The 72089-nt window shown below is 33.3% G+C and overlaps 4 protein-coding genes and 1 long non-coding RNA gene across 6 annotated transcripts; 2 read left to right on the top strand and 3 right to left on the bottom strand.

Annotated features, from left to right (window-relative positions):
• Positions 1-10607: 10607 nt before the first annotated feature.
• LOC108472121 (uncharacterized) lies at positions 10608-13538 on the bottom strand. The gene has a single exon (XM_053021366.1). The coding sequence runs from the start codon at positions 13536-13538 to the stop codon at positions 10608-10610; it is 2931 nt and encodes a 976-aa protein (XP_052877326.1).
• A 2477-nt stretch (positions 13539-16015) lies between these two features.
• Positions 16016-17566, bottom strand: LOC108472120 (uncharacterized). The gene has a single exon (XM_017773635.1). The coding sequence runs from the start codon at positions 17564-17566 to the stop codon at positions 16016-16018; it is 1551 nt and encodes a 516-aa protein (XP_017629124.1).
• A 13889-nt stretch (positions 17567-31455) lies between these two features.
• On the bottom strand, positions 31456-32335 carry LOC128283415 (uncharacterized). The gene is made up of 2 exons (XR_008273755.1): positions 32284-32335; positions 31456-31663 (listed from the first exon to the last, which is right to left on the bottom strand). It is a non-coding gene; the product is annotated as an uncharacterized LOC128283415 (long non-coding RNA).
• Positions 32336-34120: 1785 nt separating this feature from the next.
• Positions 34121-38195, top strand: LOC108473955 (E3 ubiquitin-protein ligase RFI2). Of its 2 annotated transcripts, XM_017775793.2 has the most exons (7): positions 34121-34740; positions 35386-35555; positions 36003-36058; positions 36676-36701; positions 36786-37170; positions 37417-37642; positions 37769-38195. In XM_017775793.2, the coding sequence occupies exons 1-7, from the start codon at positions 34548-34550 to the stop codon at positions 37892-37894; spliced, it is 1182 nt and encodes a 393-aa protein (XP_017631282.1). In that variant the 5' UTR covers positions 34121-34547; the 3' UTR covers positions 37895-38195. The 2 variants fall into 2 exon arrangements, with proteins under 2 accessions (XP_017631282.1, XP_017631281.1); XM_017775792.2 differs by having other exon boundaries at positions 34123-34740; positions 37417-38195.
• A 20738-nt stretch (positions 38196-58933) lies between these two features.
• Positions 58934-60795, top strand: LOC108471032 (uncharacterized). The gene is made up of 3 exons (XM_017772595.2): positions 58934-59241; positions 59325-59415; positions 60473-60795. Exons 1-3 carry the CDS (start codon positions 59172-59174, stop codon positions 60606-60608), a joined length of 297 nt encoding a protein of 98 aa, XP_017628084.1. The 5' UTR covers positions 58934-59171; the 3' UTR covers positions 60609-60795.
• Positions 60796-72089: the final 11294 nt, after the last annotated feature.

Raw genomic sequence — 72089 nt, forward strand, 5'->3', positions numbered from 1 at the left:
GGTTTGATTTAATTTTCGATCTATGCAATTATTCAATTCAATTTATTAATACCAAACATTTTATAACATTCCATGATATGCATGAACCTATTTAATTTCATTTCTTGAATGCCCCTTAAGCTTTGTATATTTGTTCAATTTAGTCCCTAAAACTGGAATAACAATATCTTCAATGTTGCGCTTTGGTTTCAAAACCAATCTCAAACACATCCTTTTAGGACCCTCTACTATCTATTATTACAAAAATTTCACATCAATTTTGTAATTTATACACTTTGGTCCTTTTGAACAAAATTAAAAATACAATATAGTCCTTTTTCACATCTAAGCTTAGAATCTATCAATTTAACACTAATTTCTTTAATAAATTACTAATGAAAACTTTTAAAAACTTTAAAAAAATTGTAAATTGATAAATGGGCTAGCTAAATCAAGCTTCAATGACCTCAAAAATATAAAAATTATAAGAAAATGACTTAATTAAACTTACCTAATTGTTGCCAAAAGTTTGAAAGCTTCAAACCCTATTTATTTATTTTTCCTAGGGTGAGGAAGAAGATTATGAGCAAAATGACTTTATTTTTCTTTTAATTTAACTTATATACTATATTTGAACTTAATAAATCTTAATTAATTAATTAAAACTTAATTAATTAAACATTAAACTAAATTAACAAAAGTTAGTGGATTTCACTTTCATCCACCACCAATTAGAAATGGTCTAATTACTCATCTGGTCTTTTGGCTATTTAAAAATCTATTGTGATAAACTTTTACAATTTAGTTCTTGTACTTTAATTAACTATCAATTCAGTAAAATTACTAGACCAAACTTTAATATATATCTATATTAATCACGTAAATATTAATATTTAATATTTACAAACTCGAACTATGAAAATGGGATTTCGAAACCGTTGTTTCCAATACCACTGAACATCAGGCTGTTACAAACTTGAATTGATCAAAAGGCCCGAAGCCTTCGCATGTACTTTGATTAGGGTGATTTAAAATTTTGATCCATTTTTATAGGTTTAATTCACAATTTAGCCCTTAAAGTATACCCATTTTCTCACTTTGATTGTAACACCCTGAAAATTTCTACAGTAAGATATTATCCTTAATATAGTAAAATAAGGAAATAAAGTGACAAGAAGAGGAAAAATTGAGTTATGTCACTGGGAAGTGTATTATGATATACTGATTTAAGAAAGGACTAAATTGTAAGAGTGAGAAAAGTTTTGTGGCCCAAGAGTAAATACTCAAAATTTGAGGGATTAAAATGTAAATATGAAAAGTTGAAGGACTAATAGTGCAAATATTTTAAGGGCGGAATGATCTAGAAACCAAGGAAAATTGATGAATTAGGACCAAATTGAATAGGTGAAGAATTATGAGGGACTAAATTGTAATTTTTCCAAATTAAGTGATGACTCAAGAATGGAATTTTAAAAGATCACTAAGAGCAAAATGGTCAATTGGAAGAGAGAGAAATCTAGAGACAATGATGATGTTGGAGATATTTTAGATAAATTAAATAAATAAATATTAGTTTATTAATACTTTAAATTGATTTTTAAATGATATTTTATTATTTTATTTAGTATATATAAGGAAAGAAAGATGAAGAATCATCATCTTTTCTTTCCCATGCAAACCAACGTGAGAGAGAGGAAGAAGAAAAGAAGTTTTCTTTCTTTACAATTTGGTCCTTCCACAAAAAATTCACCATTTTCACCTAGAAATAAAAAGAATTTCCATAGCTACTAAGAGAGAAAAATGTTAAGGAGACCATGAGGAGTTAGAATATCAAGTTGGATTCAAGAAATAGAAGCTGGAGGAGAGAGAAAATCAAGTTAAAGATTAGTATCAATAGAACAAGGTAAGTACATCAAGATTTCAATATGTTTTTAAGTTTGTTATTATTGACAAAGCATGGAAATAATGTAATAGTAGAGTTTTCTTACATAAGGTCCTATATTCTTGATATGTTAGTGAAGATAAAATAAGAGAAAGTGATGAGAAATGGTGTAGAAAAAGAAAATAAGGGTGTTATAACATGGTAATTAATATCTTGCACTTAAACAGTTTTGGACAGCAGCAGTAGTCTAACTTTGAAAAATCATAAAAAATTTTATAAATCTAATTATAGGATGAATAAAATATGAAATTAAATCTTATTAAGTCTAGTTTCTTATAGAAGAAATTTTTAAGCAATAGAATTGTAAATCATGAGATATGATGAATTTTGTGAGACAAGGTCAGAATGATTTTGGGTTCCCCTGTTCTGACTTTGTAAAATCATAAAAAATTGTATAAAAATAATTATGGGCTTAAATTTGTATATTTAGAATTATTAATGAGTATATTTTCAAGAGAAACAAACGGGAACATCATTTGAATTCTGTATGAGGAGATAATTAATTTTTAGTGAAGAAGGGTCACAACTGTCAGACAACAGAATAAGGGTGACTTTAAAGAATAAACTGTACTTATTGGCTAAACCAAAAATTCTGAAATTTTTTTTGAAATAAGATATATGAGTCTAGTTTCAGGGAAAATTAGCATATCTTAATTTGGAGTTCTATATCTCCAGATATAAATAATTTAGTGATTATGACGCAAATAGACAGCTTGAATATTCATAAAAGTAAATAATAAAAATTATAGATAATGTTACTTACAAGTGTGTATATACATTAAGAATGTGGAATGGAGAAGAGGAGGAGGAAAAATATGTATGAATATTCATCTAGCATGGCTAATTTGCATATTTTAGGCTCAGGGACTAAATTGAATAAAAGTAAAACTTTATGGGCAATTTTGTAAAAATGTCAGAAATGACCAAATTGCATGAAATGGATTATTTTATTATTTAAATTATAAAATTGAATGAAATTATTAATTTAGTTCAAGATCGGGGGAAAACATGTTTTAGGGATTAAATTGAAAAGAGTTGAAATTATAGAAAATTCTGATATTTTATAGAATTCATGGACTGTTATCAATATGTATGAGAATAATAGCTGGAAATAAGGATTAAATTGCAAGAATTTTATTTTCCTGACCCTAAGGATGAAATCGTCATTAATTAAAAGTTTAGGAGCAAAATGGTAATTTTGCCTAGAGCATTAATTAAATGCATTAGAATATGAAATGAATGAAAATGATGATCAAATTTATTTATAAAGATCCGGACGATTCAAATACGAGACTTGATCGTGGAAAAGGAAAGATATCGGATTAATGAAATTATAAACACAAACAAGCAATGAGGTAAGTTTGTGTAACTTGAATTGTATTTTTAAATACTTGAAATATGTGGTTATGTGATGAAAATATGATTTGAATGTTCAATTCATGAAAATTGATGAAATATTGATAATACTCGATATAAATTGAAAATAAATCCCGGTTGAATGGAATGGAATTCGATGGATCATTGGAAAAGGAATTGACGATAAAAAGGATCTAGCCCGGACGGGTGATCCTATTCTGATATAGCCTTCCCGAAGAATACATGTAAAATGGATTTAGCCCGGATGGGTAATCCGAATTAGGGCTAATACTGGTAATTCAGATCCAAGCTCATTAGAGTAATTGTCGTTGCAGGGGATTTAGCCTGGACTGGTAATCCCGACAATACTCTATGAGTTTATATTACAGGGGATTTAGCCTGGACTGGTAATCCTGCTGTAAGGATGAGGTTTGCTGGAGTGTGCTTTCTGAAATGAAATGTATAAGACCATGGTTGAAAGATACCATGGCAACATGATATGAAATGTGTAAGACCATAGTTGAAAGATACCATGGCAACAGGATATAAAATGTGTAAGACCATGGTTGAAAGATACCATGACAACATGACGGGAATGAATAAGACCATGGTTGAAAGATACTATGGCAATGTAACATGAAATGAACAAGACCATGGTTGAAAGATACCATGGCAACCTGACAGAAAATAAGTAAGACCATAGTTGAAAGACACTATGGCATCATGTCAAAGATAAATAAGACCGTGGATGGGAGACGCGATGACATCTATTGAACAATTGATATTCAGGTAATATGTATCAGATGACGAATGGTTATATGAAATGGGTGTGTGAAATGTTTACAAGAACTGGTCATATGGAAATGTATGTACAAAATAGTTGTATGAAATAATTATGAAGATAGATAAACGAAATAAGAATAAGTACATGGAATATAATTTATGTTAAGTTTGATATGAACTTTACCGGAACAAATATACATAAAATAAATGGAAATGATGGAGCATGAAATATTGATATAATGAAATGATTGATATATACTTATGAAGAAACGGTAAGAGAATGATATGTTTCATGACATGTACATATATGATTATCTTTGATATGTTGATACAATGAAATTATGTAAGTAAAGACAATTATTAAACTCAAGCATGACATGTCGAGAAAATAAATATATCAACGTTGAATTTATATGAAATATGTGCAAGTATACTAACAATGATATTGTTTGACGCTTAGACAAGTGTCAAGCTATTGATTGAATGATAACATGTTTAATTATAAGAAGCATTGAAATGGTAAATACTTAGATGAAAATATTTAAGATTTTGCGAAATTTTTTTATGATCCCGATTTAATTTCGGTTGTTTTTAATGTATGTTTGGGGCTTCAAGGGGCCAATAGTGAGACGTTATGATTATTTTCAAAATATGAATAATAAATGACTCAAAATTATCTGAAAATGTTCAATAAACTCCGGTAATGCCTCGTACCTATTCCGGCAATGGATACGGGTAGGGGGTGTTACATTGGTACCTAAATTTTTTTTGGCCAGTTTGGTACCAAAAGTATGTCACTGTTATATTTTTTAGTCTACTTTTTACTAACATTAAAAAAGGTTGATAAAAATCACAAAACGTCATGTGATATCTTTACGTAGAAACTAAATATGTTCTTTTATTAAATGTATATACACAATAAGAAAATGAAAAAATCTAAATATAAATATAAAAAATCATAAAAATATATAAAATCAAGAAAAACAATATAAATTATAAAATTAAAATTAAAAATACGATAATTGAAAATAAAATAGTTGACATTAATAATGTTATTATAAAATGTAAAAAATGTAAACATTATAAAAAAATTTAATAATTTATAAAAATTATAAAAATTGTAAAATTATACTTAAAATTTTAAATTTTATTAAAAATATAAATAATATTTTTTAATTTTAAATTTTTTAAAACTTATAAATAACATATTTTTATTATTTTTAAAATTTACATTATTTTTACAATTTTAAAAATTTAAAATATTTTTATATTGTTTATAATATTATTATTAATTTCAACTAATTTCATTTCAATTATCGTGTTTTTGTAATTTTTATTTTTATTTTTTATAATTTATATGTTGTTTTCTAAATTTTATATATTTTCTGAATTTTTAAATATTTATTTTCATTTATATATATTTTAATTTATATACCCAATTAATAAAAAAATATTTATTTTACTAAAAACACCAAATTACGCTTTGTGATTAGTTATCAATTTTGTTTTAACGTTTAAAAAATGAACTAAAAAAAAAAAACAAAAGCATATTTAAGTACGAAATTGGACTAAAAAAGGTTTAAATATCAAAATAAGAAAATAAATATACTTCCAGAATCAAATCTTAAAACACTTAGAAGTGCGGGTTCTTTATTGGTTAGTAGCCAAATCTTACCATCGTGAGCCTACACTTAATTAATATACTAACTTCCAATTACAAAAAATACTTATCAAGTGTTAACTCCATTTTAGTTAATTTAACTCAAGTTTCATGACAACATACTAAATTGAACGCTGTCACGTTCCATGAGAGGAGAGGATATGTTGATTGATTATGAGGATCATGATCTCTTATGGCAACAGGACCTACTTTTATCTTCATGGTGAATAACCAAGCTTTGGAAGCTTTCAAGTTAATAATCTAATAAACGAAGTGTGTTGAATAAATTTGAATAAAAGTTGGCAGGGCCCTCCCACCATATAAGCACAGTTGTGTCCCCTGTTTGCCGCCCAAAAAAGGATATGGCAGCTGACATTCATAAAAGCCGTAGGAACCGTGCAAGCAAAGCATGGCTGGCTCCTTTTGGGCACCACAAAAGTATATAATTAATGCATTTTGTATTTGCACTTCAAATATTCTCTCATATGGCCAGTTGGATTACGTACAATGCAATTGGATTCCCTGTCTGCATATTCTCCAAATGATATTCCAAATCATAGCCACCTTTTCTTTTCTTATTGAAATCCATATTTGTAGTAGCAAAATGAATTTGGTATCTGTGTTTGATTTTTTTTTAGGATAAATTATTAAAATAGTTAATTTTATTTGTCTCGTATTATATTTTAGTTACTTATGTTTGAGATGTTATGTTTTAGTCACTTACATTGTAGTGTTGTAGCATTTTAGTTACTGAGCCATTAATTGCCATTAATGGTATAATAGTATGCTGATGTGGCACGTTAAATTATCATTTCAAACGAAAATTTTAGGTTAATTCTACAATTGGTCTTATGTTTTTTCATTTTGAGCAAATTTTTTATTTTTTTTAAATTTCCTTTTTTTTTCTTTTTTTTTCTTTCTCTTCTGCTTCTCCCTTTGTTTTTCTCTCTTCTTCATTTCTTTTAACATAGTTTTTCTATATTTTACATTTGTTAAAACTAGTCTACAAGCTCGCCTCATTAGAAAAAATTAAATTGTTTTGAAAAAATAAAAGTATAATGACTGTCGAAACCATTTTTTGAAAACGGCAAATTGACTTTGAAAATGAAAAGTTGGGAGTCGCCACCAATCGTTTTTAATAGGGTGTGATTGGTTCACCTCAAAACACGGTCGTTTTTAATAAATAAATAAAATTTTCAAAACGACGATTTTGGTCTGCGAAAATAAAAAATTGGTTCGGGAGTCAGTTACGTACGAGGAAGGATTAGCACCCTCGATACGCCCAAAATTGGTACTTGATTGATTATTTAGTGTCTCAATGTCGAAAATTAAAGATTTGGACAGAGTTCAAAACGCGATCCTCCTTTTATTGGCTTTTAAAACATTTAGGTAAGTCAAATGTGTATTAAAGACCATCTCACCTTGAGGTAAAACATTACATCCAAAGACGTTAGGACACAATATTTTTGACCCTCGAGATGTGATCTTGCCTTTAAAAGCGTGCGTTTTAGCTTTAAGAGGGTATTCGAACATTCAAAGCGGACCAAGAAAGCGAAACCCAAAGACGTTAGGGCACGATCCTTTGAATTCTTTAAATATCGAACATTGCCTATGTTTTGAAAAATTTTGAGAGTGAACCGATAAAGGGATATTTTGATATTCAAAACAAACAAAGAAGGTGAAAAAATAAATAACTAATAAAAATTTAGTATATAAAAAAATCAATGAAAAAAACTATGGTATATAAAATAATAAAATAATAAAGTAGGTTTATTAAAATTATAGAAAAAACTTTGACGAAGAATATATACATATAAAAATTATAAATAATGATAGTAAAATAATAGTAGTAAACGGTAGGAAAAAATAAATAAAATATGATGAATAAAATATAATAAGTATAATAAACTATATTTAAAATTATTATAAAATATATATATAAAAAGAAATAACACAGGAAAAAAATGATTATTAGCAAAAAAAAAAATGATACGCCAAATAATGTAATACATATAATGACAAGTTATACATAAAATAATTAGTTTTACTTAAAAAATTGTATACAAAGCATATAACAAATATAAAATAAATAAATAATATAATAATGTGAAACATAACTCAAATTGACTAAATTAAATGGAAGAAAAAATAACGAAAATGATATAATAAGTATAATAAATAATACAATAAATAATAGGAAAATAACCTAAAATAGTTAAATAAAATAGCAATAGATTAATAATAATAGTACCAAAAGAATTTAATTTTGTGATAAAAGTGTTTAAAATAAGCAAAATAGGGCTTAATTGAGACCAAAACGGAAGTTCTAGGATAAAGCACAAATAAAAGGGGAAATGAGGACCTCATTGAAGGGCGCGTGGAACAAGGGGGTTTAAAAATGTAATTTACCCAAATTTCTGAACCTAGCATTTAATATAGACCAAATTAAAAGTTGCACAAAATTGCTGGGTGAAATTCAAAAACAAAAGTGAAGTAGATTTGGGCAGCAAGAAAATGTACAGGGACCTGATGCACAAATTGACCCCTTAAGGGCAAAACACGTGGGTCCCACCACTTTAAAAACTATTGAATGGTTCTGCAGGACCCATTTTATTTCTTATTCCCATTGTTTTTCAAACAAAAAGAAGCAGAATGCTTCTTCTTCCCTGCTCCCTTTCCATTTTTCTTTGCTAGGAATTCAACCTAGCTTGCGCCACCCTGGAGGATCATCGGTGCCACGCACCTCCACCCCACCGCCGGTTCACGGATCAAGACCAGGTAAGCGCTCCTTTCTCTTTTAAAACTTTGTTTGATTATTTTCAAAAATAAGGAAAAAAAAGAAAGGAAAAAAAATGTAGATGCACAACAAAGGCTAAAAACCTTGAAAAAAAAACTATAATCACCTTTGATTCTATTGGATGGTATTAAAGTTTACTCGTAAATCTGGTATATTTCTCTGTATTTCCTTGATTCCCAAAAAAAACTCCCTTTATACCTTATTTTCAATGGCTTTTTATAGCCTAGAAATAAAACAAGGGAAAAACAAGTCTCATCCTCACACTATGCTTCTTGTTGTTTTCTGTTGAAGATATAGCTGCGAAAATCTCGGAATCGAGAGGCGTGACTGAGTGGGACGCTGGTGAGAGGCGTCTGTGCGAGGACTCATGCAACAACTTTGAGTCTCTGTTCGTTTGGGCCTTGTTTGGGTCTATTTTTGTGCCTATTTTTCTTGTATTGGATCATGGCATGAATTTGGTTCTACAGCTGCCCCTCTTTGTTCATTGTCGTGTAACGAGAACAGAGCAAAGATTTTAGAAGGGCCAAATTTGCCTGGGCCAGCTGAGTCTTGTCTTTCTTGCTGCAACCCACCGCGCCTTATTGTTTCAAAACGCTCCGTTACTGCTTCACGGATATGTGATCTGCTGTAATTTGATCTGCTTTACTCCTGCTCAGTAAAGATAAGATCTGTATGTTTAGCCTACTTCACTCCTGCTCAATGAAGATAAGGCTGGTGGCTGAAATCTACTCCATTGCCGATATATAGAGATAAGACTCGCCAAAATTTGATCTGTTTCACTCCTGCACAGTGAAGATAAGATCTAGTATATAGTCTGATCCACTCCTACTCAGTGAAGATAAGGCTGGTGATTGGAATCTGCTCCATTGCTGGTACGTGGAGATAAGATTCATCAAAATTCGATCTGCTTCACTTCTGCTCAGTGAAGATAAGATCTGGTATTTAGCCTGCTCCACTCCTGCTCAGTGAAGATAAGGCTGATGATTGGAATCTGCTCCATCGCCGGTACGTGGAGATAAGATTCATCAAAATTCGATCTGCTTCACTCCTGCTCAGTGAAGATAAGATCTGGTTTATAGCCTGCTTCACTCCTACTCAGTGAAGATAAGGCTGATGATTGAAATCTGCTCCATCGCCGGTACGTGGAGATAAGATTCACCAAAATTTGATCTCTCCGCCTCGCCGCCAAGATAAGATCTGCTATATTTAACCTGCTTCACTCCTGCTCAGTGAAGATAAGGCTGATGATATCTGTAATCTTGCTACATTGTCCACTGGGGAATCCATCTGTAGCAGAGTGACATGCTTATGCCATGATTAATGTGAACCAAATGTTCCTAACTACATGTATTATGGATGTTAAATGCACAAAATGCAAAATGTCATGAGAATGATCCATTTTTAGTTTTTGGGTTGTCATCGCTCGTCGTTTACTAAGGTAACATCCCTGACATATGCCTTCTTGTTCAGCTCAGTAGAAGAGGACTTGGAGATGTAATTAATTCTTTATTTCTCACACATTTCTAGCCCTTTTAAGCTTGGTGAGTTCTAAATAATCGTCCTGTTTCAGGTTCTCGTACTGTTTAGAAACCTTTCAGGGTAAAATGCAAAACCTTCTTTTGAGAGCATCATTAGTTCATTAATTATTATTTCAATAAAAATACTCGAAAAAGATTATAATGATAGGTAGAACTGAAATTTATTCGAGTCAGAATTTGCGAAAGATGTATCAACAAAGAAAGCAGTCATTGCTTGAGATACAAAAACAGATGAAAAGGAACAGAATAGGACCCCCAGATTTCGCAGTTTGAGCTTCTCTGTACGAACTCCTCGAAGACCTTTTTAAACTTGGCATGCGCTTAGAGGATCTATAGCATTTTGTTGATGCCCCAAGATGTAGCTTATCCCCTCTTTGTCGATTCAAGTGTAGTGAGATTGCCGCTTGCCCCAATTTGGATCGAAATTTGAATTGCCCTTTGCGGGTTTTCAACTCAAAACCCCTTTGGTCTCAAGGCGCCTTTTACGGGTTTTCACCTTGGCCTCTCTTTTTTTTTTTTTGGCGCCGTTTACGGGTTTTCACCTCGAATGCTTTAAGCAAAATATCTTTTGACAGAATCCGAATTTATCGGGTTAGGCAAGCTTTTGCCATCCATCTCTGCTAGTATCAATGCCCCTCCAAAGAAAGCCTTTTTTACTACATAGGGTCCTTCCCAATTTGGCATCCATTTCCCCCTGAAATCTTTTTGCATAGAGAGAATCTTTTTCAACACTAAGTCTCCCTCATGGAACACCCTAGGGTGAACTTTTTTGTTGTAGGCTCGCATCATTCTCTTCTGGTACATTTGGCCATGACGAATAGCCTTTAGCCTCTTCTCTTCAATCAAGTTTAGTTGATCGTAACGAGATTGGATCCATTCTGCTTCGTCTAACTTCAACTCTGAGAAAACTCGGAGAGAAGGGATTTCGACCTCAATAGGTAAAACTGCCTCTATCCCATAAACCAATGAGAAAGGTGTTGCCCCGGTAGAAGTTCTGACAGATGTCCAATAAGCATAAAGGGCAAATGGGAGCTTTTCATGCCAATCTTTATAAGTCTCCGCCATCTTCCCCACAATCTTCTTGATATTCTTATTAGCTGCCTCAACCGCCCCATTCATTTTCGGGCGGTATGGTGATGAGTAGTGATGTTTAATGTTGAACCAACTGCAGACTTCTGCTATTGCGCTATTGTTCAGATTCAACGCGTTGTCGGATACGATTCTTTCTGGCATACCATAACGACATATGATCTCCTTCTTCAGGAACTTGCTGACCGCCGACTTTGTGACATTGGCGTACGAAGCAGCCTCTACCCATTTAGTAAAGTAGTCAATAACCACAAAAATAAATCGATGTTCGTTGGAAGCTTTTGGCGAAATTGGCCCAATGACGTCAATGCCCCACATTGAGAATGGCCATGGGGAAGTCATAACATGGAGGGGTGAAGGAGGCACATGGATCTTGTCTCCATAAATTTGACACTTGTGGCATTTCTTAGCGTAATTGATGCAATCTCCTTCCATTGTAGACCAGTAATATCCGAATCTCATAATTTGTCGAGCCATTATGAAACCATTGGCATGTGTCCCACAGACACCATCATGGACTTCCTCTAGAATTTTCTTTGCCTCAACAGCGTCAACACATCTTAACAACACCTGATCCTTTCTCTTCTTATATAGGACCTCACCATCTAGGATATAGTCACTGGCTAACCTCCTCAATATTCTTTTATCATTTTCGGTTGCTTTATCTGGGTACGCACGGCTCTTCACATATTGTAAGATATCATGATACCAAGGATGATCATCTCTCTCTTCCTCTTCATCAACATTACAGCAGTGAGCTGGGGCCTCACAAATACTCATCTGAATTGGCTTCATATCCTCCTGTTCATTTACTTTGACCATGGAAGCCAGTGTAGCCAAGGCGTCAGCCATCTGATTCTCGCTTCGCGGGAGGTAATGAAAGGTAATATCATCAAACTTTTCAATTAACTCCAGGATTAACTTTCGGTAACTAATCAATTTGGGATCTCTCGTTTCCCACTCGCCTTTAAGCTGATAAATTACCAATGCAGAGTCTCCGTACACTTCTAATACTTTGATTTCGCGGTCTATAGTTGCCCGAATTCCCATGATACATACCTCGTATTCTGTCATGTTATTTGTGCAGTCAAAATCCAGCTTGCAAGTGAACGGATAATGATCTCCATTTGGGGATATTAGTACTACCCCAACTCCATTTCCAACGGCATTTGATGCTCCGTCAAAATTTAATTTCCAGGAATGATTTTCAGGCATGTCCCCTTCAGCGATTGCTACATACATTAGATCTTCATTGAGGAAATTGAAATTCAAAGGTTCATAATCCTCCAAAGCTCTACTGGCTAGGAAATCTACTATTGCACTCCCCTTCACAGCTTTTTGGTTTACATAGACTATGTCAAATTCGGAGAGCAGAATCTGCCACCGGGCCATCCTTCCATATAAAGCGGTTGACTCCATCATGTATTTGAGAGGGTCTAGCTTTGAGATTAGCCAAGTTGTATGGTACAACATGTATTGCCTCAACCTTCGTGTTGTCCACACCAAAGCACAACATAGCTTCTCAATTGGCGGATACCTCATTTCACACTCAGTAAATTTTTTACTGAGGTAATATATCGCTCTTTCTTTTCTCCCAGTCTCATCGTGTTGGCCGAGCACACACCCCATCGAATTATCAAATACTGTTAAGTATAGTATCAATGGTCTACCAGGGCTTGGTGGTGTTAGCACTGGGGGACTAGACAAATATTGTTTAACCTTTTCAAAGGTTTTTTGGCATTCATCATCCCATACCCCAGGATTGTGGTTTTTAAGAAGACGAAATATGGGGTCGCACTTATCTGTCAGTTGCGAAATAAACCGTGCGATGTAGTTTAGTCTCCCTAGAAAACCTCGGACTTCTTTCTGAGTTCGTGGCGGAGGCAGCCCCTGTATAGCCTTGATTTTATCAGGGTCGACTTCTATTCCCTTCTCACTGACTACGAAGCCAAGTAACTTTCTAGACCTAGCTCCGAAGGTGCATTTTGACGGATTGAGCTTTAATTGGAATTTTCTCAACCTCAGGAACAATTTCCTCAACACTCGCACATGCTCCTCTTCAGTTCGGGATTTTGCAATCAAGTCGTCAGCGTAGACCTCAATTTCCTTGTGCATCATGTCATGGAACAAGGTTACCATGGCTCTTTGGTATGTGGCTCCTGCATTTTTCAGCCCGAAGGGCATCACCTTGTAGCAAAACGTTCCCCATAAAGTTATGAATGTGGTTTTTTCCATGTCCTCAGGATGCATCTTGATCTGATTATACCCAGAGAACCCATCCATGAAGGAGAATAGTGAATAGCCTGTCGTATTATCCACTAGAGTGTCTATGTGAGGCAATGGAAAGTTATCCTTTGGGCTGGCCTTGTTTAAATCTCTGTAATCTACACACATCCGTACTTTCCCATCTTTCTTAAGGACAGGGACGACGTTGGCTACCCATTCTGAATAATTGACCACCTGTAGGAATTTGGCATTAAACTGATTCTTGACTTCTTCCTTTATTTTCATTGCTACATCGGGTCTCATCCTTCGGAGCTTCTGCTGAACTGGCTTGTACTCCTTTTTTGTAGGGACATGGTGCACTGCGATATCGGTACTTAAACCAGGCATATCCTGGTATGACCATGCAAAGACGTCCTTGAATTCTTGCAACAGCTCAATGAGGTTCTGTCTTGTTTTCTCGTTAACGCAAGTGCCAATTTTAACTTCCTTCCCCTCTTCCAGGGCCACAATCTCAGTAGTCTCTTTGTGTGGCAGGATCTATTCATCTTCTCGCTCCACCATCCTTAACAAATCGGGAGATAAACCACGATCTTAGTCCTTTTCAAAATCTTAAAATCCCTCAAAGCGCATGTCTTGCTCAAAAGGAGATTCTGGGCTCGTATCAGCATTACTCATGACGTTGACATCCGGGGGCCTATTATGAGTATAAGAGAATACCAAAAGAAAACGAAATGAATAATTCCTCTGTATGGTATGATTATGTATGAAATGAAAAGGAAGAAAGAATAATTGCTCGAACCGATATATGAAAATGCATTTTTATTGAAAATAATAATGTTTAAACATGAGTCTATTTCACAAAAGATTCTTATTGTCCCTAGGCTAGAAGACAACAAGTGGGTTTTGAATATTACTCTGTGTTATCTCTAAAGATTACAGGAATTTCTTCTACAGTCCAGTTATTCAAAACACTCCCAGGCTCATACGGGAAAATGCCTGATAAATTTCTTTCTATTGCTTCCTCTTCAAATATGGCATTGATGCTCCAAATTCCCCTAGCATCTTCAGTTATTCCTTCTTTCACCTTATGCTGTATGGAATGAATAAAAAATCCAGATACAAATATTTGGGAAATGTGGGGGAAGTTCATCGATTCCCACCTGACTTCTGTCCCTCTCAATCTCGCTCTCCGCTGTTCTTGTTTCCTTTCAAACTCCTTCTTCACTTGGCTTGCATCTGGCCTGAATCCCAAACCGAAGCGATCCCACTTGCCAACCAAGACTGGCACTCTAACTTTTCCACGAAGGTGCTTCCCGAGTCCTCTGCCAGGTAACGCGCATTTCCCAACTGTCAACTGCAGGCTCATTTTCGTAGCCCTTGATATCCTAGGTATCGGAATCCTGTTTCTTTCAGCTATAAACGTTGCGTTTACAAACTCTAATGATCGAAATGAACATTCAACTGCTTCGTTGTCATTCTCTATGTAGGGTGTATCACTAGTAACTGACGCAATAATGTCCTCCTCCGTATTTATTGTTATTAGCCGACCCTCAGTAACCATCTTTAGCTTCTGGTGCAGCGAGGATGGCACTGCCCTAGCTAAATGAATCCAAGGTCTTCCTAATAGACAGTTATAGGAAGACTTAATATCCATCACGAGGAAATTTACCTCGTACGTGTTTAGGCCAATCTGAAGAGGTACTTCTATCCTTCCCATTACTTTCCTTTCTGTGCCATCAAATCTGACACGTCTTTATATGGGAACTGTCTATAGGTAAACGGTTTAATGTAGCCCACGGCAACACGTTCAATGCGGACCCATTATCAACTAGTACTCCGGGTAGCGTATACCCCTTGCAACGTGTAGTGACATGTAGAGCCTTAATAGACCCCCTACCCCCTGGTGGTATCTCATCATTGCTGAAGGAGATGAATTTGTCAGCGCTTATGTTGCTGACGAGACGATCCAATTTGTTAACTGAAAATGTCATCCGCAACATAGGTTTCGTTCAACACTTTCATCAATGCGTTGCGGTGGACCTCCGAATTTAACAGTAGAGTCAATACCGATATGCGATCCGGTTGTTGGTGTAGTTGTTCCACAACATTATACTCGCTGTGTTTTAGGAACTTCAAGAACTCCTTGGCTTCCTTTTCCATTACTGGCTCATTAACTAGTGGTTCTGATCTCTCTACTTCTTGCCTAAACATGACGAGTTTCCCTTTTGCTGGTTCGGCTTCTATGTTTGGCGTGTTAATCGAACCCTCCTTCTTTGAAACTGCTATACTACAATTATAATTCCAAGGCACCGTATGGCTATCTTTATAAGGGGAAGCTGTTGGCTTCTAGATTATAACTCTTGGTGTAATTCTTGCTTCTACTTCACTAACTCTAAGCTTCGAAATAATTATCACTGGACGGCTGGCTCTGCTGCCTTCTTCACTCGACTCTCCTCCTAGCGAGCATACATCCCCTTCTTGACAGACTTAAAGAACTCCAATTTCTTATTCTCCATTAGACCCTAAACTAGGGCTCTAAACTCAATACAATTCTGGATCTCGTGATCTTTCTAATGATAGAACTCACAGTAGTTCCGTGTATCTTGGATTTTATCTCCCAACCCTTGCTGGACTAAACCTCTCTTCTACATTTCATTCCAAACTAGCTTCAATAGGGTTCTCACCTCTGTGATATTCAGCTTGACTTTTCTCCCCACATTCTCAATTATCGCGTTTACCCCTTTATCAGTATGACTGGGCAACGGATTTCCTATACCAGGTGTATCATCAAATTTTAGAACACCTGCTTTGATAAGCCATTCCACGCACCTTTTGAATGAGGTACAGTTTTCTATCGAGCGCCCCGTAATCTCTGCGTGGTATTCGCACTGAGCATTTGCATCGTACCACTTAGGGTATAGGGGCTGCAACGGCTCTAAGTGGAAAATAGCCACTACATGTGCATCAAATAGACTTTTGTACAACTCCCTATATGTCACTGGTATGGGAGTAAATTGAAACTTCTCTGTATTCTGTCTCATGTTAGGCTCCCGCCTTGGTGAGGCCTGCTGGCCTGTGACTATAGCCCTTGACTGATTAACAGTGGCCGATTTTGCGTAGCCTGAGCTCACATTACCTACTTCATTCTCTCTTTTCTTCGGGGCTGACCTTCTCGTGTTCTCCCCGACTTCTATCTTACCTAATCTTATGGCATTTTCTATCATTTCGCCAGACATTACTATGTCTGCAAAGCTCTTGGTTGCGTTACCTAACATATGAGTAATGAAAGGCGCCTTTAATGTATTGATAAAGAGCATGGTTGTTTCTTTTTCTAGCAACGGTGGTTGGACCTGTGTAGCGACCTCTCTCCATCTCTGAGTATACTGTCGAAAGCTTTCGCTTGGCTTCTTCTCCATATTCTGGAGTGTGATCCGGTCCGGTGCTATATCTGTTATATGGCCGTACTGCTTCATGAAGACTTGAGCTAGGTCCTTCCATGACTTAACTTGGGTACGACTCAACTGATTGTACCATTTGGCCGCAGCCCCAGCCAAACTATCCTGAAAATAGTGAATCAACAACTGATCATTATTGACATGACCCGTCATTCTCCGACAAAACATCTTGATGTGAGCCTCAGGGCAACTAGTTCCGTTGTATCTTTCAAATTCTGGTATTTTGAACTTGGGAGGTAATACCAAATCTGGGACTAGACTCAACTCTCTGGCATCCATTCCGCAGTAATTATCAACACTTTCCAACGCCTTGAACTTCTCCACCAACCATTTATATTGGTCCTCCATTTGTTTGGGCAGTTCTGTTTTTTCTTTTTCCACCTCTGCTGCGTCGTCGAAGTCAGGGACCTGGGGGTTTGCTAGATTATCCTTAGCGTTGGTGCTCGATCCCGCTGGGAAGTTTACTGGTGCCGAGGTACCAGTTTGATAAAGAGGTTGGACATTAACAGACACCCTTGGTGGTTGTGTTTGCATGTTTGCTGGCGCAAAACTTGTAGGACAAGCGGAATCCTCATTGTCATTTCTCGTGTCAACCATAGGGCCTTTTCCTTTGTCAGACCCTCCTTTAAACAGCTGTGTCAGCTGGCTTATCATGCTATTTTGTGATTCTAGCATGTTTCTCTGGGACTCCAGCATTTGGTCTCTCATTTCCTGCTGGATTTTAGCCAGCTGCTCTTGCATCTGAGCCTGCAGTTGCTCTTACATCTCCTTTTGCATTTGCTCAAACCTCTGATCCATATCATTTGTCTTCCTTCTTGTGTAGTACCGGTGCTCCAGGGTAACTAGATAAATGGCCACTAATTAATAAGGTTCTTTTGTGTATATGATGTTATACGATACAATGTAATGCAAATGCATGACATGAATGCAAAAAGAAGACGTCGATTCGAATTCAATTTCATTTAGAAAACTTCACTGAAAAATAAAATCTTTTACATAAAATGAATTACATATACGGTCTTGCCCTAAACAAAATCTTTTACATAAAATGAATTACATATACGGTCTTGCCCTAACACCCAAAGCTTTTACTTTCCTAAAAATGCAGGCTAACTCTCGCCTCCGATCTGATTCTAACTCATATTTAACTCCTAGCACATCTGCTTGGACCGCCAAAGTCTGTAAGTGATCAGCCACATCTCGTATCTGAGCTATAGCTTCACCCATTAAGTAATCCCTATCTCGAACCTGATCCTGAGATCGGTGAAGTTGCTCCCCTAGTTGCTCATTATTTGCTTCCAATAATTCAATTTGATTCTCACAGTTCTGAAGTGTAGCTTCAAGTTCTTCTACTTTCCCCTTCAAATTCTCGATATTGCTTAGACTAGCTCTTAATTCAATTACTGAGTTACGACACCGATGTTGCTGTAGTGCCGTTTCTAACTCCTCCACCTGAGCTCTTAACATCTGTTTTTCATTCTGGCTATCATCCAAACTCTTTTTACAAGTGACTTCTCAAGCCTGAGCATCATGGAACTTTCTTTCCCACCAATCAGCCCTAGCCTTTTCCTCTTGGATTTCTTGCCTCCACTGTTCAGACGTTTTACCCAAGCCAGCATTTCTCATTGACTTATGCAGCTGCTTGTAATCAGTCTTCAGACTGTCTAGGTCCTCCTCAACTTCTCTATTTCTCTTTCTCAAATTCTCAGCCTCGAATTTTTGAACATCAACATCCAACTTTAAGTGTACTTTTTCCTCCTCCAACTGCTCTATTTTCCTTTCTAACTTTGAGGTTTTCTTTTCGAAGTCTTGCTTTATGATTTCCAATTCAGAGGGAACCATTCGCAGATATTCCTCTATCGGTCGAGCTTCTTCTAAATTCGGCCTCGGGATATTATCGTTAACCCTTCTACTCCACCATTCGTTATATTCAGGAGTTACCATTGGATTCACAGCAACTCTTTTTATCCGGCAAGTTTGGTTCCAGGCATTATAAATCACACGGCTCTTTTTCTTGGAGTCTTTCTCCCCATACGAAAACCCACTCTGAGCTAGCCCTTGTGTCATCGGTATAAATTGTCTTGATCTACATTGCCTCAATACCAGTAGAGGGGCATATCCAATGGCTCCCTAAATCCCCAACAAAGGGACCCAATCATAACTCCCACATCGATAGAGAATCTCATCAGAAACCATCCAAGGGGCATTCTATTCGATATCCTTTTCTTGGAGATTTTGAAGTATCGCCATCCATTTTTCCTCTGTTATGTCATCTTTTCTCGATATGGCCACTATCTCTTTCAAAGGTGAGTAATCTCCGAAAAAAGGTCGGTAAGAGGCCTTTTCTACCCTCCAAAAGTGGCTATGAAACCATACTAACAAGAGTTGTGCACACCCAATAAATCTGCCTTCACCTGACCTCCGACATACACTCAAAGATCTGAAAGTCTCAGCCAGGATTGCAGGAACTGGAGTGACTCCTTTACCTAGTCGGTCAAATAGATCGGCGACTGCTTCATCTACATGCCTTAAAGCCTTAGGGAAAATAACCAAACCATAAATGCTCAAGGAGAAGACATCCACTCTTTTCTTCATGTCAGGGTGTGTCAGGATCAGATCTCTCAAATTTTCCCAAGGGATGCACTTTCCACTGTCTTTCTGCTGGACCCGAGCCTCAACCCACTGTTCACTCATCCCAGTGATGTTCATCAACCTCTTTACAAAGGTTGGGGTATTGACAGCTCCAGAATAAATCTTATCAACTTGAAACCTCGGACAGCGAAGCAAGGCTGTGTATTCCTCGATAGTAGGTGCTAGATCCACCTTTCCGAAAGTAAAACAACTATAGACGGAATTCTAAAATTGAGCCATGGCGCGGAACAAATACCTATCTACCTTAACATCGAGGAGATAAGGAACATCACCATAATTACAGTATAGTAGCTGCTTCATCTTATCATCCCAGTGACTCCATAATTCTTTCAACTCCTGAAGATCGTACTGAACCACACTAATACGAGTAAAGTCCCATAACTCTGACGTGTACTCCTTTGTCAAACTGTCACCTTTCTCTAACTGTGCATTCTCCGACCATCTTTAGACAAACGCGTTGTCTTTCACTTTATCAAGGAATTCATTCTTCATGGCAAAACTTTCTATTAGTAACCGAACCGTATATCGACACCTCCTTTTAGGATGAAAATGTTATGCAATCACTATTAAAGAAAGAAGGAAGAACCCAAGTCAGAATTCATGCATAAGAATAAAAATCAAAGTAATCAAGAAATTATCAACCACCTATTCAGGAAACCACTAGGGTTAGGTGTAATTCTACCTAAGGCGGGTTCCTACAGCTCACTATATGTGATTTAGTTCTAGAGTAAAGGTACCTGAACCCACAGATTCCTCGACCCTCGCCCATTTATAGGTTCAGATGGATCAAGTTCGGTTCAGGGGAATACATTTCCTTATGCCCGTGTGGAGGTGAAAACCTCACGAAGACATAAGTACGGATGTATTCCGGAAGCGATCCCCTAGCCCATGCGGAGGTGAAAACCTCACGAAAGCATAGTTTCTCACTCCCACTTAAAAGGTGCGACCACAACGGTCATGCAAAATGATGCAAGAATATATCGAAAGACTCGACAAATAAAGTAAAACCCACATGATAAAAACTGACAAAAACATAGAAAATACAATGAGAGGATCATAGATTTAAAAACCAAATTTCCAATTTTTGACAATAAGATAGAAAACAATCAATTTACAGCTCGACTCTCTGATATCCCCAGTGGAGTCGCCAAGTTGTCGAAACCATTTTTTGAAAACGGGAAATTGACTTTGAAAATGAAAAGTTGGGAGTCGCCACCAATCGTTTTTAATAGGGTGTGATTGGTTCACCTCAAAATACGGTCGTTTTTAATAAATAAATAAAATTTTCAAAACGACGATTTTGGTCTGTGAAAATAAAAAATTGGTTCGGGAGTCAGTTACGTACGATGAAGGATTAGCACCCTCGACACGCCTAAAATTGGTACTTGATTGATTATTTAGTGTCTCAATGTCGAAAATTAAAGATTTGGACAGAGTTCAAAACGCGATCCTCCTTTTATTGGCTTTTAAAACATTTAGGTAAGTCAAATGTATATTAAAGACCATCTCACCTTGAGGTAAAACATTACATCCAGTACGTTAGGACACAATATTTTTGACCCTCAGATGTGATCTTGCCTTTAAAACGTCGTTTTTAGCTTTAAGAGGGTATTCGAACATTCAAAGCGCAGACCAAGAAAGCGAAACCCAGTACGTTAGGGTACGATCCTTTGAATTCTTTAAATATCGAACATTGCCTATGTTTTGAAAAATTTTGAGAGTGAACCGATAAAGGGATATTTTGATATTCAAAACAAACAAAAAAGGCGAAAAAAATAAATAACTAATAATAATTTAGTATATAAAAAAATCAATGAAAAAAACTATGGTATATAAAAATAATAAAATAATAAAGTAGGTTTATTAAAAATTATAAAAAAACTTTAACGAAGAATATATACATATAAAAATTATAAATAATGATAGTAAAATAATAGTAGTAAACGGTAGGAAAAAATAAATAAAATATGATGAATAAAATATAATAAGTATAATAAACTATATTTAAAAGTATTGTAAAATATATATATAAAAAGAAATAACACAGGAAAAAAATGATTATTAGCAAAAGAAAAAAATGATACGCCAAATAATGTAATACATATAATGACAAGTTATACATAAAATAATTAGTTTTACTTAAAAAATTGTATACTGAAGCATATAACAAATATAAAATAAATAAATAATATAATAATGTGAAACATAACTCAAATTGACTAAATTAAATGGAAGAAAAAATAACGAAAATGATATAATAAGTATAATAAATAATAGTGTAAAAAAATAATACAATAAATAATAGGAAAATAACCTAAAATAGTTAAATAAAATAGCAATAGATTAATAATAATAGTACCAAAAGAATTTAATTTTGTGATAAAAGTGTTTAAAATAAGCAAAATAGGGCTTAATTGAGACCACAACGGAAGTTCTAGGATAAAGCACAAATAAAAGGGGAAATGAGGACCTCATTGAAGGGCGCGTGGAACAAGGGGGTTTAAAAATGTAATTTACCCAAATTTCTGAACCTAGCATTTAATATGGACCAAATTAAAAGTTGCACAAAATTGCTGGGTGAAATTCAAAAACAAAAGTGAAGTAGATTTGAGCAGCAAGAAAATGTACAGGGACCTGATGCACAAATTGACCCCTTAAGGGCAAAACACGTGGGTTCCGCCACTTTAAAAGCTATTGAATGTTTCTGCAGGACCCATTTTATTTCTTATTCCCATTGTTTTTCAAACAAAAAGAAGTAGAATGCTTCTTCTTCCCTGCTCCCTTTCCATTTTTCTTTGCTAGGAATTCAACCTAGCTTGCGCCACCCTGGAGGATCATCGGTGCCACGCACCTCCACCCCACCGCCGGTTCACGGATCAAGACCAGGTAAGCCCTCCTTTCTCTTTTAAAACTTTGTTTGATTATTTTCAAAAATAAGGAAAAAAAAGAAAGGAAAAAAAATGTAGATGCACAACAAAGGCTAAAACCTTGAAAAAAAGCTATAATCACCTTTGATTCTATTGGATGGTATTAAAGTTTACTCGTAAATCTGGTATATTTCTCTGATTTCCCTTGATTCCCCGAAAAAAACTCCCTTTATACCGTATTTTCAATGGCTTTTATAGCCTAGAAATAAAACAAGGAAAAACAAGTCTCCTCCTCATTACTATGCTTCTTGTTGTTTTCTGTTGAAGATATAGCTGCGAAAATCTCGAATCGAGAGGCGTGGAGGAGTGGGACTGGTGAGAGGCGTGCGCGCGAGGACTCATGCAACAACTTTGAGTCTCTGTTCGTTTGGGCCTTGTTTGGGTCTATTTTTGTGCCTATTTTTCTTGTATTGGATCATGGCATGAACTTGGTCCTACAATGACTAGTTTTAACAAATGGAAAGCATAGAAAAACTACGTTAAAAGAAATGGAGAAGTGACGAAAGTAGAGGGAGAAGCAGTAGAGAATGGAAAAAAGAAAGAAAGTTAAAAGAACATAAAAGAAAAAAATTAAATTGCTTAAAAGAAAACAAAAAATATGGGGATCAATTGTATAAATGAACCTAAAATTTAAGTTTGAAATGATGATTTAACGTGCCATGTCAGCTTACCCTTACACTGCCAATGGCAATTAACGGCTCAGTGACTAAAATGTTACAACGCGATAATGTAAGTGACTAAAACGTAACATTTCAAACATAAGTGACTAAAATGTGCCCTGAGGTAAACAAAAGTGACTATTTTGGTTGTTTTAACATATTTTTTTAGTGTGATATCTGCATTATTTTTTATTTAATGTGATACTTATATTTGGCAAAAGCTTTACATTTCTTCTTCTTTTTTGTTCTTTTGGTCCCAATTTTGCTAGTCTAAATTCACTAGATTTGGAGCCCCCTCTCTCTCTTTTTGAAGATTGGTTGTTGTTATTCAGTTTATTGGTTAAATTTTGATTGGATTTTCATGATGGGTTTTAGGTGAGGCTTTGACAGTATTGGGGGCTAGAAGATGGAGTTGGATAATGTGTAACACCCCTTAACCCTTATCCGTCGCCGGAATAGGGTTACGGAGTATTACCATACATTTCAAAATAAATACGAATAATCATATAATAATATAACACACATCATAATTTAATCATAATGTCCTTTTATTAAGCCCTCGAGACTCAATTCACATGTTAGAAATAAATCAGGACTTAATTGGAAACTCAGAAAATCTTTCGCGAAATTTCAAAAAAATTTCTTAGGTACAGGGCTCACACGCCCATGTCGCTAAAGGACATGCCCGTGTAACCTTGTGACTTGCCCGTGCTTCATGCTGTGTTCTACCCATGTAACTCCCTGACTTACCTCACACAGCCAAGCCACACACCCCTGTGCTAGGCCGTGTGGTCAATTTATTTTTTTAAAATTAAGTGCAGTTTTCACACGGCCAAGGCACATACCTGTGTGCTAGGCCGTGTTCCTCACACGGCTGAGACACATGCCCGTATCTCTGCCCGTGTGGCAAAACCTGAGCACTCTGTTTTGAAAATTTTAAGCTGCAGGAGACACGCGGCCTAACCACACGCCCATGTGTAATCCGCGTGTCTCATACGGTCTGGTCACACACCCGTGTGCCAGGTCGTGTGGACTCAAAATGAGCCTTAAACATCAAGTATACCAACCCTGCAAACCTTGAACCTTAAGCAACACAAAAACTAATCATTCAACCAATCCAAAACACATCCAAATACATTTAAAACATGTCAAGTTATTCATTCTAAATACTTAATCAATATACCAACATAAATACTTTACAAATACTAACCAATTCAATTCATTTAACTTCATTCAAGCTAAATCAAATTTAATATCAAATATCAACCTAAATTTGCTTATATTAACTTCATTCATACCTTAACCAAAATATGTCATTTTATAACCTCAACATAACACACATGTATTTAGGTTTATAAGTAACTAATATCATTTTATAGTATATATTTACAATCATTTTTCCCAAAATGACAACTTCAACATCCTAGGTACATGCCATTACAAACAAAAGAAATATACTTCACCACTTTGAGTTCAGGATTGGCTTTGGATGCTGATTCGGCAATTCGACTTTAACCTAACCTGCGTACGGAAACAAACCGTACGCTGAGTATAAAACTCAGTGGTATTTCTATAATTCGAATACTTATTCAACAAGAATTTACAATATTTAAATATCTAAATAAACATAACGAAATTCATTCAAAAAATAATCAATTTCATAAACAATCATTTATAACAATTTCAATACTCATTTCTTACTACTTCAATCTCATAATTTCTATTCAATAGCATTTCTCAATGGAATACACATATCATCTCACTATATCAATAACCATTTCATGAACACATAGTTTATGCATTTCATATGCATATTTCAATTCACTATCCCATTTCAATTCACATATAATACCATCCAATATCAATCATAGTGCTATTTCATTTAATTACCCCTATTAACAAAACTCAGACTTTTGTAGATATATGGATCCAACCAAAACACACCACTATGGCACCCAGTACCTCATCGAATTTATCCGAAGTAATAGTTTGACACCCAGTGTCTTATCGACTCAAAGTTGAAGTATCCCTAAACACTTCCAATCCTGTGGCATGCCAACTACATCCGACTCAGCCCAATATAGTAAATAAGGTTTCAATTCACTTTTCAATTTCAAACAATATTCATTTCAATTTAAATAATCATATTTACTCACAAAATCAATTCAATTCAATTCAATATCATAATATCAATACTCACCTTATTTCACTTACTATACATATTAATCAAAATACAACAATTAATTACTAAATTCAGATTATAGAAATACAAACCAGAATTCTCGAGCTACTCCTCGTTAACTTTGTCTTTTCCTTTTCTAGCCGAGGTCTCCAGCTCAACATTAGCTACGAAAATTGAAATAATTAAAAATTATCAATACAACACCAATTCACATCAATATTTAAATTTATACTTAACTTTTTCCTAAATTCCAATTTAGTCCTTAAATTATACTAACTCTTTTTCTTACAAAACTAATTTGGTATGTCAATCCAATTTCCACTTTAATCTAATTTCAACTCCCTAATTTCTCTACAAAAGTCTAATTTCAAAATTCTTTCAACTTAGTCCCTATTACTTAAAACTTATGAGTTGTTTTACAATTCAATTCTTTTCTCAATACTAACTTAAAATTCTATCAACTTCAATTTGTTCAACATGATCAACATCTAAAATTCACTAATTTTCAAAATTTCAACATAAATCAAGTTGTATTTTGTTCTAGAATTCCAAAAACATCAAAATTAAAGAAAATGAGCTAAATTAACTTACCACTTAAGCTTGAAATCTTTAAACCCTAATTTTTCTTTTTCATTTTCTTTCCTCTTTCTTTCTTCGTGTTTTGTTCTCCCTATTCTGTTTATTCTTTCTTTTCATTTCTTTATTTCTCTATTTTATGTTTAATTAATTAATATAATATATTGTGATATAATAATAATTTATATGTATTCTTAAGTATTAAGTATGTATTTAATATAAACAAATATATGTATATTATACATACACATGGAATTGTATTTTACCGTACATTTGTCTCTTATGGTTTATTTACTAATTTAGTCCTTCAACTTTTCTTTAATCTATAATTAAGCTTTCACACTTTATTCAATTTAATCATTATACCTAATTACCCTCAATTTAAAACTAATTCACCTAACCAAAACCTAATTAACCACACAACTAACTTCGTAAATATTTTTAATAAATATTTACGAATTCATTTTTCGAAAACAGATACCCGAAAATATACTTTTTCGATACCCGTAAATTTTAGGTCATTACATAACGGGTTAGGGGACGATGGTGGTGGTTATGGGAATGGAGTGGTGCTTTGAGGTGGTGTGGTTGGGTGGTTAATGTAATGGTGGTGGGCAGTGTAAGTTGTTGTGTTGTTGATGTAAAGATGGTGTGAAAGTCAAGAGAAGGGACTGGCTCGTTTAAGGGATGTGAGTGGTGCAATTTAGAGAAGGGTTGAGAGTGAAAATTGGTGTTGCTAGGAGAAGATGGAGATGGTGACTAGTGGAGCTATGGGAGATTACGAGAGTGGTAAGGTTGATGTTGATCCAAACAGAAGAAAAATAAGAAAGAAGAAGGCAAAGAGGCAAAGGAGAGAATAAGGACTCTTTTGGTGCTACCGGAGTAAAGCTTACTTTTTGTCTCACGCTACATTATCTAATCTCACCATCACCATTATTTTTACATTAATCGCAAGTAAACACACCGTCCATTCCAACCCACCCTAAGTCGCTAAAGGTGTGGTCGATGACAATGGTGACAAAAGGGGAGTTTGTTTCAATTTAATTAATAATTAATTTTAAAAAATATTTTTACCTTAAAAATAAAATAAATAAATAATTTACCAAGTCGCTATGTTTGGCATATTCAATTTTTTAATTGATATTTTATATTTTTATAATTGGATTTTAATTTAAAATTATTTTATTATTTAAATTGAATTCAGGCCGGGTTGACCTAAGATATAAAATTCTTGTCCAATGCCTGACCATTTGATAGGTCTATTTAATCCAGAGTACCAAAGTAATTGATAGAAAAATAGTACAGGTACTAAATTGGACAAATTGAAAATGCAAGTACTACATTAAAAGATTTGGAAGTACAAGAATAATTTATGCCATTAACCATTTATTTAATTTTGTGTTCAATTTGTTAAATACAATTTGATGATTGTGATTTTTTCGATATTTAATATTGATTTGATGAAAATTAATTACTAATATTATTAGTAAATTATGAATTTTCATCAAATCAGTCATAAAACTCAAATTAAATACTTTTTTTTGGCCAATCAATGTTACTAGTGTTCTTGGAACAGGACAGAATTGATTAGTCAGACCGACTGGACCAAAAGTCTATTAGTATATTGGTTCGAACAAAGGGTTTAAATCGATTTAATATATATTTTTAAAATTTTTATGAATTTATTAAATTATTGTTGATCTAGTAGTTAAACCTATTAAACCAATTAGATTAAGAACTAGTGGTCTGACCAGTTTAACCACTAGTTCAATTATTAGAACTCTATATATTATACTCTAAGATTGTAACATGTTATCACTTGAATATTTTTATGAATTTTAAATTTTCAAAGTGATGATGTAGCATAATCTCAAAGCATCATGTTATTAAACTTTTATGTATATTTTTCAAATTCAAATACTAAAATGGATCTAGTTGCCAAATTTATGTAACAAAAAAAATACAAGTACCATATTAAACTTAATTGTGAAGTTCAAAGACAAAAATTATATTATTTATTTATTAAATTATCTAATGAAATTAGGTTGAAATTAAAAGAAAATACAAACTTGGTTAAAAATACTGAAAAAAGCAGTCAAGTGGCATTGAAAAGATTTTATAAACATTGAACCTGATTACAAACTATGAAAAGAAAAATAAGGTCGGTCAAGTCGTGGCTGATCTAGTCCCACGTGACCAATTTATTTATTTTATTGCTTAAAAATAATAAACTATTGAAGATATTGTTTTTATATTAATATTTTATATATTTTATAATTAAATTTAAATTAAATATTTAATTTAAATTTAATGTGGTAAATAGTTTCTTGTTCAACCTTCATCCCGCACTTTAAGCAGTTTCAAATTATTAAAGTTGGATTTATTATTCTTAATATTGTTGGTAGAATATTTCTTAATTAATTTGTGGATTAAGTTTTAAGTTTGGTTTGTATTAGTATTGATGTTAGTTAAAAAAGATGTGAGTTTTAGTGTGTTTTATCCTCTTTTTAAATATTGAGAAGGAATACGATTAGGGCTAAATTAAAAAAAAAAATTTAGAGGATTAAAATTAAATTATAATTTTTATGATAGCAACAATATAATTTTATTATTTTAATAGCTTATATATTTACAATTTTTAAAAGATTAAATCAATTTTTATTTTTTAAGGAAAGCCAAAATACAATTTTATCTTTACTAATTTAAAATTTTAAAAATTTTAAAGGATTTAAATAAAAATTTTAACTTTAGGGGGCCGACCCTTCCAACCTCCTAATTTCAGCCCTGATTATAATCTAAGCATTGTATAAAAACATTTTAACTATATAAGCAGAAGTCAAAATTAAAATGTGACTTTATATAATATTAATAATAAATATTAATCAAAATTAACATATGTTACTCATTTAATCAACCTTATGAAATTAAAAGTTTCATGACCAAGTGTTAAGAGAACAAGTTGAATTAAATAGATTCCAACAAATTTTTTCTTTTTTTTCTAATTTAATTGTAAACTACGTTACCTTTCGAAAATTTCAAATTATAATAATTTTTATTTGATTTAAAAAGTAGAATACCGTAGTGAAGTTAAAATTTTTTGGATAAAAATATAATTTTTCATTTTAATAGTTTATATTTTTATAATTTTTAGAAATTAAATCAAATTTTTATTATTTTTGAGAAGCTAAAGTGTAATTTTATCATTATTAATTATTTTTTATAAATTATCAGTGAATTATTTTTTTATTTTAAAATGGTTGAGACCACTGCGAACTTCTAGATCCGTCACTAATAAGGATACATAACCCTCCTCAATGGGGAACCATACATTGATTAATCTAATTAGTTGGTGCTTAACCATGATTGATTAACTATCAATTACATTTTATTTCATGTTAATTGAAATTGTAGAGAATATTAAATGCAGATTCATTGATTAATATTACAGAATTCTCCAATAAAACATCATTAATGATTGTTAGAAAACTATGGCAATTTATTTTTATTGTTTAGCCATCAATTTTCAAGTATATACCAGAAAATAATATATATGAATTTCACGCTTTTTATTTTCTAAAATATATGATATTTCACGTGAATCATATAATTATTATTATTATTGTTCTCACAAATTTTTAAAGAAATAATTTCATCAAATATACCCAAACTATCTCTTAGATTTAAAATTAATTTTTCGTCCCAATTAAGTTAGTGTCACGAGTTGGTCCATCATCAATTCAGTTAAAAATGACTAAAATGTCATTATTTGTACAAAACAAATAATATTATTATGAGAATATGATATATATATATATATATATATAAAAACTCCCACGTTATAGAACTTGAACCTTATAAAACTCTAGTTTTATCATTTCTACCAAAATTTCATTTAATTTTTACATAAAATTTTAACAAATATATATTCAATATAATTTTTTTATCTGTATGTCTAATCTAATTTTTTTTGAAAGAAAAGACTTTTACGATAATTAGTAATGCATCTTTGGTGGATGCATTATTTTTCTCGGTATTGGTACATGTCGATATTGATCTGCTTCGATGTACCAGGTTTTTCGTTATTTATTAAAAACATTTGATAAATGGGTATAAAAAGTATTTACAAATATTAAATAATAAGACTAAATGAATCTCAAATATAAAATATTTATCAAAAATAAAATGTTACTGGTAAAGAAAAGATTTTAAAAATGTTAGTTACATGTGTTCAAGTCTCACCATACGTAAATTTTAAGATAAAAACTCATCAATTATATAAAATATTATTTAATAAGTTACATAAATTCAATTCATCATTAAATAAAATCAAAATAAATAAGCAAAAAAATCCATAAATTAAACTATAACACCATCACATACTATGCATATAATAATTCATAATTTAACAAATTCAGAATAAATAATTAAAATATATATTTAAAATGATTTTTGGGAACAAGTAATTAATAAAAATGTAATCTTATTTTTTACAAATAATTAATAAAATTTAAAATTTAAAATTAAATTTTTAGCATTGATCGATACACCATATTCTAGTCACTGCGAACGAAATCAACCTGTACACACCGATAAATTTGATATCGATTGGAGTGTACACTGGAACTTTATTATAGGAACAGAGTGTTCCGACTAGCATAGGCCATACCGAAATAGTACCAACTACCATGCTTCTAAAAATATAAATACAATATAAGTACAAGTATAATGTAATTATAAGTACAAGTCCGACCAACTGCAAAATAGACCCAAATCATCACAACATACAAAAGGATGAAAAATTGAAAATGATTTGAACTAAAACTCACACACACATGCAATTATGAATGATAAAAATAAGACCTACACATACACAATTGTGCATGATAAGCATTAATTAAAAAGCAAATATTAATTGGCGGTTGAGCCTTAGTGTAACACTCCTTACCCGAGACTGTTTCCAGAATCGAGCACGAGGCATTACTAAACTTATTCTATCCCTTAAATAGGTTTAAATTGTTTATTTAAGCATTTCGAATGTGCTGCCATTCTGCGTCAGTAGTCGCCTAAAATTCATATCTTGAGTTCAAACTCGAAATTAAGATCCGTAAATTTTTCCTGAAACTAGACTCATATATCTATCTACTAATTTTTTTCATAGATTTTTGACTTGGCCAATTAGTACAGTTTATTAGTTAAAGTTTCCCCTGTTTCAAAACTCGACTGCACTAACCTCTTGTTACTACGAACCATGTTTCTTCCTGTACAAAATTCATATCACTAAGCCGTTTGTTTCTCTTAAAACTAGACTCAACAAGGATTATAACCATATAAAGTATACCTTATAATTAGTTTTGTACAATTTATGGTGAATTTCAAAGTTGAAACAGGGTTCCAGAAATTGCTCGACCTGTTTCACTAAAACTCGATATATCATGAAATTACCTATTTTTCTTATTCCATAAGAAAATAGACATAATAAGCTTTAATTTCATATATTATTCATCTTCAAACTATGTTTATAAAATTTTAGTGATTTTTCAAAGTTACGTCATTGTCATTACTTGAATCTGCTTTTTAGGTTACTTTCACATTTTTCATAATTTTCATGTGATAATCACCATTCAATCATACATATTAATAAACATGCATATCATCGGCCATTTTTATTAGCTAATCACTAGCAAGTATTTACACATCATTCATTGTTCATATTATACCAAAAGTGGCTAAGTTTCTATACATGCCATACACAAAACAAAACGTCTAATTATACCGAGTTATTTCTTTGATAGTGTGATCGGCCTCCGACGCTTCCTTCGATCCTCGAGTGGCTAGATAAGTACTATAAGAAGAAGAAAATAAAGAGATTAAGCACTAGGCTTAGTAAGCTTACAAGCAAATAAATCACAACATTCAACATAATGGATAATTATGCATAATATCATCTAACATCATAAATTTCTTTACTTCTCAATTTCTATCTTCTTCTTTATTCCCTTACCTTCTTTCTTACCTGACCTTTCCTTTTCATAAGTATAATCTAATTTTCCTTTGCTGTTAATTCACTGTAATTTAACTCGTATCCTGACCCGTTGAACCACTCGGAATACTAAGGATACTAGGTCGCTCTGTCTATCAATATCTCGCCAATGCCATGTCTTTGACATGGACTTACATGAATTATTCCTGTCTCCAATGCCATATATAATATGGACTTACATGGCTCAATCTCGTCTCCAAAGCCATATTTCTAATATGGACTTACATGGCTCATTTCGTTCGTCTCCATCAACCCTAATATCCTAACATTCCTAGGGTTCAACCGGCTTTCTAACACTTTTCCTCTGTCACTTCACCTTAAATTCGACTTTAAATATTTTCATAAAATAAATATATAAATGCTGAAATTGACAATAATAATGTAAAATAAAAGAATATTGCATTTATTTACTGTAAACTTACCTCGATACAAAATGTGACTAAACTTTACAATTTAGTCCTTTACTTTTCTTTTCCCGATCTACTCTCGAATTTCGCTCTTCTTGATCTATAATAGCAAATTTAGATTATTTAATATCAACATTTATCAAAACAACCCTTTACTCAAACTTTGGCAAAATTACATTTTGCCCTAAACTTTCACATATTTGCACTTTTGCCCTAAGGCTCGTAAATTAAACTTCATCCTATTTTCTTATGTTTTATGACATGCTGATCATTTTTCCTTCTATGGCAATATCAAATTCACACACTAACATGTACTTATGACTATTAGGTATTTTTACCGATTAAGCCTTTTTACTGTTTCACTTAAAACCAAGTAGCACAAGTTGTCTAACATAATTTAAAACCTCATATTCCATCATAAAACATCAAAATACACAAATTTCACCTATGGGTATTTTTCCAAATTTGATTCCTAACTTAAATTATTGCTAGCATAAGCTTTATCGAGCTACGGGACTTCAAAACATAAAGATCATTAAAAAGCGGGCTTGGAATCACTTACTATGAAGCTTGAAAGTTGAATAAACCCCAGCTATGGAGAGAGGTAAGGTTCTGCTGGTAACTTGAAGAAGATGATACAATTTTATCATCTTTTTCACCTTTTATTAATGTTAATAACCAAATGACCAAAATGCCCTCCTTACTAAACTTTCAAAATTCCTTCCATGTCCTAATTTTGTCCATGAACTTAAAATTGGTCAAATTACCATTTAAGATCTCCTAATTAATATTCCAAAATAATTTCATACTAAAAACTTCTAGAATGCAAGTTTTGCAAATTATTCGATTTAGTCCCTAACCTCAATTTAAGCACTTTATGCATAGAATTTTATCACGAAATTTTCACACAATCATGTAATCATACCATGAACCTCAAAATAATAATAATATATATATATATATATATATATATATATTTTTACCCTAAATTTGTGGTTTCGCAACCACTGTTCCGTTTAGGCCCTATTTCGGAATGTTACACTTAGCTCGATTAATATTGGCATTGTGTTCAATGTAGGAGGAAGTGAGTTTGAATGAACTAAAGTATTCCCCTATTTAAGGGATAGGCAGGGGCCAGAGGTGAAATCACAAATATTTTTTAGGGAGGACTGAAATTAAATTGTGATTTTTAATATAGTAAAAATACAATTTCACCATTTTAATAGCCTATATCTTTATAATTTTTAAAGGATTAAATCAAAATTTAATATTTTTAAGGGACAAAGTGCAATTTTACCTTTATTAATTTGAAATTTGAAATGGTCTAAATGAAAAAATTTCCATTTTAAGTGGTGAGGTGAAACTAGAAATTTTTGGGTGGCCAAAATTAAATTGTAATTTTGATAATAATAAAATGTAATTTCACCATCTTAATAGCTTATATCTTTATAATTTTAAAATATTAAATCATTTTTATATTTTTAAGGAAGTCAAAATATAAATTTATTTTATTAATTTAAAATTTTAAAAATTTTAAATGGTCTAAATAAAAACTTTCTATTTTAGTGGAACCGAGTTCATACCAATCTTTCAATTTCACCCTTAGAGGACTATAAATAGTTTTATACTTTATACTCAAAACAACAAATATAATAAAAATTATAAAAATATTAATGTTTGAAAAGAAAGTAAATATTAATTTATCGGAGCCTACTCAAATTTTGTTTTTTAATGAAAAATAATTTATAAATAAGATTAAGACATAATAATATAAAAACAATTGTATAAAAAAAATAAAAGAATATAAAAAATGTTGCAATATTATTAATTTGAGCAACAACCGATGTCAACGTAAAGCAATCTAAACCGTAAAAAGAACGTTAAAGAAGAATCTGAGTCGTAGGATGGTTATCATTTGGACAGGTTACTTCGTCAATTTAAATAGTAATACAAAGACAGTCTTGTCTTTAAAAAGAATAAAAAGAAAAAAAAAAAAGGAGATAAATTTTACTTTCATTCTTCATTTCCGTTCAATTTTTTTTTTTTAAATCTAAATTCTCTTTCTTTCTCTGGTCAATAAAAAGGAATTTAAGAAGACGAGCCATTTTTTTTGTTTTTGTTTTTAATTTTAATTTTAATTATATGCAATTGAAATCAGCGGTCGTGTTGGGAAATTAAAGGAGGAGGAGGAGGAGGGTGATTTTGTTTTAGGAAATTTAGGTTTTTGATATTTTGGGGTGAGTTAATTTGAAGTTTACATTTTGTAACTGTTTTTAATCATGGGATTAGGGAGTAATGGTGGGGATGATGTTGTGGTGGATGACGGTGATGACGGTGGAGATGGTGGTGCTGGCTGCGGAAATGGAGGAAAGTCTTTCGGTTCGGTTTCGTGCTCGATTTGCCTCGAAACGGTTACTGATAATGGGGATCGGTCGTGGGCTAAGCTTCAATGCGGTCACCAGTTTCATTTGGGTAAGTCAAATTTGTTCAGATTTGGAACTGATTTCCTCAAAGAATTTTTGGGTTTTTTCTGTTCTTTTTTTTTCTCTTTTTCTTTTTAATTGTGATTGTAAGATCTGGGCTCAAGTTTGCTCATCTGATTTCTCAGCTGTCTTTAGTTTTGGTTTAATTGATGATATGAATGATTAAAGGTTGAACTTTTTGCTTATGCTATTTTATTAGCTAAAAATGAGAACTTTTGTTTCCTGAAGAATTATTACTTACTAGTTTAACCAGGCTTAATTAATGGAGCTTTGATGTTTCAATAAGCTCCTCCTTTCTCCTGTCAATTGTTATGACTGATTAGACTTTCTGAGTAAATTTTGCATTGCAATTAGTTTTTGGAGATTATTAGCAACAGGGAATCAAATTAGAAGAAATTATTTTCTATATGGTTTTAGATTTGTTTGTATTGTTAGTTTTTTTAATAGATGTTGATGAGCTGCAGCTTTGGAGATGGCTACTAGCATGGCCATTAGTTGAATGTGAAGGATATGAAACTAGTTTGTTGTAAGATATATTTGTGTATTTGGTTGGTAGGGAGCTAGAGGAAATTATCTTTAATCTATTTTAAAGGTTCTAATTGATCATAATACGACTTGTGATGATTGTCTTCAGATTGTATTGGTTCAGCCTTCAATGTAAAGGGCGCGATGCAATGCCCAAATTGTAGAAAAATTGAGAAAGGTCAATGGCTTTATGCCAATGGTTGCCGTTCGTATCCAGAGTTTAATGTGGATGATTGGGCACATGATGAGGACCTTTATGACCTAAGTTTCTCAGAAATGGTAATGGAGTGATATTTCTATGCAATTTTTTATTTTCTTATTTTTTGCAGTTTCAGCGATCATGGCCAATAAAAATGGTGTAGATTGCCTTTATAGTATTTATGCTTCATTTTTGCATCTAGCTTTTCATCCTTGCTCTCTAACCCGTGTCACCTTAAACGACCATCTTGTATTGATTTATTTAGTGAGTGAAAAATTGATATTTGAAGCTCTTAGTTAGTGAACCAAGTTTCATTTATTAAGCCTGTCAAATTTGAAAACTTAACAGATTGTAGTTTAAACTGCACTACACTCTCTTTATGCCATTTGCAAAGCTTTACAATCACATCTCCCTGTTAGTCTTTGATTTTGCTTATTTGGCTCTATATATGCTCGCACTTTCTGACAGAAGAGCAAGTTAAAATCTACTCACTGCTTACTTATTTTGGTGTTTTATTTTTTTTGTAGTCATTTGGAGTTCACTGGTGTCCATTTGGAAGCTTAGCACGACTTCCTACATTCGAGTAAGCTTGACCTCTCTTATTAGAGGCTGAATCTGAGTAGTTTTCTGCTTTAATTTTCTAGGCCGAAATGTACTGGTCAGTTGTCTCTTCTTCAACATCAAATATTTGCCTTATACTTTTTGCGTGTTTTCTAGGATTAGTATCTTCTTAGTTAGAGGCTGATTTATAATTGGAAAAGGTTCGATCTCTGCTTATTATTTGTGGTAGCAAAATGACAATGGCATCCAAGCAAGAATTTTAGACGATATAAAGCCTGCAACTTATGGCGTGTCACCCAACTTGGAACCCTATCTTGATGATTTCAGAAATTTCATCAGTTATGTACAAGATACGTGAGATGAAGTGCAATAATATAAGAGAGATTAGGTGCCATTGTCGTTGTTGGGCTGGAAGTATTTCCCAAGCTTAAATTAATGAGCATAACATTAACTCAGTTTGCTGAATTGGAAGTCAAATATCCTTATTTTTCTAAGTTGGAAAAGCTGTTTCATCCTATTATTATCAACTCTCCTTAGTTTAATGTTCCCTTTCATTTCTTTACGCATATCATTACAGTTCTGCTTGGATGTTCAGTTATTTTCTTTCTTTTAAGATATCTTACCTTTTTTTCCCTCCAGGGAAGGAGAGTTATCATCAACCACATGTAAGATTCTTCCTTGTTTTTCAAGTAATGCTTCTCTGGTGGAGATTGTCCTAATTTGCTGATATGAGTTATGTTGGAATGCAGATCATGAATTACTGGGACAGAATGCCATCTTTTCTGAACATTCAGCACCTGCTGCTCATCCATGCCCATATGTAGCTTACTTTGGGCCCACAGTTCATCCATCATCCTCAAATTCCAGTGGAAGTGTTTCAGATAGTTCTAGTTACAACAATCACTGGAATGGTCCATCAGTGCCTGGTGAGGTACCTGCATCTTATGCTTTTCCTGCAATGGATCACCATTACCATAATTGGGAGCATCATTCCCCGCCATTCTCCACATCTAGCAGTCGAGTTGGTAGTTCTGATCAATCTTCAAATCCTCCTGTCAGTCAAAGGTCTGCCAGGAGTGGTTCTGATATGCCAAGATCAGGATCTTTTATGCGTCCGTATGTTGTTGGCCACAGGTATGCGGTATGCCTCATCATGATTGACATTTGTGTTTGGATTGAGTTTTACTGTTCTTTTATGGAAAAAAAAAACAGAATTCTATGGAACGTTTTACTATTTTCTTGGAAACAGCAGCAATCCCTTCTTGCAGAAGAACAACCCCCCTCCCTCATAAAGGGTTAAAATGACACACATTTAGTATCCGTTCTATTCATTCTTCTCTGCTGGTTTCTTAATTTCCCAAAATTGCCTTGTTTCCACAGTTCTGGTGCTAGAGCAGGGAGTTCAGTGGCATCCTCATTGATTCCTCCTTACCCTGGTAGCAATGCTCGAGCCCGTGATAGAGTTCAAGCCCTCCAGGCGTACTATCAACAACAACATCCGAGCACTTCGCCATCGATAAGGACACCTGTTATTTCTGGCTCCCGAAGGTCAAGCAGTCACAGAATTCATGCTCAAGTAGGGCCAGTGGCTTCATCATCTGACCAGGTGGGTGGCTTCTATTTCTTTCCATCGGGTACTCCAGTCCGTAACTTTCAAGAGGCTGAAAATCCTTTATCAACTCGGTTCCATGCTTGGGAAAGAGATCATTTGCCTTCGTTTTCAATAAACCAGGTCGACAGAGACTCAGCATGGGGTGCCTTCCATCAGTCTGCTGGTGCACCAGATCCTGGCATAAGATCCGGCAGTTTCCGCCAAAGGCATGGATCTGAGAGGATGTCTTCACATAATCATTCATAGTATTTCATCCTTCACCCTTCTGGGTTAAGCAAAACAAACTCTACTATGAATGAAACCATAAAAGTTTATGTATGGTTGAGTTGAGAGAGACATTTTATGTTGGTCCTGTGAATCGTTGCAGGCTGAAAAACCGTGAAGTGGGGCTGAAAACAATTATTTTGGCACCGCACATGGCGGTAGACAGATACCCAAACTCTTGGAATCAACACAACCCGTAACCCTATGGGTTCTTGTTGATTTTTGTTGTTGTTATTTTTTTTTTTTTTGCTGGTTATTCAGGTTGCTTGATGGGGTTTTTTTATTACTATTATTAATTGTTGTGCATGTGCATGCATCGACTCTGTGGTGGAAGGCTGTGTGGGTGTAGGGATTCGAAAACTAATTTAATGGACCTCTTCCCAAACCAAAAACCGAATCGACTTTAAAGAAAAATCGCAATGAATTTATTATTTAATGTTAATATATTTGAGTGTGGGGAATATTATGGTTTGGGTTTGGAATTTGGTTAAGTTTGTATCTCGACTAGTTGTGGTAAACTCTTGGTGTCACTAGTGAAGTAGCCAATGACGATAAAGAGTGTCATTTTGTGTTTTTAATATAGAAAAATATAAATATAAATGCCATCATAAAATTTGATCTATGCATTTAATTCTCAACGATCGATCAAATTTTCATTTGTTAATTCTATTTTTTATAAATATATTTAATATATAATTTTATTTTTCACTCCATTGATAGATGTGTCATTCACACCCAATTCTTAATGGAAGAATACTTTGCGAAAACTAAGAATGCCGTCTTGAAGAACCTTTGAAGGAACCTTTGAAGGGATACCAGCATATGCATATTCAGCTATAGAGTTGAGTCACAAATTTCCAGAAGCTGAAAAACATCGACCACTTTTCTTACTCTGTAGCATGAGACATAATGCTTCCATTGAAGACTTGTTGAGATACGGGATGGGTTTGGGTTTACTTCATGGCGTATTCACAATGGAAGAAGCACGGGACAAAGCAATGACATTGGGAAGCAACCTTCTTCTTTCTTACTCGATGGTGCTAACCAAGATCATTTTGATATGCATGACATTGTTCGCGATGTTGCCATATTGATCGCCTCAAAGGACCATCACCAGCTTAGGGTAAGAAGGGACGATGTGTTCAAAGACTGGCCAGATGAGAAAACAAGGGAAAATTACAGTCCGATGAGTTTACAATATTCTAAGGTTAGTGAGCTTCATAATCATGGTCATTTCGAATTTCCAAACCTTACCTTTTTCTCCATGTGTAATAAGGATTCTCCTTTTGCTGTCATTGTCTCTTTAATTTCATCAATTTGGAGGCTACACATGGTCAACTCACAGCTGAATCTTCTGATCGACTAAGAGACATCGAAGTTGATGAGTGCCACATGTTGAAGAATTTGTTCACCTTCTCCTTAGCCAAAAAGCTCTCCCAATTTGAAAGGAATTTGGATATATATATTGAATGTGAATTAAATGATGAATATTATTGTATACTTGAATAGATATTTATATTTGTATAGAAACTTGTAATTCAAAGATGAATGTTATGAATGATTTGCATAAGAGTGTTATGATTTATATTTGTATAAAAATTTGTTGCCACAAACCCTTTGTCAATCACTAAAGGGGGTTTGGAATTTGGCATGGGTTCCGCCAAATAAGTATGTAAAGATCTAAATTTGTCTAGCCCGATAAACAAAAAAATAATAATAATAACAACAAAAGTCTAATCCATCATACAAGTTCAAATTGAAGCTCAAATATATTACTTAATCTAACAAAACCCTAAAAGCCCAAAATTACATCAACCCAAACTCAAAAGCCTAAAAAACTAACAAAAACCTTAGCAGCTTCGACGCCGCTCCCTCCCCACGTTAGCCAATGCGCCACCCTAAGCCTTTCTCCCTCCTTTCACCAAAATGGCAAGGCACGGCTCCCCAACGCCGTTGACCTTGCCACAAATACCTGCAAAGAAAAAGGGACAGAGCAGAAAGCAGAAATGGCAGAAAAAAAACAAAAAAAGATAGAGTATTTTGTAATATATGACCATAAAAGCCATAACAATGGCATGTAATCGTTTACGGAAGAAACAAATACAAAAAAAAAAAAAACAACAAGTTTAAAAAAAAGGTAGTTCATTTTATTTATTTTATTTTTGCGAGAATAGAAATAAAATTATTATTTCTCACCTGTGCCATTTTGTTCTTCGCTGTGTGGGGCCAAGGTCACTATCTCTGATGAAAGACAATATCTTTGGGGTTTCATTGGATGAGAGAAATTGAAAGGTTTCTTAAAAATCCATTATGGTTTCGTCATTTTACTTTAAATCAGGGTTAAAAAAGGTTTTAAAAGGGCATTTTTTTTACTCCAGCCACCAAAAGGCGATGGCCGCCGTCACCGATGACTAGTGGCCACGGTGGTTTGTGACTAGGGGTGAGCAAAATTCGATTTAATTCGAAAAACTCGATAAAATTTTCAAATTTTGAATTAAATAGTTTGAGTTATTTGAGTTAATCAAGTTATCTGGATCAACTCAAATAAAAAATTAAGTTATTCGGTTTAACTCGAATATGAATTACATAATTCGAGTTGTCCGAAAATCCGAATAAGAAAAGGTAAAACTATGTCATTTTGATAAATATTTACTTTTTCTAAAATTAAAAGTCAAAACCATTAAATTAAAAGGCAAAACTACGTTATTTTGATAAATGTTTACTCATTAAGTTAAAAGGCAAAACCATTATATTGTTTATGTAGTTAAACAATTTTATACGTCATTTACTAGTTACATAATCGGTTCATGTAAAAGTAACATTGAGTATAAATAATAGGATTCATTAACTCTACTCGACTTTGACTCGAAAATTTTTGACTCAATTCGATCTGATTAGAAAAAAATTCAAATTAAATTCAGTTGCTAAAATAGGATTCGCCAACTCAACTAACTCAAAATTTTTTGACTCAATTCGACTCGACTCAATCGAATACTCACCCCTACTTGTGAGGCTCAATGACTGGATTGGGGGAGGGATGAGAGAAAAAAAAAGGGTTCAAAGTTTTTTTTTAATCTAAGCTGAATGAAAATTTGAAAAAAAAATTAGTTTATATAGGCAAGACTAAATGACGTTGTTTTGGCCACGGTTCATAAGTCCCAAAACGGCGTTGTTTCAAAGCCTGAACCGCCGACCTGACTCGACCTGACCCTGATCCCCTGAGATCTGCGTGTTTTCATGGGAAGGGTCTAATTACTACCCTGGTCCTTCCGCCTTTTAAGTGCTTTTCAATATAGTCCTACTTCTAGTCTTTTTCCTTTTTTAAAATTATACCACTTAGTTTTGGATTTTTTTTATTTTGGTCCTCTGGCCATTGGTCACTCTTGGAAATGGCGCGTTTAATGAGGTTGGGAATAATTTTTCATTTGGTCCCTATTCATTTGCACGTGTTCTATTTTAGTCCTTTATTTTGCCTTATTGATTTATTTGTTTATTTATATAATTCATACTTTAAATTTAATCTAAATTCCAATTTAATCATCCATTTATTTAATTTCACACCTATAATTACTATTTTTTAGCACTTAAAATTTACGTTGTTTATATTTCTTTTTATTTTTATGCATTTTAAAATGGTTATTACATATTTTATTTATTTATTTTGGTATTATGATAATAATATGATTATCATTAGTATTGTGAATTAATAATTTATTTATTATTATGGTTGCATTATCATTATGGTATTGGTTGCATTATCATTATGGTATTTATGTATTTATTTATTATTTATCATTTTATATAGATGTTTTACCACATGACTATTTTATATTATTTTGTTGTCATTATATCACTTATTAAGTTTAAACATATTTGTCCATTTTGATACTATGCCCAAATAAGTTAAATGCACATCACTTTAAATGTTACATTCATTTTTACTCGATGCATAAAAAAGGAAAAAATTTAAAACCGAGGCAATATTCTTTATTTTGAGATTCAAAAAGTTGTGCCCTAACTTATGGGATTCAACTTTCTCTTTAAACCTAAATAACCGAACACCTTTTTAAAAAAACTAAAACACATGAGATTTAAATAATAGTTAAATAATGAGCAATCTTATTTTTGAGGATTCGAGATATCATGTCTTAACTTACGGGACATGATCCTTTTTCTCGATTAACTCGAAATAAGAGGGCTCTTTCCATAAAATTCAATTTAATTTGCAATCAAGTAAGAAGGGGATAGTATTTTTTTGAATTTTAATTCTCGACACTAAGACATCAAGTAACGAATTAGGTACTAGTTTTGAGCGTTATGAGGGTGTTAATCCTTCCTCATACGTAACGGACTCCCGAACCCATTTCCTGGATTTTTGTAGACCGAGAATAATTTTAAATAAATCTAACATTTTATTAAAATGACAAGACCTTGAGGTGATCCGATCACACCTAATTAAAAAGGATTGGTGGTGTAACAGTCTGGTTTAGATCCTAGTCAGAACAGTCGTTTTGGAACCACAAATTCGAGGTCGTAAAATTATCTTAATATTATTTTTCGTGCTTATTATATGTGAATTGATATGTATGGAAATTTGGTGTGATAATTTTATCGTTTAAGTGGTTAATTTGAAAAAAGGACTAAATCGCGTAAGTTGTAAAAGTTGTATTCTACTTGTAAAAGTGCTAAATTTTCATGGTTCATTAAATTTAAGGTACTTATGTTGATATTAACCCATTTTTATGATAGTGGGAGTTAGTATCATGGCATTTGGAGTAGTTTTTAATGGAATTAAAGGTTAAAAATGAAAATTGATTAATAACTGTTATATTAAATAAAAAAAAGCATAAAAATTATGGATGTTCATCCTATTTGGCCGAAAATACAAAGGAAAAAGAAATAAAAAAGAGATTTAAGGGTTCGGCATTAATCTTGGAGAATTGAGGTATGATTTTTTTATCTGTTTTCGATAATTTTAATGTTTTTGAGATAATTGCTTCGAATACTAGCTGACCCATGCTTGAATTTTTGAACTGGTTGTGTATTTTGTGATTTTTCATTGATGAGAACTTGTTGTTTTTGTGGTTTGATGATGAAAAATAATTATATGTTGATAGATTATCTTGTTTAATTAAGTGTTTTTTAGTAAAAATTCCTATTTGGGATTAAATTGTGAATTTTGTAAATTGAGGGATTAAAATGTGAAATGAATGAAATAAATAGGTTGCTAGGAACATAAGTAATATTTTTCCAAACATGGGTTTGGGGAAATTTTGAGTAATTTGTGTTATTTTGAAATAGGGACTAAATTGAGAAAATGTAAAATGTTAGGGGCTAAAGTGAAAATTTCCCATTTATGTGTTTTTGAATGAAATTGAATGAAAATGTTATTAAATAAGTTAAATTTGTATTGAATTAGATAAAGAAATGAGGAAATCGAATTTGGATCGGGGAAAGTCGAAAATAATCGAATAGTTGTTTTGGTCCGTTCGTGTTAGTACAAGGTAAGTTCATAAGTAAATAAATTTTGTTAAATTGAAGTATATGTGCATTATATGTGCTGAATTGAGTTGTAAAGAAATATAATTGTGAAGTTGAAATATGTAAAATGTGAATTGAATTTGAGGCACTGAGCGTGCGATAAATGAAAGAGCTACGGCTATTAAAATGGCACTGGTTGTGCGAGATTATAATAGCATTGGCTGAGAAAAGGGCACTATGTGTGCGATACCAATATAAGTTCGGTTTAATGTATTGGCACTAAGTGTGCGATACAATTATAACCTTGGCTAATTAATTGGCACTAAGTGTGCGAAACAATTATAGCTTTAGCTAATTAATCGGCACTAAGTGTGCGAGTTCATTGAATGTTCAAGGACGATTTAATGAATTAGTGTTTCAAGCATTGGAGAGATAAATGTGATAGATAAGAACATAATGGTACAGGTATGTATGGAACCTATGTGGTTGATGATATTAATTATGAAGTAGATGAAAAATTATGTAAATGAATGATGAAATGAGTTGGATTTGATAGCATTATTAATGCTATTTAAAAGATTAAAGATGTGGAATAAAAGTAAGACGTGGTTTAGATGTATGAATGCTTGGTTCGAAAACTTGAACAGATAATGAAATCAAAATGGTTGAGTTGACTATATGAGTCATGTATGTGAATTTGGTTTATGTGAATGAGGAAATTATGGATTTTCGAGTTGGAAGTGTTTATAAAGAAGTTGATATAACTTTATGTATGATTTGTCATAAATGATCATGGTTTGGTCGGTGATGAAATGAATATATGTGAGTTTGATTTAGATGAATGAGCTAACAGTTGTTAGTCGAGTTAGAAAGCAGGGGTATACGTTCATTATTAAATAAGTTAAGTGAATTATTTAATGTGGTTTTATGAATTTACAAGTACAATGAAGGTATATGTGATTGAGATTTGTTAATTTCGGTTTAGTGATATTGGTTTATAAATATCATTAAAATGACTTAATTGCTTATGACTTATTAAGCTTTCAAAGCTTATTCCGTGTATTATCCCATGTCTATAGAGTTTCAGAGACTTGCTCGGGTTGGAAGTAGAGGAGATGTCATCACACTATCCGGTTATCGCTTTGATAAATAAAAGCTTTAAGTTTTGGTTAAGTGGCATGTATAGACTAGTTTTGAGATGGTTTATTTTGACTTGTGTATTTATATGTAGCCATGCGAAAATGGCTTGCTAAAGATGTTAATGTTTGTGTATATTCGGGCATGGTATGAGTTCATTTTGGGAAGTATGTTTTATGGAATGTATGTATGGTATAATTTTGGTATGAGATTGATATAATAATTTGAGATGTTGATCATGTATGAGTAAATGAATTTGGCATGTGATATTGATATGTTTTGGTATAGAAAGTGAACATGAAATTGATTGATGATATTATGGATTGATTGATACATGTTTGGAGTTTCATTTTATTGAAAATGTAGTATATTGATGCTTGAATGATGCTTGTAGGGAAGACTCAAATTGGGTGGCAAATTGGCTATTCAAATGGCCTATTTTTGTCCACGCTGCGCAGACACACAGCGCAGTGTCTCAGTAGTGTGCACACACTGTCACGTTATACGTACCGTGTGTCCCCTGGGGTACCCTACGAATTAAAGGCAGTATACCCTCCAGTTTTGACACGGCCTAGACACACGGGCGTGTCTATTAGTCGTGTGTGGCACACGGGTTGGCACACGAGCGTGTGGTCAGCCGTGTGGCCGAGTCAGTAGCCTCCCTAATTTTCACACAGCTTGGCACATGAGCGTGTCTTGTGGCTGTGTGGACAAGTCAGAATGTATGCCCTGTTTCGCCACGGCTTAGTCACACGGGCGTCTCTAATGCCGTGTAAGGCACACGGCCTATTCACATGAGCGTGTGACCTTTTAAAAGCTGCAATTTTTATAAGTTCTGAAAAGTTCACATGTTATTGATTTAGTCCTAGATGCATGGAATAGACATTGTATGCTCGGTTTAAGTTCGTAATGAACATGAATGAATGGTATTTTATTGAATTGAGATGGTATTTGATATTTGGTTGTTTTGATCTAAGTTACGAGTCCGGTAATGCCTCTTAACCTCTTCTGGTGACGGACACGGGTTAGGGGTGTTACAGGTGGCGACTCCATTTTCATTTTAAAAAATAAAAAGTCGATTTCCAAAAAGGTTTCGACAAGTACCTTACTAGGTAAAAGGTTATCAAGAGTTTCAATTTTGTACAACTAAATATGATAAAATGATATTAGACGTGTTTATAATCAATTTTGGGGAATTGGTACTAGAGCTTTGGGATGTGACATGAATTGACATTAACCCACCTTAATAGATCTCTTTGGAATTTGGTAACAATCACACGACTTCCAAATTAGTAGCGATCCACTTTTGAATGAAACGAAGACTTCCCAAACAACTTTTATCAAGATGTAATGTAGTTAGGGTGTTACAAGTTTTTTCAATTTTCCAAACAGCCTTGATTATGCTGTGCACTATAATTTAAAGATAATTATAAGGTTTTTGAAATAATTTGTATTAGAATCCAAAACAATATAGTGCTTTGTTTGTAGAGTTACTAGGCAACATTTGCACCTGCAATAAAGAGCTTGAACGACAGTGCATTAGATGTGGCAATGGGTTTGGTCTAAATTACTCAATTAGTCAAACTAACTTGAAATAATATCAGTTTTTCATATAATTTCTTAAAAAGAGAAATTAGGTAATGAAAGCTTCTTTTATACACAATTTTCTATTTTATTAAAGATAACAACTGAAATGTGAAATTATCAAATAAAATTTTTGTTTTAGTATTTCCTTAGAAAAATGAATATATAAAGGATTCAAAAAGTTTCAAGCTTAAAAGTTGATATTGGCATAATAATAAATTTAGTTTTTAATGTTTATTTTTTCTACCGTTTTGGTCTTAATTTTTTATACTTTATAAATATTTTAAAAATAAAATTACTAAAACATTCAACAAATTTAAAAAAGGTTTATACTTTTCTTAAAAATTATCCAAACCAATAATAAAGTACACATAAACTACCATGCATGTCATCACGCCAATATTATTAAAATTTTAACAATTTAGTAATTTTTATGTAAAATAAAAATTTAACTAAAATTTGAAGGTTGAGGTGAAAAGATTAAAAAAAAAAATTAAGACTAAAATGATAAATTGATAAGTATCAAGTGTTAAACTTATCATTATGACTTGAATATTTATATTAGATATAGTGATTGTAAAACATACTCTAAATTTGTTTTTATTTTGTTGGTGAAAGATGCGAAAACTTGAAATAGAATAGGATCCGATTGTTCTTACCCAAGTTGCCAATATCTATGCTGAGGGACTCAAAACCGCTAGTTGAACTCGAATTGCATTGGTTGATTATTTGATTATGTCAAATTATGGAATAAAAATTTGAAAGTTAAAATATACTCTAAGTCATTATATACTTCGTAATCGAATTTAGTCCCTATTTTTATTTTTAAAAATTTAGTCCCTCTTTGTCAAAATAAAAATATTTAGTCTCTTTATTTTTAAATTTAAAAATTCAGGTCTACTTGTTACCACTATTAAATTATTTGGTGTGAATTTTGAAAAAAAATTCACAATAACATTGAAAATACTGATTAATATTTTTTCTTAAAAACACTTATTTGAATTTGTCATGATAAAATAATTTTTTCTATTGGAACAATGTTCTTATGAAAAATAGGCATCAACATTTTGATTGAAATAATTAACAATTAACTATTTCGACTAAGTAATAACATTATAAAAGTCAAGGGACTAAATTGTGTAAGAGATTAAAGTATAAAAGCTAAATCTCAAGTTTCAACATAATCTAGGAGCCAAAATTGAAATTTGACAATTATCTCAAAATGTCAAGAAAAAACAATGCAAACCTAAAAGAAATAGGAAGCCACGTGTCAATCATATTAATTATTTAGACTAACTAAAAACATTATAAAAATAAAAAGACCAAATTAAATTAGAAATAAAAGTATAAAGATTGAATCTTAATTTTAAGCATAATTGAGAACCAAAATTAAAATTTAACTATTTTTTAAAATGTAAAAAATAAAGAAGAAAAAAGAATGAAGAACAAGAAAAGAAAAACATTTAGCATGTTAACAAATGAAGGTCCTTTTGGACCTTTCTTTTATATATAAGTACTAGTGTCACATGGATAGAAGTTTAATCTAGCAAACCACGTGGTTTTAAGCGATTTTTTTGCTTCAAATTCTCTTAAGTCAACCTAACTCTCGAAAATTGAAAATTCACAAAGGAAATTCTCTAATATGTCGAACTACAAAAAAGTTACAAGAAAGCAATGCACATAAGGTGTTTAATAAATGCTCTCAAAAGTTTTTTGATTACTCAATAATGAGATGTTTACAAATGAGGAGGAAAGCCTCTATTTATAATTGAGTTTTTCCAAATCCAGTGGCACAATTTAAATTACATCGATAATCGAGATTAAGCCCATCCACAAGTTTGAGAATACTAAGGGATTTAAACACTTTACAATATCCTTTACAAATATTCACTACAATAACTTCGGTTTTGCTAGAGTGTTCCACTAGGCCACTAAAACTTTTAAGTATATGGGCTTCTACATGTGTTCTACGAATTGTGCCAATTCAAGTAAGTTAAATGAGCCTCATTTGATCAGTTAACCTCTATAGTTGATTCTGTGCACAATGGTCATGAGTTTTGATCCACGGCCTGTGACATTAGCATGTGCTTTGCATTGGATTAATTATTTTGGGAATAAATTACAGAGTTAACATTTAAAGGCTACAATATATTTCAAGTTTCTTTACCCTATATATATTTGAAATTTAATCATTATATTTTTAGTTTCAAGAATTTAATCCTCCACTTTTCAAAGTTAAAAATTCAGGTGTAGTTGTTAACATTGTTAAATTTCTATTTTCTCTTAAAATTGTAAAATTAAAAATCTTTACTTAGTACTATGTGACAAAAAGAAGAAGAGTAAAATATTAATAGTGTTAGCAATTCTTTAGATTCATGTCAACATTTTAATAAAAATAAAGTATTTAGATTAACTAATAATAACTATAGACATTGAGGTGCTGAATTATGTCAAAAATTAAAATATAATGATTAAATCTCAAGTTGAAATATAATGTAGGAATCAAAATTGAAATTTGATCATTTTTATATAATCTAAAAATAAAAGGTCAAAGCTGAAATTTAACCATTATATTAATATTGAAAAGGCATAATGATTTTTTAGCCTTCCAATTTTACAAAAAAGTTATTTTAGACATTCATTTAATTTTTGTCTTTTAGCCCTTGAACTTATATTATTTATCAAGTCACCCCAAATTGGATGAAAAAGTTAACATTTGTTAACTTTGCTAAAGTGGCAAGCACATGAATTGCCGTATATATGTCACGTTAGTAATTATTTTTTTTAAATTAAAGAAAATCATAATTCTCTAAAGGTTTAAACGAATCTAAATCTATCTATATTATATTTAATTTTTTTAGAGTAAACTACATAAATGATCGATTATTAAAATTTTCTTATTAGATCATTCGACTTTAAAAATTATAAAATATCACCCAACTTTTATTTTCATTCCATATAATTTTAATATTATATTATAATTTTTTTTTAAAAAAAGGTAATTACACCAACAGTCACTCAACTTGGGGTAGCTGACAAAACAGTCACTCGGGTTTCAATTAAGTCACTCAACTTTTGAAAAATAACAAATCAATCACTAACATTATTGAAAAGTGACAAATCGATCACTCATTAATATTTCCCGTCAGAGTTAATGGGATAGCTGACGTGGCCAATTAACTTGCCACGTTGGACGAGTAGTTAAAGGGTCAAAAAGAAAAGAAAAGATTATTGATTTAGGGTAAAAAGAGAAATGATGGATTGGGTTTTGCTTTTTTCCTTCTTTATGTCTTTCTTTTTTTTCTTCTCTATGTCTTTCTTTTTTTTCTTCTCATCTTTCTCTTCATCTTCTTCTCCCTCAACCTCTTTCTGCTTATGCTTCTTTTCTGTTTATCTTCTTCTTCTCTTATTTCTCTTCATCTTCTTTTACCACCTCTTTATCCTTGTGTTTTCCTTCTTTCTTCATCTTCGCCTCCTTGTCTTTTTTCTTTTTTTTTCTCTGTGTTCTCATCATCTTCTTCATTTTTGTGCATCTTCTCATTCTTTTTCTCCTATTTATTCTTCATTTCTCCAATTTCATTATCTTCTGTTTTTCCTTATCCTTCTCTTTATGTTTCTCCCCCTTATCCTCTTTATGCTTCGGCTTTTCCTTCTCCATTAATTTGGTATTCAATTCAAGTTTAACCTCAGCCTTCTCTTATTCTTTCTCATGGTTTTAGTCCATATCCTTCACTTGTGTTTTGAAATACAGTTCTTCCTTCTTCACCTTTTTTCCTCTGCTGACAATCAATTCCAATGAACCTTGTAAATTAGAACCCTTTGCCATAAACTGAAACGTGAATGTAAGTATAATCCAAGCATAATTATGCCTTGCAACTTAGAACCATCTACTGGTACGAAACATCAAATACCAGTAAATACAGGCATAATTTACTAGTACCCTTCTCCATAAGTTACTGCAACGAGGTTGATGGCTAGTAAATCCGTCGCTGGTACAAAGCTCCTTCCATTTTCTCTTCTTCTTCTCACATTCTTCTTTTATTCTTCTTCTCCATTTCTTCTTTATTTTTCTTTTCTCTTTTTCTTCTACTGTCCAGGGCTCTTAAATGGGGTTTTTTAAATGATAGTGTTAGAATTAAGTGACCCAAATTCTTATTTAAATAAAATACGATGGAAAATAAAATAAAAGTAAAATCCATATAGAACTAGACTTCTTTTATTTTATTTTAGAATAAGGTTTTAAACCTTATTAAACTCCATCTATTTTATATTGGTTAGGATAAGGTGTTTCAATCCTACTAGAATATGGCTTTGCAAGCCTATAAATAGACATAGTCTATTCCTCTTGTATTTGAGTAAAAAAATTTTCGACATAGTGAATTTTCTTCTCCTCCGCGTGGTTTTTTTCCGAAAGGGTTTCCACGTAAAATTTATGTGTTCTTTATTTTTATTTATTTTATTCTATTTTATTTTTCACAAATTGGTATCGAGCTTAGGGTTATTCATCTCGATCACGGTAATGGCGTCTTTGAAGTATGAAATTCATTGTTGGATCGCAACACCGATTTGCGTTGTGGCAAATTAAGATGCAAGCGTTCTTGCACGATGGATCTAGAGGATGCCCTGCTAGGATAGATAAGATGCCTTCGACATTAACAGATGAAGAGAAGAAGCGTAAGGATCGAAAGGCATTAACACAATTACATCTGCATTTGTCCAACGAAATTTTGCAGGATGTGATGAAAGAGAAAACCGCCACGCATTATGGAAGAGGCTAGAACAAATATGTATGTCGAAAACTCTAACAAGCAAGTTGCATATGAAGCGGCGTCTTTATGCTCATCGTTTGGAGGAAGGTGCGTCGTACACGAACACTTAATGGTGTTTAAAGAAATTCTCTCAAACTTGGAGGCCATGGAGGTTCAAGATGATAAGGAAGATCTAGGGTTGATTCTACTTTGTTCGTTGCCCCGTCTTATTCAACCTTTAGAGACACGATTTTATATAGCATGAGTCTCTCACAGTTGATGAGGTTTATGATTCTTTAACCTCGTATGATAAGATGAAACATCTTGTGGTTAAACCCAACTCTCGGGAGAGGGTCTCATTGTTCGTGGGAGACAAGACCGAATGTTGATGATGATCGTGGTAGAACACGAAACGGAATCCTCGTGGTAAATCTAAGGGTAGATCGAAATCTTCAAACAGAGGTAAAACTTGCAACTTCGCAAGAAGAAAGGGCACATTAAATCTGAGTGCTATAAGCTACAAAATAAGATTAAAAGGGAGGTCGAATCAAAAGGAAAACAACCAAAAATTCGGTGAAGTCGATGTTGTAGAAGACTACGGCGATGGTGAACTTCTAGTTGCTTCATCAATGATTCTAAAGTGTAAGCGAGTGGATACTTGATTCAGTTTGCACCTTCCACATGAGTCCCAATCGGGATTGGTTTACAACTTATGAAACAATGATCTCAAGGTGTTGTTTTGATGGGAAATAATGCTTCATGTAAAATCGCAGTGTTGGAACAATTAAAGTTAAGATGTTTGATGGAGTTGTCGAACACTTAGTGACGTGCGGCATGTTCCGAATTGAAAAGAAATTTAATTTCGTTGAGTACTCTTGATTCAAAAGGGTGCAGATACAATGAAAGTGGGGTTTTAAAGATTTCCAAAGGGTCCTTGTTGTGATGAAAGGGCAAAGAAAGATTGCCAAGTTATATGTTTTACAGGTTCTCTTCATTCTTGGTGATGCAAATGTCGCTTCCTCTTCCTTGTCGATGATGATATTACTAAACTTTGGCATATGCGCCTAGGGCATATGAGTGAGAATGGCATGGCGAAATTAAGCAAAGAGGACTTCTTAATGGGCAAGGAATTTGCAAACCGAATTTCGTGAGCACTGTGTTTTGGGAAGCAAAAGAGAGTTCGATTCACTAGAGGAATCCATAACACGAAGGAAACGTTGGAGTATATCCATTCGATCCGTGGGGGCCGTCCGAGTATCTTCGAGAGGTGGAGCTAATTATATGCTAACCTTTATTGATGATTTTTCCGTAAAAGTTTGGGCGTTCTTCCCAAGCGAAAAGCGATGTGTTTTCCACATTTAAGTCTTGGAAAATTATGATTGAAAAGCAGATGGGAAAACAGATAAAATACCTCCGCATGCACAATGGCTTAGAGTTACGCTCGATGAGTTTAATAGATTGTGCAAGTCGAAGGATCATGAGACACTTGACATTCGTCATACTCCACAAAGAAAACGGCGTTGCGAACGAATGAACGAACGATCATGGAGAAGGTTCGATGTATGTTGTCAAATGCCAACTTACCGAAGTCATTTTGGGCGAAGCGACCTTCATCTTGCATGTTTTTGATCAACCGATCTCCATCCGCTGCCATTGAGAAAAAGACTCACAAGAGGTATGGTCCGTAATCCCGCTAATTATTACGATTTAAAGATTTTTGGGTGTCCTGCGTATGCTCATGTTGATAATGGAAAATTGGAACCGAGATCCATTAAATGCGTTTTCTTGGTTATAAAGTGGTGTAAAAGGCTATAAGTTATGGTGTCCTGAAAATAGAAAAGTTGTGATTAGCAGAGATGTTGTTTTTGATGAAACCGCTATGCTACTTAACTTATCTCTTAAAGACTCTTCCAATAAAGAAAACCAAAAGCGGTGGAGCATCGATTAATACGTAATCAACTCCTCAAGCCAAGACAAAATTGAGAATAGAGTTGCTTCTTCACCGCAATACTCTATCGCCAAAAACAGGACAAGAAGAGAAATTAAACCTCCAAAGAAGTATGCCGAGGTTGATCTAGTTGCTTATGCTTTAAATGTGGTGAAGATATAGATGCGAATCAAGAGCCATTTAATTATTCGAGGCGATTAGTGTGAAGACTCGAAAAGTGGATGTTTGCTATGCAAGAGGAGATGGAATCACTCCACAAAAATGAACATGGGATCTTGTAAAACTTCCTAAAGGTAAAAAGGCATTCGTTGTAAATGGGTGTTTAAAAGAAAGAAGGGACTCGGGAGTTGAAGAACCGGATATAAAGCAAGGCTTGTTGCAAAGGGTTACATCAAATTCCGAGTGGACTTCACAGATGTGTTCTTTCCAGGTTGTTAAGCATAGTTCGATTCGAGCTTTGCTTGGTATTGTTGCCATGCATGATTTGGAGCTTGAGCGGTTAGATGTAAAACGCATTTTGCATGGAGAACTTGAGGAAGATATTTACATGCAACAACCGAGGGTTTTATAGTCTCGAAAAAGAGGACTATGTTTGCTTGTGAAAAAGTCTCTTTACGGTTTGAAACAAATCACCAAGACAATGGGTACAAGAGGTTTGATTCCTTTATGACTTCTCATGATTTCAAAAGAAGTAGTTTTGATAGTTGTGTCTACTTTAAGAAAAATGGTGATGGTTCTTTTGTGTATCTACTTCTTTATGTTGATGACATGTTGATAGCAAGAAAAGATAAAAGAGAGATAAGAAAGGTTAAAGCCCAACTAAGTGAAGAATTTGAGATGAAAGATTTAGGACCAGCAAAGAAGATACTTGGTATAGAGATTCTCGAGATAGAAAAGCAAGTAAATTGTACCTAAGTCGGAAGGGTACATTGAGAAAGTTCTTTGCGTGTTCAATATGCAGAGTGCTAAGCTTCGTTAGTACTCCTTTAGCAGCCATGTCGACTTTCATCGGCCTTATCTCCTCAATCGATAATGAGATTGAGTACATGTCACATGTTCCATACTCTAGTGCAGAGGATCTCTCATGTATGCTATGGTTTGTTCACGCCCGATTTATCATATGCGATCGGTCAGCTTAGCGATACATGGCGAATCTCGTAAAGAACACCGGAAAGCGATTCAATGGATTTTAAGATACTTACGAGGCACTACTAATGTTTGCTTACAGTTTGGAAGAACTAAAGATGGAGTTATAGGGTATGTTGATGCTGATTTTGCTGGAGACCTTGATAGAAGAAGATCTCTCACAGGTTACGTCTTTACAATCGGAGGTTGTGCAATTAGTTGGAAAGCCACTTTGCAAACTACAGTCGCTTTGTCTACCACTGAAGCTGAGTACATGGCGATTATCGAGGCTTGTAAAGAAGCTATTTGGTTGAAGGGACTATTTAGTGAACTCAATGAAGACCTTCAAATCAAAGACAAGATTTTGTGACACTCAGTGCCATCTTTCTTACAAAGATCAAATGTTTCATGAGAGAACAAAACACATTGATATTCGGTATCATTTTGTTCGTGATATTATTGCTCGTGGTGATATTGTTGTGAGCAAAATTAGCACTCATGAAAATCCTGCAGATATGATGACTAAGTCACTTCCTATAACCAAGTTTGAGCATTGCTTAGACTTGGTTGGTGTTCATTGTTGAAGTTAAACCCTTAAGGGTTTTTGGAAGAGGTGAAGAACTTGTTTATTGAAAGTTCGCGATGAAGAACTTGTTCATTGAGAATTTGTGTCAAGGTGGAGATTGTTAGAATTAAGTGACCCAAATTCTTATTTAAATAAAATACGATGGAAAATAAAATAAAAGTAAAATCCATATAGAACTAGACTTCTTTTATTTTATTTTAGAATAAGGTTTTAAACCTTATTAAACTCCATCTATTTTATATTGATTAGGATAAGGTGTTTCAATCCTACTAGAATATGGCTTTGCAAGCCTATAAATAGACATAGTCTATTCCTCTTGTATTTGAGTAAAAAAAATTTTTCGACATAGTGAATTTTCTTCTCCTCTGCCCGTGGTTTTTTTCCCGAAAAGGTTTCCACGTAAAATTTATGTGTTCTTTATTTTTATTTATTTTATTCTATTTTATTTTTCACAGATAGCTAGCCCATCGATAAATGCCATGTCACTTTTTTGTTACGTCTGTAACGAAAAATGGTTAAAAAGATTGATTTGTTATTTTTTTAAAGTTGAGTGACTGAATTATAACCTGAGTGATGTTTTGTCAGCTACCCCAAAGTTGAGTGACTGTTGGTGTAATTTACCCTTAAAAAAACTTTTTTTAAACCCAAAACTACATTGTTTTGGGTTATTTCCATCTCCAAAAATTTTACCTTCTCCACCTTTCAAACCTCTTTTTTGTAGTTTTATCTCAAGTAGTGATTCCACCCTTTGCATTTTCTACAATAAGCTCCCCTACCATGAGACGTTGCTTTTGTCGATCAAATTCCAATCTACTTCTGGGTACCGATGATTCCTTCCCTTCCTTAACTTGGATAGATCTATAAGTCATTTTTTTTAATGATTTTTTTATTTTTTTATCTTTTTTATCATAATAGAATGATGGGTTTTTACCTTTTTAGTTGTTTTTATTGAATTTTTTTTTGTTAGATGAAATTTGGGTGTTGTAAGAAAATGTAAGGGAGTCTTTAGATGGGAATGGAAGGAATAAAGAACTTGGAGAGAAATTTGCTTTATTTGATATTTTGGGATTAGAAATAAGGTGGAATGATGTAGAGTTTAAGGGATTTGAATCTGGTGTGAGAAAAGGTAATCATTAGAATTTGGTTGGATTTTATCTTGAGGATGGTTTTCTACTTGAAAGAAAAGATGATTTTACTTCGATTCCCTCGGAAGGGAACTGGTTGCTAGATGAAGTAGGTACAGTTGCAGCTGTGGGTTGGATCTATGGAGTAGTAGTAGAAGAAGTTCTAGGTAGCATTGATGTGGTCAAGGAACTCGCAGGAGTTGATGATGGAAGCGATGATGAAAGTGATTTCGAAGGTGATGTCAACGAAGGAGCTGAAGAGATCGTGGGAGGTTTTGCCGGAGAAACGATTGGAGTTGTACTTGGAGTGGATTTTGGTGATTGAAATAATCCAAAAAAAGATGTAATTTTGGGGGCTTTTTTTTACCTAAATAATACAAAAAAATAAAATTAATAATTGAAATGACATGGCATGCTCAGGAGATTATTTACCAAAATGATATGTTTGCTACAGTGTTTTACTGTACCACTTGACAAATTAGCGACACCGGGTTAAAATGTAGTGATCTAAAATATTCAGGAACCTGATTTGCAAATTTTCCATTTTGAATGGCTGCTGGAAAAAAAAAGTAAAAGTGTGTTGCTTGACAGTATGGCGGCACCAAACCTTAAATGTGGCTAATTGCCTTATAAATCTCATTATTTATTATTTTCTTTTTATTCCCCTTCAACTCACTATATTGTGTTTAAACAAGTCCTTGACCTATTTTTGTAGTTAAATAAGCCCTTAACTTATGATTTTTACTCATAAAAGCCCTTTATTTTAATATTAAAGTAAATATATTTTACCCATATTAAAGGGCTATTTAGTGTATTAGCCCTGCTAGACTATAAGTTGTTGAACCTGGCACCTGCATTGCAGAAATTGTTTGATTATTTTCAATGCTTAAGAACCGATGAAAACATAGATGGGAGGCTAATATACTAAAAACCCCTTAAACTGTTAAACTTTGTTTAAACAAGCTTTTATACTATTTTTACAGTTAAATAGGCCTTCAAATTATGATTTTTACCCATGAAAGTGATTAATTTTAATATTAAAGTAGAACTATTTAAAAAATATAAACTAATTCACATTTTATGCAGAGGTGAATTTGATGAGAATAGTTTATTAAATAAAATAAAATTTTAAAATTTCTTGAGAGGGCTTATATACATGTTTTGAAAATTTTGATTACTTTTTATACTTTATGTTGATGTTAAAGTGTATAATTTTATTGCATTAACAAGAAATTAAGATAAGAGCTTGATATTCAAAATATATTTACTTTAATATTAAAATAGAGGGCTTTTATGAGTAAAAATCATAGGTCAAGAGCTTATTTAACTACAAAAATAGGTTAAGGGCTTGTTTAACCATAATGTAGTGAGTTGAAAGGGAATAAAAAAAAAATAATAAATAAGGAGAGTTTACAAGGCAATTAGCCACATTTAAGGTTTGGTGTAGCCACACTGTGAGGCAGCACCCTTTCACTTTTTTTAGCAACCACTCAAAAAAGAAAATTTGCATATGAAGTCCCTAAATATTTTAGATCATCACATTTTAGTCTGGTGCCGCCAATTTGTCACGGCACAAACAAAACACTGTAGCAAACATACTATTTTTGTAAATAATCTCGTGAACATGCCATTTCAGTTATTACTTTTATTTTTGTATTATTTAGATAAAAAGGCTAGTTTTGAGTTTAAAAATAGTTTTAAATTATTTTATGACTAGGAAATTATGTTGAATAAAAATAAACATTAAAAAAAAAGACAATAAGTAATTTAATGATTTTGGAATTTAAAAATAAAAGGATAAATCAGGTGATCAATATGAAACTTTTTAAAATGGGGTAATTTGATAAGAAAGTTCCTAATAATTAAGTGACTATTTATATAATTTATTTATTTTATTGACTAATATTTTTTATCATTAATTATTGACTGTTTCACACAATCTTTTCCCTTAAAGACAGAGCCCAACTCAATTAAATAGAAAACAAACAAGATAAAATTATAACAAAAATAATCAAATAATTAATTCAACTAATTAAAAATAAAATAAATCACATTATTTTTATGATGCAATTCATATCAATAACTGCATGCCATTTTTTTTATTTTATCAATAATCATAAGCTCTTTTTCCAAAATTTAAAAATATTTTATTTTGTATTATTTTTATTCTTTTTGGGATTAAGAGGGTGGTTGGTTTGCAAAATCAATGGTAATGTATGATTCTAGAGATCTGATTAGCTTGTTTAAATATTAAAACAACTACAAGAAAATATATTATTTTCGTCAATTGAGTACCGAAATTTTATTCAGTTAAATGAAATAATTACGGTGATTTAATGTTTTAAGTAACTTTGTATTCTGATAATGGGATTTAATAAATACTTTGAATAAGTATGGGTTTTTTTATTAAAACATTATGTACGTAAATGATCAGTTTTGAATTGTAAATGTCGGGTGATGGTATTTTTATTGACCTTGTTACCTCCAATTTTAAATAAATAAATAAAAAACTCTTTTGGGCGCCACCGTTGCCATTCGTGTCACCGGATTAAAGTCTAATCATATTAAATGTTTAGGAATCTGATGAAACAATTACCCTTTTTAAATTGGAGGGAAAAGCAGTGACATCAACCAATTAAATACTTTTAAATTTTTTTGTCTATTTACATATTAGATTTGTCCTATTTTAAAATTAAATTTAAATAACCTCTAAATAATATAAGAATTTTAAAGATTCTTACTTTTTATTTGAGGAAAATTCGTTAGGGATATATTTAGTAATTTAAATAAAAATTTATATAGTTTTTAAGTTTATGTTCTTAAAAATAATAAAATTTAAAAAATTTATTTTTGTTATTCTTATATTCTTTTAAGGACTATTTAAATTTAATTTTAAAAGGGTATACACATAACATGAAAATAGACCAATAGTTTAAAAGCTGTAATTGGTGCCGCAGGGGAGATGGAGCCACCTCATTTTCCCTCTAATCTAAAAAGGGTCATTGTTTCGTTAGGTCCCTAAACTTTTTATATAATTATATTTCAATCCGGTGATATCAATGACAACGATGACACCCAACAAGATTATTTGTTAAAAAAGTTAGAGATGGTGACGCTAATTGCAATGACGTCACCGATGTTTATTGTTCAAAAGAGGTTATTTAAATACATAATTTTCAAAGTGAATCATTTTTATAAATAATAAAAACTTTTGGGTATTTTTATAAAACCCCCCACCTAAATGATATAAAATTGTACTTGGTATAAAATAAAATAAATATAAATTAATGGAAGTCCAAATTACAAATTGATCCTCTTGCGGTACAAAGAAAAATTAAAAACACCGTTGATTCCCTTCCGCACATGGTTTTCTTGTTTTCCTTTTAGCAGTCGCCGACTTGGTTTTCTCTTCTTTCTTACATTGTATATAAAAGGAAAGACTTTTCATTGCTTCTCACCACAAAAATCCTTTCTATTTCTTTAAATCGATCCGTAAAAGAATAAAAAAGCTTAAATTCTGTGAAAAATGGTGGAACCTAAGAGCAAGATTGAATCAATAAGGGAATGGGTCGTTGATCACAAGCTTAGAACTGTTGGTAAATTCTTTTCTTCTTCAGTTTTCGCATGGATTTTTTTTTTAAATTAGTGAGGATCTTAATGCTTTTTTTTTTAACAAAAGGGTGTCTGTGGCTGAGCGGTATTGCGGGTTCTATTGCCTACAATTGGTCTCAACCTGGTATGAAAACCAGCGTTAAAATTATTCACGCTAGGTAAATCTTGCTCTCTCTTTTTTTCCCTTCTTTTAATTTCGGATTATTTATTTATAATTTTGCTTTATTTGGGTTTCTGAAATTATGATTCATTTATGTTGTTTTGACAAATCTGTATTCGGAAGTAACGAAATTTTGCCCTTTGTCTTGGTGGCTGGAAGATTGAAGGGGTTTTATTTATTGTTCTTTTGTAAATATTGCTCGTCTTTCGTTTTGATAATTTCACAGGGGGTTCAAAGCATCATTGTCTTATGGTTATTTTGGGTTTTTAAACTTGTGTGATTATTTGTGTTTCTAGCTGTTGGTTTCAATTAGATGAGGCTAACATCTCCATCACCAGTGTTAAATGATTTAAATTATTCTATATTACGCCTCAACCGATTGGGATCTTATACATATATATATATAGGCATCTATATTGTTAGTAATATATGACAAGAAATTTGGGAGCCCTTCATGAGGTCTAAGGTTTCAACTTTTTCTTATGGAATAGAATCAGAGCTATGGTGGTGTGCTATTTTGCGGAAGGTTTCTAACATCCAATTAATTGGCCTTCAAGAAGAGCTAAAAGACGATCTTTTTAAACGATGAAAGAATTTGAAACCATTAGAGTGAGTTTAGTTTATCATGAATGTAGTCTTTTGGGATATATGTTGAAAATACCCTGCCCTTTTACTTCTGATTTTGGTTGAACTTCAATTTGATTCTTCAAGTTTAGTTGAAGATCATGTGCCTAACAAGGAATAAAATTGGTTGAGAAGAGAGGGTCTCTCGACATGCACAAGTTGGATACCTCTTCAAGCTTGTCCTCGACTCTTGTTTTACACCGATGAGGTGTCGAGGTTTTGGCTTTAATGGCAAGGCTGATGCCTTGGGAATTTTGAGATCTTAGGTTCAATTAGTTTGACATAAGTTCATAGGTTGAGTCGGGCTGCATTGTTGAAACTGACTTGCATTTTTTGATACTGACCTTGTAAACAGCATTCCAGGATTTACACCCTGGGTTTTTACATATTGTGCCTTGTTGTTAACTCATTGCTCTCTGCCATTAATTCAGGTTGCATGCGCAAGCCCTTACGTTGGCAGCATTAGCCGGTGCTGCAGCTGTGGAATACTATGATCATAGGAACAGAGCCAAAGCTGATCCATATGCAAAGTTCCTTCCGGCCGATGGATACTCGCACAAGGATTAGAAGACTTTGGATAGGCGTTTAAAGTCTGTAAACATACTCGGTTTAATAAAGTTTTTTTTAATTTTTTCTTTTGGTTGTGTATAGAGGCATCACGTTTGCCCCTTCACATCACATTCTTTTCAACTGTTCCCCCTCTAATATACCTGTGGTATAGTGGAGTTTGATACAGAGAATTTACAGAAAAGAATAGCCTTCTTTAGCAGCAGTGATCTGTTTTTGTTTGCCATGACACGAGGGTGATTATATTTCTGTTTATCTATATAAATATGGTATTAATATCATATACATAATCTCGACTTGGCTCGAGACGTATGATCATCTAAACCTAAACTTATTTCAGACTTGGCTCAAGATATATCATCATCTACAAACATAAGTGGAATTAGAATCAAAATCAACAACATTTGAAGATAAGTTTTTATTTATATATTTAAGTCATTTGGTGAAAATAGTTATAGAAAGTTTTGCTAAATGTTTTCAACCGACTTGTAGAAGTACATGTTTTTGAGTCAATTTTCTGAACTCTTTTATACAAGTCTGAGAAATTGTATAGAAGTTTTACCGATATGCGGGAACTTTTACCTAAGTCTATTTCTACCGATAAAGTATAATTTTACTCGAGTCTACTTCTACCCATGTGTGTTGTGAGTTATGAGTATTGTGAGTTATGAGATTTTTATTGATACAAATCTACTTCTATCATTCAAGTTCTATTTTATCCATAAAATGATGTGAGTTGTATCGATGCAAGTTTGTCTATAATGCTTCCAACAACTAGAAATTATCCTCAATTAAGTGTGTTCATAGTTTAGTTAAAATCGAATTAACTGGCCAAATTAATTTAATTCGATTAATCGATTAGTAGTCAAATTTAGTCCGATCAGACATTAGTTAATGATTTTTTGAAATTTAAATTATCGATTAATTCGATTCGAAACTAAATAATTAATAAAAATAAATCATATATATTGTCGAAACCATTTTTTGAAAACGGGAATCGACTTTTGAAAACGAAAGTTGGGAGTCGCCACCAATCCTTTTTGAGGTGTAATTGGGCCACCTTATAAAACATTTTGGTCCGCGAATTTTAGGAAAATGAGTTCGGGAGTCGGTTACGTACGAGGAAGGATTAGCACCCTCGACACGTCCAAAATTGGTACTTAATCGATTAATTAGTGTCTTAAATGTCGAAAATTAAAGATTTGGACAGAGCTCAAAATGCGCTCCTCCTTTTATTGGCTTTTGAAACATTCAGGTAAGTCAAATGTATATTAAAGACCATCTCACCTTGAGGTAAGACATTACATCCAGTACGTTTGGACACAACATTTTGACCCTCAAATGTGATCTTGCCTTTAAAACGTGTGTTTTAGCTTTGAGAGGATATTCGAATATTCAAAACAAACAAAGAAAGCGAAACCAGTACGTTAGGGCACGATCCTTTGAATTCTTTAAATACCGAACATTGCCTTTATTTTAAAAACAATTGAGCATAAATCTGTGAATAAATGAATTTGGGAAATTAAAATTTAAAAACGAAAATAATGGTATGTCACATGCAAGTAACAATACCATAATAAACTAAACGATGCATAAAACATAGTAGCAAAAAAATTTAATGACAAATAATAAAATGGTAATGGTAACATGTTAATAATGGTACAAACAAAAGAAATAAAACAATTATATAAATATATGAAATGAAGATAATAGGAAAAAGGATTCCTAATACTATACATATTAATAATAAGAAACTAGTCGAAATGAACAGAGTATAATTTTAAAACGGGATCTTAAAAAAAGGCTGCATACACGTATAATTAGGAAAAATACTTAAAAAATACACACATATATATATATATATATAAATATAAAAGAAAGTATTTACATAAAATAATATAAAAGCAATAATCTATTTGGCACAGAGCTAATTTTATCATAAATTATATAATGATAATAACACATAAGAGCTATTTAAATGTAAAATCATACCAAATTTTAAAATAATATTGTTAGAATTAAGTGACCCAAATTCTTATTTAAATAAAATACGATGGAAAATAAAATAAAAGTAAAATCTATATAGAACTAGACTTCTTTTATTTTATTTTAGAATAAGGTTTTAAACCTTATTAAACTCCATCTATTTTATATTGATTAAGATAAGGTGTTTCAATCCTACTAGAATATGGCTTTGCAAGCCTATAAATAGACATAGTCTATTCCTCTTGTATTAGATTCAAATTTTTCGACATAGTGAATTTTCTTCTCCTCTGCCCGTGATTTTTTTCCCGAAAGGGTTTCCACATAAAATTTGTGTGTTTTTTTATTTTATTTATTTTATTTTATTTTATTTTTCACAAATTGGTATCTGAGCTTCCGGGTTATTCATCTCGATCACGGCAATGGCGTCTTTGAAGTATGAAATTTCGCTGTTGGATCGCAACACTAGATTTGTGTTATGGCAAATTAAGATGCAAGCAGTTCTTACACAGATGGATCTGGAGGATGCTCTGCTAGGGATAGATAAGATGCCCTGCTAGGCATTAACACAATTACATCTGCATTTGTCCAACGAAATTTTGCAGGATGTGATGAAAAAGAAAACTGTTGCTGCATTATGGAAGAGGCTAGAACAAATATGTATGTCGAAAACTCTTACAAGCAAGTTGCATATGAAGCAGCGTCTTTATGCTCATCGTTTGGAGGAAGGTGCGTCATACGAACACTTAATGTTTAAAGAAATTCTCTCAAACTTGGAGGCCATGGAGGTTCGATTATGATAAGGAAGATCTAGGGTTGATTCTACTTTGTTCGTTGCCCGTCTTATTCAACCTTTAGAGAAGATTTTATATAGCATGAGTCTCTCACGATTGATGAGGTTTATGATTCTTTAACCTCGTATGATAAGATGAAGCATCTTATGGTTAAACCCGACTCTCAAGGAGATGGTCTCATTGTTCGTGGGAGACAAGATCGGAATGCTGATGATGATCGTGGTAGGACACAGGAACGGAATCCTCGTGGTAAATCTAAGGGTAGATCGAAGTCTTCAAACAGAGGTAAAACTTGTAACTTCTACAAGAAGAAAAGACACATTAAATCTGAGTGCTATAAGCCACAAAATAAGATTAAAAGGGAGGCTGCGAATCAAAAGGCAAAACAACTAGAAAATTCCGGTGAAGTTGATGTTGTAAAAGACTACAGCAATGGTGAACTTCTAGTCGCTTCTATCAATGATTCTAAAGTAAGCGAGGTGGATACTTGATTACAAGACCTTCCATGAGTCCCAATCGGGATTGGTTTACAACTTCTGAAACAATATCTGAAGGTGTTATTTTGATGGGAAATAATGCTTATGTAAAATCGCGGTGTTGGAACAATTAAAGTTAAGATGTTTGATGAAGTTTTAACACTTAGTGACGTGCGACATGTTCTAAAATGAAAAAATTTAATTTCGTTGAGTACTTTTGATTCAAAGATGGATTTTACTTTTATTTTAAAGATTTCCAAGGGTCCTTATTGTGATGAAAGGCGGAAAAGATTGCCAAGTTATATGTTTCTGGGTTCTCTTATTCTGATCATTTGTCGCCCTCTTCCTTGTCGGATGATGATATTACTAAACTTTGGCATATCGCCTAGGGCATATAAGTGAGAATGGCATGGCGAAATTAAGCAAAGGACTTCTTAATGGGCAAGGAATTTGCAAAATGAATTTACGTGAGCCTTTGTGTTTTGGGAAGCAAACAGTTCGATTCACTAGAGGAATCCATAACACGAAGGAACGTTGGAGTATATTCATTACGATCTGGGGGCCATCCAGTGCCTTCAGAGGTGGAGCTAATTATATGCTAACCTTTATTGATGATTTTCCAAAATTTTGGGCGTTTTCTGAAGCGGAAAAGCAATGTGTTTTCATTTAAGTCTTGAAAAATTATGATTGAAAAGTGAAGGAAAGCAGATAAAATACCTCCTTGCAGGCTTAAGTTTTTTACGATGAGTTTAATAGATTGTGCAAGTCGACAAGGATCATGAGACACTTGACGATTCAATACTCCATAGCAAAACAGCGTTGCAAAATGAATAAATAGAACGATCATGGAGAAGGTTCGATGTATGTTGTCAAATGCCAACTTCTTGAAGGCATTTTTGGTGAGAAGCGGCCTTTACTGTATGTTTTTTGATCAACCGATCTCCATCCGTTGCCATTGAGAAAAAGACTCCACAAGAGGTATGGTTTGGTAATCCTGCTAATTATTCTGATTTAAAGATTTTTGGGTGTCCTGCGTATGCTCATGTTGATAATGGAAAATTGGAATCGAGATCTATTAAATGCATTTTTCTTGGTTATAAAGCTGGTGTAAAAGGGTATAAGTTACGGTGTCTTGAAAATAGAAAAGTTGTGATTAGCAGAGATGTTGTTTTTGATGAAATTGCTATGCTACCTAACTTATCTCTTAAAGACTCTTCCAATAAAGAAAATCAAAAGCGGTGGAGCATCAGATTAATCTGAGTTAACTCACGAAGCGAGAACAAAAATTGAGAATAGAGTTGCTTCTTCACCATAATACTCTATCGCCAAAATAAAACTAGAAGAAATTAAACCTCAAAAGAAGATCTTGAGGTTGATCTAGTTGCTTATGCTTTAAATGTGGCTAAAGATATAGATCGAATCAAGAGCCATCTAATTAAAGGTAAAAGGTTGTTGTTGTATCAGATCAACATACCCTATAACTCCATCTTTAGTTCTTCCAAACTGTAAGCAAACATTAGTAGTGCTTTCCAAGTCGATTCGCCATGTATCTTAAAATCCGATCGAATGATAACCGACGTGAACAAACCATAGCATACATGAGAGATCCCATCGCACTAGAGTATGGAACATGTGACATGTACTCAATCTCATTATTTGATTGAGGAGATAAGGCGAAAGTCCAATGGGTCGCTAAAGGAGTACTAACAAAGCTTAGCACTCGCATATTGAACTCGCAAAGAACTTTCGTACCCTTCCGACTTAGGTACAATTTACTTGCTTTTCTATCTCGAGAATCTCCATACCAAGTATCTTCTTTGTTGGTCCTAAATCTTTCATCTCATAACCTTTCTTATCTCTTTATCTTTTGTCGCTATCAACATGTCATCAACATAAAGAAGTAGATACACAAAAGAACCATCACTGCTTTTTCTTAAAGTAGACACAACTCACAAAACTACTTCTTTTGTAATCATGAGAAGTCATAAAGGAATCAAACCTCTTGTACCAATCGCCTTGGTGACTGCTTCAAACCGTAAAGAGACTTTTTCAAAGAAGCAAACATAGTCCTCTTTTTCTCGAGACTATAAAACCCTCTCGTTGTTGCATGTAAATATCTTCCTCAAGTTCTCCATGCAAAATGCGCTTTTACATGTAATCGCCAAGCTCCAAATCATGCATGGCAACAATACCAAGCAAAGCTCGAATCGAACTATGCTTAACAACCGGAGAGAACACATCTCAGAAGTCCACTCGAATTTGATCAGAACCTTTGCAACAAGCCTTGCTTTATATCCGGTTCTTCAACTCCTGAGTCCTTCTTTCTTTTTAAACACCCATTTACAACTAATGCCTTTTTTACCTTTAGGAAGTTTTACAAGATCCCATGTTCTGCTTTTGTGGAGTGATTCCATCTCCTCTTGCATAGCAAACATCCACTTTTCTCGAGTCTTCACAAATAATCGCCTCGTAATAATTAAATGGCTCTTGATTCGTGATCTATATCTTCACCACATTTAAAGCATAAGCAACTAGATCAACCTCGCATACTTTTTGGAGGTTTAATTTCTTCTTGTCCTGCTTTTTGGCGATAGAGTATTGCGTGAAGAAGCAACTCTATTCTCAATTTTGTACCGCTTGAGGAGTTGATTCAGATTAACTGATGCTCCACCCGCTTTTGGTTTTCTTTATTGGAAGAGTCTTTAAGAGATAAGTTAGGTAGCATAGCGCTTCATCAAAACAACATCTCTCGCTAATCACAACTTTTCTATTTTCAGACACCATAACTTATAGCCTTTTACACCAAATTTTATAACCAAGAAAACGATTTAATGGATCTCGTTCCAATTTTCCATTATCAACATGAGCATACGCAGACACCCAAAAATCTTTAAATCGTAATAATTAGCAGGATTACTGCATCATACCTCTTGTGGAGTCTTTTTCTCAATGGCAACGGATGGAGATCGGCTTGATCAAAAACATGCAAGAGAGGTTGCTTCGCCTAAAATGACTTTGTAAGTTGGCATTTGACAACATACATCGAACCTTCTCCATGATCGCTCGCTCATTCGCTCGCAACGCCGCTTTGTCGTGGAGTATGACGAATCGTCAAGTGTCTCATGATCCTTCGACTTGCACAATCTATTAAACTTATCGTAACGTAACTCTAAGCTATTGTCTCAGACGGAGGTATTTTATCTGCTTTTCCGCTCTGCTTTTCAATCATAATTTTCCAAGACTTAAATGTGGAAAACACATCGCTTCGCTTCGTGAAGAACGCCCAAACTTTTCTCGAAAAATCATCAATAAAGGTTAGCATATAATTAGCTCCACCTCTCAAGGCACTCGACGACCCCCCACGATCGTAATGGATATACTCCAATGTTTCCTTCGTGTTATAGATTCCTCTAGTGAATCGAACTCTTTTGCTTCCCAAAACACAAGGCTCACAGTAAATTCAGCTTTGCAAATTCCTTGCCCATTAAGAAGTCCTTTTGCTTAATTCGCCATGCCATTCTCACTATATGCCCTAGGCGATATGCCAAAGTTTAGTAATATCATCATCCGACAAGGAAGAGGAAGCGACAAATGATCACCAAGAATAAAGAGAACCTCAGAAACATATAACTTGGCAATCTTTCTTTGCCTTTCATCACAACAAGGACCCTTTGAAATCTTTAAAACCCCACTTTCAAATTGTATCTGCATTCTTTGAATCAAGAGTACTCAACTAAATTAAATTTCTTTTCAATTCGAACATGCCGCACGTCACTAAGTGTTCGACAACCCATCAAACATCTTAACTTTAATTGTTCCAACACCGCGATTTTACATGAAGCATTATTTCCCATCAAAACAACACCTTCAGACATCGTTTATAAGTTGTAAACCAATCCCGATTGGGACTCATGTGGAAGGTGCAAATCAATCAAGTATCCACTCGCCACTTTAGAATCATTGATGTAAGCAACTAGAAGTTCACCATCGCCGTAGTCTTCTACAACATCGCCTTCACCTAATTTTCCGTCGTTTTCCTTTTGATTCGCAGCCTCCCTTTTAATCTTATTTTGTAGCTTATAGCACTCAGATTTAATGTGCCCTTTCTTCTTGCAGGTTGCAAGTTTAACCTCTGCTTGAAGATTTCGATCTACCATTAGATTTACCACGAGGATTCCGCTCGTGTTCTACCACGATCATCATCAACATTCCTGGCCTTGTCTCCCACGAACAATGAGACCTCTCCCGAGAGTTGGGTTTAACCACAAGATGCTTCATCTTATCATACGAGGTTAAAGAATCATAAACCTCATCAACCGTGAGAGACTCGCGGCTATATAAAATCGTGTCTCTAAAGGTTGAATAAGACGGGCAACGAACAAAGTAGAATCAACCCTAGATCTTCCTTATCATATCGAACCTCCATGGCCTCCAAGTTTGAGAGAATTTCTTTAAACACCGTAAGTGTTCGTCGTACGACGCACCTTCCTCCAAACGATGAGCATAAAGACGCCGCTCATATGCAACTTGCTTGTTAGAGTTTTCGACATACATATTTGTTCTAGCCTCTTCCATAATGCAATGCGCTTTTCTTTCATCACATCCTCGCAAAATTTCGCTGGACAAATGCGTATGTAATTGTGTTAATGCCTTTCGATCCTTACGCTTCTTCTCTTCATCTGTTAATGTCGAAGGCATCTTATCTATCCTCAGCAGGGCATCCTCTAGATCCATCTCGCAAGAATCGCTTGCACCTTAATTTGCCACAACGCAAATCTGTGTTGCGATCCAACAATGAATTTCATACTTCAAAGACGCCATTACCGTGATCGAGATGAATAACCCTAAGCTCGATACCAATTTGTGAAAAATAAAATAAAATAAAATAAAATAAAATAAAATAAATAAAAATAAAGAACACATAAATTTTACGTGAAACCCTTTCGAAAAAAACCACGCAAGAGGAGAAGAAAATTCACTATGTCGAAAAATTTTTTCTCAAATACAAGAGGAATAGACTATGTCTATTTATAGGCTTGCAAAGCCATATTCTAGTAGGATTGAAACACCTTATCCTAATCAATATAAAATAGATGGAGTTTAATAAGGTTTAAAAACCTTATTCTAAAATAAAATAAAAGAAGTCTAGTTCTATATGGATTTTACTTTTATTTTATTTTCCATCGTATTTTATTTAAATAAGAATTTGGGTCACTTAATTCTAATGTAAACTTATAATTTAAAAAACAAAAAACAACAACATAATTCATCAAAGTAATTTAAAATGTATGTATATAAAAAATAAAAAATACAAAAAATAAAAATGAATGCCAAATGAATTTAAAGAAATAATGAATTATATAAATTAAAATGAGGAAGAAAAAACTTAATTGAAATAGAAGCTAATTAAGAGAGACAATCAACAAACAAAAACATTGAAATTGAAAATAACTAAAGCGCAATGCGCGCAAAGGTATAAGGGCTAAAAAAGAAAATATTCCCAACCCCAAAAGCAACACTCATGCGCAGACTAAATTGGAAAGGTGTGAAAACTTCAGGGCAAAAATGAAAGAAACCAAATAGGGTCAAATCAAGAATGGCGCAAATAGGAAGGACTAACCACGCAAATTACCCATTTAAGGGTAAAATGCGTGTGGACCCAGTTAAAACATGTACTGGCATGCTATTTTGTTTTATTATACAAAGTTAAAACCCATTTCAATTTATTTTTTGCTTAAAACATTTAAACTTTGACTTTTCTAAAAACTAAAAGTTTGAAATCTTCACACTCCCCCCCTCTGCTCTTCGTCGAAAGGCCTATGCCCTGGCTTTCAACCACCCAAAAGTCACCGGCGACCAGCGAAGCAAGGCCCTCTCGACGGCGCAAACACGATGCACGGTAAGTCTTTCTCCTTCTCTCCTATTTTTTAACTTGTATTGTGGATCCGAATAGGAAGAAGAAAAAAATGAAAAAAGAAAAACAAAATAAAATCACCTTTAAAAATATTCCTTGGTGGTTTTCTACTGATTCTTGCGTGAGATTTGTATATAAACTTTTGTACCTCAGTCTCGATTCTCGATTTACTCTTGACTTGTATATTCTCTATTATATTCGAAAAAAAAATCCCCCTCTTACATTCGTTTCGGGGGCTTTTATAGCCCTTTTTTACAACTAATTTCACTTGTTTGCAGGTTCATGGGAGTGTACGTCTCCTACGTGGAGGTGGAGTGACGCACGGTGCGGAGATTCGCAAGAATGTGCGCGTACACTGGGATCTGCCTGATTTGCAAACAATGCACTCCTTGGGTTTTTGTTTGCTGAAATTTGTTTATGCTTTGGGCCATTTGGGCCTTGTAGTTTGGGTTTGTTTTTGTTGGGTGTTGGGCTGTTTGGGTAGTGTTTTTATTTAGTTTTGTATATGTGTGGGCCTGGGCATAAATTGGGCTTAACATATATTATATATAATATATATCAGCCCACCTGGGCACCCTCAACCCGAGCCCTACTATAAACCCAAATACCCAATCCAAATATGCATTTATAAACCCAACCCAAGTCAACTTAATAATTATTTAATTATAAAATTAACTTACATTATATAAATAATTTAATAGAAAATCCATAAAAACTAAAATAAAACGTCGAATACCCCTAATTCCTAAATATACAATCTCCCAAAATAATTTTTTTTCTAGTGCCAACTACCGACAGCCCGGCATGCTTACTACTTACCACCATCCGATGAGATAGATTCAAAATCTCCCAAATCACCCTCGTTCAAAATCATGCTTCCTCTCCATCGTTTTTAACCTTAAAATACGAAATAAAAAAACCCTTAACCCTCGTTAGAAAAAAAAAAGCCTAATCCATTCAAATCCATTAGTTTAGAACCAAATACAAAGATCTTTATGTCTAAGCCTTGCGTTTCATTTGGCTTTTTTTATTTATAGGTTTGATTTTCTTTGATTTGTGGGGTTTTTTCTTTTATTCTCTTGCTTTGGTTTGATTTTTATACTTATTTATTATTTTGTAAGAGCTAGTGTGTGTCTATTTATGGATTTCGTTAAATTTTTGTTTGGACATTGCCTTATTATAGTCTTGATCCAATTTCGGGTTCCTTTTCTTCTTTATCGATTTCCATTGATGTTGCGATTGGTCACACAAGACCGTGTCCTAACAATTTAAGGTTACACGGTCAAGTCACAAGCCCGTGTCCCGGGGCCGTATCCTTCACACGGCTGAGACACACAGCCGTGTCTCTACCCGTATGGCCAAGAAAATGGCTATTTATCAAGCCATTTGTCACCATCATTTATACACTCACATACATACTTTCAATGGCACTTAACATGGCACAATTAAGCTATCAACACAACCATAATCAAGGCTTAAATAAAGAGTTACACGGGTTGAGGACACGGGCGTGTGTGTCCATACAGCCTACCCAAACGGGCGTGTAACCCCTATTTTGATGAAAATTTTTTGAGTTTTCCAAAGTTCTCGGTTTAGTCCCGAACCATTTTCAATGTATGTTTTGGGCCACGTAAGCCCGTAATAGGGACGATATGCATGTGAATGAAATGTTTTAAATTTGGACGAAAATTCATGTCTTGGTTTGTATGATTGTGTGAGTTTATGTCCAGTAACGTCTCGTACCCTATTCCGACATCGAATACAGGTAAGGGGTGTTACAGGAACAGAGTTTTGACATGAAGAGTCCAGCTTCTGAAAACTTTCAAGATTATTCTAAACAATTGGATTTAGCAGATCAGGTTCTAGAAAGCCCTACTCCTGTGTTGTCATTACATGCTCTCTAAGGATTGCAGGGACATAACATTATGAGATTTCCAACTGTAATTGGTCACACTGAGGTGGTTGTATTAGTGGACCCCGGCAGCACACACAATTTTATAGATTTTAAGATGGCTAAAATATTAAATTTGGCAGTAGAATCGAGGAGTAGATTGCGAGTGATGGTGGCCAACGGAGTTCGATTGTCTACTCAAGTTCTGTGTAGGGCGATTTTTTGGGAAGCACAAGGTTATAATTTCACCATTAATTTCTTAATTTTATCAGTGAAGGGATTTGGCTTGGTGCTTGGCATTCACTGGTTGTTATCTCTTAGTCCTATTGTATAGAATTTCTCCAATTTGACTATGCAGTTTAATCATATGGGGCAGAACTGCATCCTGCAAGGCATAGTACCAGGTTCACTACATATTGTTCC

Source organism: Gossypium arboreum, chromosome 11 (assembly GCF_025698485.1).
Source record: "Gossypium arboreum isolate Shixiya-1 chromosome 11, ASM2569848v2, whole genome shotgun sequence".
NCBI classification, from domain to species: Eukaryota; Viridiplantae; Streptophyta; class Magnoliopsida; order Malvales; family Malvaceae; genus Gossypium; species Gossypium arboreum.

What these genes read in the sequence shown, in the direction of transcription:
- LOC108472121 (XM_053021366.1), bottom strand. Translation starts at nt 13,538, where the DNA reads ATGTGTGTAGATTACAGAGATTTAAACAAGGCCAGCCCAAAGGATAAC.
- LOC108472120 (XM_017773635.1), bottom strand. Translation starts at nt 17,566, where the DNA reads ATGCAAGAGCAGCTGGCTAAAATCCAGCAGGAAATGAGAGACCAAATG.
- LOC108473955 (XM_017775792.2), top strand. Translation starts at nt 34,548, where the DNA reads ATGGGATTAGGGAGTAATGGTGGGGATGATGTTGTGGTGGATGACGGT. An exon ending in AGAGTTATCATCAACCACAT is followed by an intron (nt 36,702 to 36,785) that starts GTAAGATTCTTC and finishes GTTGGAATGCAG; the next exon opens with ATCATGAATTACTGGGACAG. An exon ending in CCGTATGTTGTTGGCCACAG is followed by an intron (nt 37,171 to 37,416) that starts GTATGCGGTATG and finishes TTGTTTCCACAG; the next exon opens with TTCTGGTGCTAGAGCAGGGA.
- LOC108471032 (XM_017772595.2), top strand. Translation starts at nt 59,172, where the DNA reads ATGGTGGAACCTAAGAGCAAGATTGAATCAATAAGGGAATGGGTCGTT. An exon ending in TCACAAGCTTAGAACTGTTG is followed by an intron (nt 59,242 to 59,324) that starts GTAAATTCTTTT and finishes TTTTAACAAAAG; the next exon opens with GGTGTCTGTGGCTGAGCGGT. An exon ending in GTTAAAATTATTCACGCTAG is followed by an intron (nt 59,416 to 60,472) that starts GTAAATCTTGCT and finishes CCATTAATTCAG; the next exon opens with GTTGCATGCGCAAGCCCTTA.